The 71,572-nt window shown below is 45.2% G+C and overlaps 3 protein-coding genes and 1 long non-coding RNA gene across 6 annotated transcripts; 1 reads left to right on the top strand and 3 right to left on the bottom strand.

Moving 5' to 3' along the window:
• The first annotated feature begins 15,575 nt into the window (after window positions 1–15,575).
• Window positions 15,576–18,434, top strand: LOC100280442 (uncharacterized). Its single transcript, NM_001153363.1, is given in 6 exon segments — window positions 15,576–15,822; window positions 16,284–16,409; window positions 16,509–16,620; window positions 16,707–16,768; window positions 16,891–17,241; window positions 17,339–18,434. Coding segments are annotated over 6 exon segments (1,299 nt in total). The 5' UTR covers window positions 15,576–15,804; the 3' UTR covers window positions 17,969–18,434.
• A 722-nt stretch (window positions 18,435–19,156) lies between these two features.
• LOC100193029 (uncharacterized) lies at window positions 19,157–28,212 on the bottom strand. The gene is made up of 13 exons (NM_001347132.1): window positions 27,993–28,212; window positions 25,706–26,843; window positions 24,852–25,070; window positions 24,536–24,762; window positions 23,843–23,917; window positions 23,141–23,212; window positions 22,586–22,684; window positions 22,431–22,502; window positions 22,233–22,347; window positions 21,547–21,615; window positions 21,133–21,436; window positions 20,581–20,680; window positions 19,157–20,484 (listed from the first exon to the last, which is right to left on the bottom strand). Exons 1-13 carry the CDS (start codon window positions 28,113–28,115, stop codon window positions 19,480–19,482), a joined length of 3,618 nt encoding a protein of 1,205 aa, NP_001334061.1. The 5' UTR covers window positions 28,116–28,212; the 3' UTR covers window positions 19,157–19,479.
• Window positions 28,213–30,534: 2,322 nt separating this feature from the next.
• LOC103626480 (uncharacterized) lies at window positions 30,535–32,440 on the bottom strand. 2 transcript variants are annotated; one of them, XM_008646889.4, is made up of 2 exons: window positions 32,288–32,440; window positions 30,535–32,171 (listed from the first exon to the last, which is right to left on the bottom strand). In XM_008646889.4, the coding sequence occupies exon 2, from the start codon at window positions 32,032–32,034 to the stop codon at window positions 30,853–30,855; it is 1,182 nt and encodes a 393-aa protein (XP_008645111.1). In that variant the 5' UTR covers window positions 32,035–32,171; window positions 32,288–32,440; the 3' UTR covers window positions 30,535–30,852. The 2 variants fall into 2 exon arrangements, with proteins under 2 accessions (XP_008645111.1, XP_008645112.1); XM_008646890.4 differs by having other exon boundaries at window positions 30,535–32,142; window positions 32,288–32,434.
• Window positions 32,441–39,334: 6,894 nt separating this feature from the next.
• On the bottom strand, window positions 39,335–41,053 carry LOC103626479 (uncharacterized). Of its 2 annotated transcripts, XR_002261956.3 has the most exons (5): window positions 40,368–41,053; window positions 40,019–40,066; window positions 39,866–39,913; window positions 39,759–39,777; window positions 39,335–39,645 (listed from the first exon to the last, which is right to left on the bottom strand). It is a non-coding gene; the product is annotated as an uncharacterized lncRNA (long non-coding RNA). The 2 variants fall into 2 exon arrangements; XR_002261955.3 differs by having other exon boundaries at window positions 39,335–39,777.
• Between the last annotated feature and the right edge of the window lie 30,519 nt (window positions 41,054–71,572).

Genomic DNA, 71,572 nt, shown 5'->3' with positions numbered 1-71,572 from the left:
CATGTGAATAGTAACCTAAGGACTGATTCGCGAAGAGAACTTAGAAAATCGCCAGGGACCCCAGTGCAAAGTGGATTTCCATTTAATCAATTCTGTTATTCTTTTTAAAATGACTAGAGAACTTAGAAAATCCATAACTTGATGAAATATTAACCAAAAGTTGTCAAACCAATTTTGCTAGCTCTGGAATATTATGACCTATCATTTAAAAATAGTGAACCCCATGCTTTCTGTTCTAAATTTTAGAGTTTAAAATTAAAAACAGAAACCTACTAAACCTTGTTTAAATAAGAAAAATTAGTTTTTCTTTTGTGCTGAGCTTAAGAAAATTTGTAGATGTTTAAACCTTATTTAGACACTGTTTAAAAATAGTAGGAACCCCAGCATTGAAAAATATGATGTAGTTATCCATTTAAAGCTATTTTGTCCCAAACTTAGAAAAAAATCAGAAAGGCATTAGGAATTAATGAACAGTGATTAATAATATTTTTCCTAGTTTACTTATGCACCAAAGAACCTAGGAAAAATACAGAGACCATTAATTTGAACCAGTTTTAAATTAAGATGATTTATTTAGCCTTATATGGACTGAAAATCAATTATTAGAATTATAAAACTATAACCTAAATGATTAATAAAAATCCAGTAAACTTACAACCACCAGAGCCCCACTACAAAAATACAGAACACCCCAGCCCAACTTTTTAAGTAGGGAAAATAAATACAGAGTGATAATAAGGCATTTTTCCAATAAATCATAAACAACCCCTTTTAATGTGATAATGGGCAACCAAAAATTTGCTAAGTCCATGATGAGACAAACCACCAGAGAAAAATGCAAACCCATGAAAAAGAAGTAAACCCATACCTTTTGCTAGTAACTTATGAGAAAGGCCATTTAATTCAAATAATGTAAACCACCCCTTCCCTTAAGCAAAAAGAGGCCAAACTTCAGAATGATTGCTCTTGCACAAAATACTAACTATGAAAAATAAGAACTCTGTTGTTTGATATTTTTCAAATATAGTGGTAGTAGAAAGCACTCATTTGGTCAGAAACTTGAGAAAACCATAGAAAAATAATTAAAAGGTAGTAATGGTTAGAAATTTGTATCAAGTCATGTTGTAACACCTAAAAGCCAGCAAAAATAAGTTTTAGAGAATTACCTACTGTTAAATAATAGTTGTAGTTCAAAGCACCCCTTCTGCCCTAAAGTTTAATAATTTTGTCCAGAGAAAACTATTCACCTTCTGATCCCCAAATTTTAAGACAAAGCACCACCCACCAGTAACAAGCCACTGTAATTTTTTGAGGAATTTTTGGAATTTTATAAAAGCAACTTGTAGTTCAAACCCACTCCAAAACCCTTAAGAGAATAAAAGAAAAGGAAAGAAGGAATAAACCTCATCCCAGTAAACCTAACTTGAGAACTTATCAATTCTCCCTAAGACTTAAAAGGAATTCAGTGGAACCCCAAAAATAAACCTACCACTTACCTTAGCTAAGTCTAACCCAACTTACCAAGTATACCACTAAAAGGGTTTTACATAAGTGAAGTTAACTTGTTGGAACTCAAAAAGATCATACACCTTTAAAAGTTGTAATTTCTAAAAGCGCATATCATATCATGCATATATCTTACGCATTGCATTCATTAGATTGTAATCTTGCCGACGGAGAGTACGTGCTCATCCCCGAGCAAGGACCTATCCAAGAGGAGGACCAGGAGAAGGCTTCAGAGGCTGCTATTGAGGATCTCCCCGCAGCCCCAGCAATTGAAGGCAAGCCCCGGTTTTATGCATAACCATGTTATTTTATGCTACTTTACTACACTTAATGCTTGTAGGATTGCAATGTGCACTTAAGTGTAGGAGTTGCTTGAAACCTCTAGTTGCATGAACTTAGGATTCCTTTGAGATGGATACTAGTATGCTAGGTCGAGTAGCTGCTTGCTAATCAGGATCTCGGTAGAAGTCGAGTGTTTTTTCTAGCACTCGCGCGAGGTCAGGAATTGATTGTATTCATCTTGATAACGGGATATATGTTTGGTCTATGGACTTGGATCCAGGGAGGATGCCTTGTCCATGAGACGGGAAAAATGAATTAAGGATTAATGTGTGGATACCTGAGTCAAGCTTTTGAACGTACTAAGCACATGCCGGGAAAAATGGTAACCGGTAAACCTAGTACCTGAGTGAAGCCGGGCGCAGACTTTATCCCTCATGCGACCTGAGACTGGGTCTCCCATGCTAGCTATGGTGGGTACAAGTGCGGTCACTGCACGGCGGCAGCCGGGGTCAGTGGAGCATTGTATGCCAAGGCGGTGAGGCCTGGACGCGAACGGGGAATCGATGGGGACGGTTGTTGTAGGAAACGGGTGACGCCTAAGAGGGGGGGGGTGAATTAGGACTTCTAAAACTTTTACTAAACTAGGCCACAATTAAATTCCTAGAGCAAAACCTATGCAAATAATCAAAACTAGAATGTGCAAACTCGGTTTTGTCTAAGTGTTGCTATCTCTACCGCAAAGGCTAAGTTTCAATCTACACTAAATAAGTATGACAATAAGATTGAAACTTAAATGCTTAATATAAAAGCGGAATGTGAAGAGCTAAGTAGAGAAGCAAACTCTCGTGGATGACGCCGGTATTTTTACCGAGGTATCCGGAACTACGCAAGGTCCCGACTAATCCTCGTTGGTGCCCCTACGCAAAGGGAAGCCCACGCGAGGGCCAAGCACCACGGTCGAGTAACTCCGTAGAGAGCCGCGGGCCTTCTCCACGCGCAAGTGGTGCTCCGCTTCCGGCTCCTCTCGGACGCTCCCCGCCGTCTCCACTATCGAGCTTCCGGCCGAAAACGCCGCGGGCCTCGTTCCCTCCGGTACACGGTGGCGGCCGTGACACAAACGCGGTTGTCACGGTCTCGCAAGACTCTCGCCCCACTCGGTACAATTACAACGACTCACGCAAGAGCCGAGGGGTTGTGTGGTTTTACAAAACTCACTCAACTAACTAGGATTCACCTAGAGCAAGCGCTAAAGCGGTCTAACTAACCTAAGCACTTCGCAAAGCACCTACGCTAATCACCGAGTGATTCTATTAAGCACTTGGGTGTTTGAGCTCTTAGAAATGTGCACTATATGCCTTGGTATGTTGCTTGGGCTCCCACACTTGAGAATGGCCGGTTGGGGTGGTATTTATAGCCTCCACACCCCCAACTAGCCATTGGACAGAAAGCAGCAGCTTTCTGTCGTCGGGTGCACCGGACAGTCCGGTGCACCACCGGACACTGCACAGTAGATGTCCGGTGCACGCCACGTCAGCCGACCGTTGGCGCCTGTAGCAGTCGACCGTTGGATCCGACCGTTGTCGTCTGCCCGTTGGCACACCGGACAGTCCGGTGCACACCGGACAGTCCGGTGCTACAGCCAGAGAGCGCATGTCTGCGGCCTCTCTGCGCAGACTGTCCGGTGCCTCACCGGACAGTCCGGTGCACACCGGACACCGATGTCCGGTGCGCCACCAGGCGCTGGCTGACAGCCCTCGTCTTGGATTTCTTTGCTGATTTCTTCGGGCTTATTTGTTCTTGAGTATTGGACTCCTATGCATCTTTTTATGTCTTCTTTTGAGGTGTTGCATCCTCATTGCCTTGGTCCAATTCTCTTTGCATCCTGTGAACTACAAACACAAACACTAGAGAACTTATTAGTTCACGGATTGTGTTGTTCATCAAACACCAAAACTCAATTAGCCAAAAGGCCCGGGGTCCATTTTCCTTACAATCTCCCCCTTTTGGGTGATTGATGACAACACAACCAAAGCAAGCAAATAATACAAGTATTTGAGTGAAAAATATGCAATCTACTTGCTAAGATGCATGATTGTCCCCACAATGTGATATTATGGACTTAAGCCTCCCCCTAACTCCATAATTCACTTACTCCCTATTTTTGGACCAAGTAACCAAAACCACTTGAAAAGCCATTTGTAGATATAAAATTTTAAATGGGTGGTGTTTGGTGTTTGATATAGTTTGCATTGCTTTGGTCCCTAAACTTCTCCCCCTTTGGCAACAACCACCGAAAAGGAAGACATTAAAAGCAGGTAGGAAGTAAATAAAAGCTTGCCCTCAACAAGAATTGTATCAAATGATATCACTAGAAGGAAATTAAATTAAGCCATGAATGATACCACTTGAATGAGTCCTCAAAAGATTACTCCCCCTAAATGAGTTGTCTCCTTTAGAAAGAGTTTTTCTCCCCCTTTTAGAGATGAAGAAATACTCCCCCTGACAGAGATCCTCTACTTAGGAAAAAGCATGTGAAAATTAGAGGCGCAAGACATGATTTGAAAAGACTAACTTCCCTTATGCATAGATAACAGAATATGAGTTAACTACTTATGCATTTTTTAGCAACATGGAAGCATATGATATGAAATATAGTCTAATCAAATATTGGAGAAGACATGTAAATGATACTGAATGTAGTCTCAAAAGATACCAATTGAAGATCAATGGCGAGCTTGAGAGACATGAGAGTTCTTGGAGATTTTGCAGTGGAAGATTGTTGTCTTTCTCCGGGGACTTCATTTTCCTTACAATGAGACTATCACATGAAATAGACTTGAAAAGATGTTAGTCTCAAAGTGTTAGATTATAGAGTAACCTCCCCCTAAAGGTGTGCATACAAGTTTTGAATACTTGTAGGAGACATGCACTTTGATTTGATATCAAGAGGGGCAAATTATCCATAATCCAAACTTTGGCACATATAAGTTAAATGATACAACTTGTAGAAATCAAAATTTTCAATTTATGCATCATCTACTATGGAGTGATATAGAAGCTATGTGCCGTGCTTAAATAAACATTTTAGGCCATGTAGGTTTGCTTAAGTATATGAACCAAACAATCCTACCATATGATTTACCTAGTATGCATGATTTTAAACAAAGGTACATAACAAATGTAATACTAGGCAAGAAAGGTAAACTAGATAAAAGATAAATAGATACGCGTATCTAAAAACGAAGAATACAATAAAGCTAGTTACCTTAGTCATGGGTGGGAAATTTGGGTCCAAATTTTTTGCTAACCCACTTGGCAATAAACTTGATCCAATATGATGTATCCCATGATATACATCCCAAACTTGCCAAGTCTCCAAATTTCCCGGGGACCTTCGGTCCACTCACTTCCCTTTCGGGATCCAAACCTTCTTGGTGCTTTTCATGGTTGAAATTATCTCCTTTGGCACCCAGATGCGTTTGGCCCCCTTTCCTTTGTTGGCTTGCTTGTTGGCCTTGATTGCTATCACCTTTCCGTTCTTTTTCTTCTTGATCAAATATGGTGTAGCATCCTTTTTGTTCACCTTTTTGATGTAGGTGTTTGAGATTTTGCTTGATGGCTTTTGCTTGAGCTTTTGTCTTTGTTTATCCCCGGTCATCGCCTTGCATTGGAAAGACTTGTGGCCTTCCTTGTGGCATAGCCTACAAATCACAGTTTCTCCCTCCATAGGCTTGTTCACTCCCGCAGTGGTGTTATCCTGTGGAGGTTGGATTTGTTTGGCTTTGCCTTTCTTGTCATACAAAGCCTTGCCAAGGCGAGCCACTTCTTGCTTTAATTGTTCATTTTCCTTTGCAACCTCATCCGTACATGTCTCTACAACAATATTCTCAACAACGACTTGGTTGCAGGGGTTAGAATCATCAATTAAATCAAAGCAGGAAGTAGAAGCATCTTTCTTAATTATTTCAGGTATTTCAACTAAAGATGCTGCTGGGGTGCTACCAATGTTTTCTAGCTTAGTAGTTAGCTCATTGTTGTGTATGCTAAGAATTTCCATTTTCTCTAGCAAATTTTCAATAGCTTCTTGGGAGCTAGCTAACTTAGCCTTAAGTTTTTCATTCTTTTTAATAAGGCTATCATCGGTAGCAGTGGATGGAGCACTAGATTCTAATAACTCAATTTTAGTTGATAGCTCACTATTTAAGTTTGCAAAAGTTTCAAATTTTTCTAGCAAACCTTGGTAATCATTTTGAGAGCTAACCAACTTATTTTTCAAGGTTTTAAGTTGAGCTTTTTGCTTAGTGCAAACATCCTGGAAAAATTCTACGGCTTCCGCAAGCTCATCTAGAGAGGGCTTTCCCTCACCTTCATCATCACTACTACTTTCATCACTAGAGGATGGAATGCTTTTGTTACCTCTTGCCATAAGGCATTTGTGTGATGACCGTGATGATCGTGACGAGGACTGGTGGCTGCGCGTCCTTGGAGGTTCATCTTCACTTGAAGAATCATCCGAAGTTCTAACACTTGTTAGCGCCTTGCCTTTGCTCCTCTCCTTTTTGGGCTTGGCCATATTTGGACAGTTGTCCCTGAAGTGGCCCTTCTCCCCACATGCGAAGCATCCTCTCTTCCTTTGCTTTTTCCTGTCAATGTTAAAGAGAAGATCCTCGACCTGCAGGGGCACACCCATTAGATTAATCTTGCGGATCATCCTCATTACCTTTCCGACGCGTCGGATTGTTTCTTCGTCCTCGGAGGATGATGTGCATGGTTGATTATCTTCATCATCATCACTTTCTTCTTCTTCCTCTTCTTCACTTGAGGAACTTGGAGTGGGAGCCTTCTTTTTGCCCTTCCTTTCATCACATGCAAAAGCATATGGCCTTGAGGAAGTTGGCTCCTCTCCCTGACTCATTTTTCGCGACATCTCAAAGGCCGCGATTTTCCCAATCACAATGGTCGGGGTCATGTTGCTCAAATCCTCCATGTTGTGAAGGATGGTGATGATGCTCCCATATCTTTGTTGTGGTAGCAGGGAGATAATCTTCCTCACAATGTCCGCATCACCTAGCTTATTAATGCCAATAGAATTGAGCTCATTGATAATTAGATTCAAACGAGAATACATGTCTCTAACAAGCTCATCATCTTTCATAGCAAAAGAATTATACTCATTTAAGACTAGGCAATGTTTTTGCTCACGGACATTGGATGTGCCATCATGGAGCTCATGCAATTTTAGGCAAATCTCATTAGCAGTTCTCAAGGTAAATACTTGATTAAAAATATCCATGCTAAGAGATTCATACAAGCAATTTTTGGCTCTAGCATTTAAATGAATTTCTTTTTCCTCACTCGTGGTGGGTTTCTCGGGATTCTTGAGAGGTTTCATCCCGTCACAAGTGACTCTCCAAACACCTAGATCAACGGCCTCTAGGTAACAAGCCATTCTAGCACTATAATATGGGAAGTTAGTGCCGTCGAAGTGTGGTGGCCTATGGGTATCCATCCCTTCCTCTAAAAAGCGTCGGCTCTTTTTAGCGGTGAAGCTAAAGCGTTTCAAATGAGCCAAACTGCCTCTGATACCACTTGTAGGAAACGGGTGACGCCTAAGAGGGGGGGTGAATTAGGACTTCTAAAACTTTTACTAAACTAGGCCACAATTAAATTCCTAGAGCAAAACCTATGCAAATAATCAAAACTAGAATGTGCAAACTCGGTTTTGTCTAAGTGTTGCTATCTCTACCGCAAAGGCTAAGTTTCAATCTACACTAAATAAGTATGACAATAAGATTGAAACTTAAATGCTTAATATAAAAGCGGAATGTGAAGAGCTAAGTAGAGAAGCAAACTCTCGTGGATGACGCCGGTATTTTTACTGAGGTATCCGGAACCACGCAAGGTCCCGACTAATCCTCGTTGGTGCCCCTACGCAAAGGGAAGCCCACGCGAGGGCCAAGCACCACGGTCGAGTAACTCCGTAGAGAGCCGCGGGCCTTCTCCACGCGCAAGTGGTGCTCCGCTTCCGGCTCCTCTCGGACGCTCCCCGCCGTCTCCACTATCGAGCTTCCGGCCGAAAACGCCGCAGGACTCGTTCCCTCCGGTACACGGTGGCGGCCGTGACACAAACGCGGTTGTCACGGTCTCGCAAGACTCTCGCCCCACTCGGTACAATTACAACGACTCACGCAAGAGCCGAGGGGTTGTGTGGTTTTACAAAACTCACTCAACTAACTAGGATTCACCTAGAGCAAGCGCTAAAGCGGTCTAACTAACCTAAGCACTTCGCAAAGCACCTACGCTAATCACCGAGTGATTCTATTAAGTACTTGGGTGTTTGAGCTCTTAGAAATGTGCACTATATGCCTTGGTATGTTGCTTGGGCTCCCACACTTGAGAATGGCCGGTTGGGGTGGTATTTATAGCCTCCACACCCCCAACTAGCCGTTGGACAGAAAGCAGCAGCTTTCTATCGTCGGGTGCACCGGACAGTCCGGTGCACCACCGGACACTGCACAGTAGATGTCCGGTGCACGCCACGTCAGCCAACCGTTGGCGCCTGTAGCAGTCGACCGTTGGATCCGACCGTTGCCGTCTGCCCGTTGGCACACCGGACAGTCCGGTGCTACAGCCAGAGAGCGCCTGTCTGCGGCCTCTCTGCGCAGACTGTCCGGTGCCTCACCGGACAGTCCGGTGCACACCGGACACCGATGTCCGGTGCGCCACCAGGCGCTGGCTGACAGCCCTCGTCTTGGATTTCTTTGCTGATTTCTTCGGGCTTCTTTGTTCTTGAGTATTGGACTCCTATGCATCTTTTATGTCTTCTTTTGAGGTGTTGCATCCTCATTGCCTTGGTCCAATTCTCTTTGCATACTGTGAACTACAAACACAAACACTAGAGAACTTATTAGTTCACGGATTGTGTTGTTCATCAAACACCAAAACTCAATTAGCCAAAAGGCCCGGGGTCCATTTTCCTTACAGTTGTCATGTGTGGGGTCGGAGTACCCTGACATGCCGTGTGTTTAGGTTTACCTTGCAAGGTTAAAACTCGATTTGAATCGTCTGCTTCTCGCAGCTAATGAGACTGCTTGATTCCTTGTACTGCATCGAGTAAGAAGTGAAATGTGGACTATATGAGATAATTTGTTGATTGAACTAATTGATTGTTACCATGTATGCTTAGAAGGAGCAAACCTAGCTAAGTTAATGATGATAGAATTTGAAAAGCTAAAATTTGCTTTTAGAAACAGCTAGTGCTTTTGGCAAACCAAACCCCTCAGCCAAACAGCTGCATAGTCTAGAGGTAGAGGAGTAGACTCCTCACACCGGTTAAGTCTAGCTGAGTATTAGTATACTCAGCCTTGCTTGTGGCACAATTTTTGCAGGTACCATGCAGGAATTGGTTGATGGTGTGACTTGGCCTACCACCCTGCCACCGGGTTGGACGGTCGAGTGGGACGTGGCTCCGGCAGGAGAGGAGCATGAGGAGTAGTGGGCTAGGCCTTGCCCATTTCCTCATTACCGACGACATCGATTATCCGCTGCACTTTATTTTGTGAACTCTTATTCGCTACTCAAAAACTCTGATCTATGTAATAATTCAGTACTTAATTTGAGGTTTTCTGTTTTATTGTATTTCTTCTGTGACTCACCTTCGAGTGAGATTGTGGAATTTGATCATGGTTAAGTGGCTCTATCAGACTAGATCTGAGGGACTGACGGGTTATTCCGATTCAAGTGTGTTACGGCCCCTGAGGCGTGACTTAGGCACTTAAGCTGGAATAATTCGGGTGGTTCCGCCACAGTCCGGTGCGGCACCGGACTATCCGGTGCTACCAGAAGTCGGCGCTCCAACGGTCGACTGCGTCAGAACCCTAACGGTTGGGTGACGTGGCTGGCGCACCGGACTGTCCGGTGCGCCCATCGACAGCAGCCACCCCCAACCACCTCCACTCCAACCATCCAAGCATTCAACACTCTCCATTCAATACAAGAGTAAAGTGCAACACTCCAAGACACAAATCAAAGCCACCAATTCGATCAAAGTCCCCAATTCAATTCTAGTACATTAGGACTTGTGAGAGGATCACTTATGTTTCTTGTTTGCTTGGCTTGGCTTTCTTTTCTTTCTCACTTCTTATTCTCAAGTGCTTTGTAAGCGAAGCAAGAGACACCAATTGCGTGGTGATCCTTGCGGGGTCTAAGTGACCCGTGAGATTAAGGAAGAAGCCTCACTCAGTCTAGGTGACCGTTTGAGAGAGGGAAAGGGTTGAAAGAAACCCGGTCTTTGTGACCACCTCAACGGGGACTAGGTTCTTTAGAACCGAACCTCGGTAAAACAAATCACCGTGTCATCCACTTTATTTTCTTGGTTGATTTGTTTTCCCCTCTCTCCCGGACTCGTATTTTATTCTAACGCTAACCCCGGCTTGTAGTGTGTTTAAAGTTGTAAATTTCAGTTTCCGTCTATCCACCCCCCTCTAGGCGACTTTCACTCGTGCGCCCCCGCCCCCATCTCCTAAAGTTGTCCCCTCACCCGCCTTGCGTTGCCATTGCCCGGACCCGTCCACGACCGCCACCTCTGCTCCCTCGCCCCACGCCGCGTCCGATGTGACAGGGATCCGAGAACACCCCCATAGACGCGTCCGGGATTCGAGGCCTCACCCTCCCTTCCCCTTCCTTCCCCCTCCCTTCTCCCTTCCCCCTCCCTTCCCCAGCCCCACCCCCTCGATGATGCCTGGATCCACAACCACCATCGTTCCAGCCCCGTCCTCCGTCCGCGGTGGCGCAGGCGCTGGAGGCGTCCATAAGGGGGCGACATCGTGATCCCGCCCCCGTTCAACATTGAGGCCCCCTCCCCCCGACCACCGTCGATTTCCATCGTAGGAGCTCCTCACTCGTGCCCTCTTCTTCACCGATGACTCAGGGAGGCCACACCCCCTCGACTGCACCCCCTCTCTCCCCTCGCTGCGTCTCACCTCTGGGCCACCGTGCCGCCCCTCCCTTCCCCTTGCCGCCTCCCTAACCCGACCACGTCTTGCCTCAGCTGGTGGATGGTTTGGACAGCGAGGCCGTGGTATATGTGCACCGCACACGGGAGTTGGTGTGGTGATGAGCTCCCCGGCAGTTCCGCCTACACCTGCGCGTGCTCCTCCTTGACGCATCATGCCGCTCCACGCCAGCATCGACACCCACAAGGCGTGTGGCCTAGGCCACTGCGTCAGCAGTGCAAGACCGAGGCACATCTCGTTGGAAGGTTCCAACCATGGCGAGTGTCGCCCCCTTCCATCCTCGACTGGATAGTGGAATCAAGGTTGGTTGCGACGACAACCCATCAATGGAAACCAACCTCGTGCCCCGCGTCGGGATATACCTTCATTCCTCGCCACCACACCGGTCTCGCCTTCCACAGGAGCTGCCCCAGAATCCACGCCCCCAATCAGTGCTCTGCGTTCCCCTTCCATCCTCTCCCCCATGATGCGCTCCTTACATCTTCGCTAGCACACCGCGATTACTATTAAAGAGTGGGAAAGGGGCGCCAGATGCGATGTCGTCACCCACTGCGAGGACAACGGGAGGTGTGTATTCGGTTGTTCCTTTGTAGGCACCATCTTCATCTTTTCCTACTGAGAACATCGCCCAAGCATATGTGTGGATGTGTTGGTTCTGTTCCTAGGTCACGACATCGCCTAAGCATTCCAACTCTAAAATAAGTTCAGAAGTAAGCATTCCAACACTGAACTTGTTAGGTGTTGTCTAGTCAGTAGTATGCATACACTTGCTGCCGCCAAATTACATTTGTTGTTGTTTAGAAAACAAGTCTTTTATTTCTTTTTTGCAAGTCCATCCACTGAGAACATCTTTAGCTTTTTCATGTGCTCCAGATAGTTCAGAACACCTACTGAAATCCATGTGCTCTAGACAATCCTATTGAGACCATGTGCTCCTTCAATGTTGGTGTTAATCTTGACTGGTGGAGATACAATCCAATGTTTTAGAATAGTTTACTTGTTCTTTGCTTAGTTTTAGGCCATTTGTTGTCATATTCTCATACTATGTGCTCCTCCAATCATGACTGGTGTGTTGTGTTGTTTCCCATACTATGCCACTGGTGGTTTTGTTTAACAATGCAATTTATTTCTATTATATGTGTTGCTGCTGATTAGATGTGAGACATGTGATGCACATAAGATGCTTGAAAAACTAAAAATACAATACCTGAACTGTTTACCAACAAGGAGCCGAGTAACATGCTACTGCTAAACTAAAAACTGCTACTACTAAGCAACTTGCTAAACAACTATTCTTTGGGCGTGTGATTTTTTTTTGTTCAGAACATTATGAATAGTTTAGAGACAGACCAGCCCAGAGAATGTGTTCTTTACTTTTTCATCCACAACACACCACTAGCACTTTAGTCCTTACATACAAAATGTCTCAACAGTGTATGATACTACCTTGCTGCCTCAACATCTGTCACGACTCGTCCGATGCCAACCTCGTGCTGGAGACGTAGTCACGACTCACCCGAGGCCAACCTTAGGTGGGAGACGTATTCATGACTCGCCCGAGGCCAACCCCATGCAGGAGACGCAGTCACGACTCGCCTAAGACCATCCTCGGGCAGGAGATGCAGTCAAAACTCGCCCGAGGTCAACCTCGGGCGGGAGATGCAGTCACGACTCGCGCGAGACCAACCCCAGGTGGGAGACGCAGTCACGACTCGCCTGAGGCCAATCCCGGACAAACAGCTCATTGTATATTGACTATAGAAATAATTTGTGCGATATTGATAATATTTGCCACACGGATTTTACATATCATAGCGATGTATGTCTTTCCTTATCTATGTTTTATACAAATTTTTTACTCTCGTCGTAATGCACGTGCACATACCTAGTAGATGATTATGAACCTAGACATATATATAAAACATATACATTAATTATTGTATAAATCCGATAAAAAGTTAAAACAAATTTTAATTTGGGACCGAGGAAGTATATCATTTCCATCTCCATTCAAACTTAAGACATTTGACACTGCTAATAAAAAGCTTTGAACTGAACAACGCTTTATAAAGTCATCTATACGTTTGTCGATCTTAGGCCATATTTAGAACCCCTAAAGCTTATAGTTCTTAGTTAGCTAATAAAAGCCCGCTAATAAACTAACCGTTAGCTGTGAGGTAACTAACAATTAGTTGTTGTATTAGTTTGAGGTGTTTGAAACTTCTACGACTAATTTTAATAGTTAACTATTAGCTTTAAAGGTTTTGAATACGGTCTTATAAACTAATGCTCAGGTGTGGGGTTGGATATAATTTTTTTTATTATCCGCGGGATGAATGGACCACACTCTATGTACGCTCATTTTCAAGTTCGTTTTTTTGTTCCCCTCCACATTATATAGCTCCTATACTGTATGTGTGTTTTTTTATTCTTCTTCTTCCTCCTTTTCTGTGAACTGCGCTTCGCAACCTGTCGAGCTTGCGTCCACTAATTTATCAGCCGAGATATTAGCTGAAAGCGACGTGATGGAGGTTGCATGCATGTTTCAGATAAATCATCCGAGATATTCTACCACCGTACATTGGTCGTATCCTTAGAGAGTTAACTGCATAAAGCCCATGAACTTATTAAGAGATGCCATTAGAAGTTGTTAAACAGAGCTCCGCCTCTATCTCACTTTCCTCTAGCTCATCTTAGATCCTATTTGGAAGAGCTTCACTTTAAAATTTCGAGTTTATTTCAGTTTCTTCTATCCAAACAGATCTAACTCTATGACCTGTAACTTTAAAAAAACTGAAACTAGAGACTAGTTTCATGAAACTTTCGAAGCCCCTCAAAGGGTGCTTCAAAAATATTGTTTTTATACCTTCTTATGAAGCTATATCAAAATTACCTATCATACCATTGGTCACATGACCTACCAATTCATGTCTCTTTCTGCACCCTCCAATCATCAAGGTTAACTAAGAAAACTCACACAAATTAATGTATTACAGAAACTAGAGTCTACGTGTAAGCCAAACACTCTTTAAACCCGCTTTACCAATATATTGGAGTTGTTTAATGATAAAGGTGGAAAACCGAAGCTACAATTTCTGAAGTGAATCCTTCCAAACATGGCCTTAATTAAATTGTTTGGGAGTACGGTTTTTTTTACGATTTCTAGACAATGTCATGTTTTTTAGTAATATTATAGTATTTTATGTTATAAAAGGTTTCGTTGAATTCCTAAAAACTATGTTTTTAAAATCAAGATATTATAGATACCATGATATTTTTACAGTATTGAAAATTTTGCTCTACTCTAAAGTCTTCATGACATGACTAACCTTTGCCGAATACTATGGCCTACAATTTTACATATAAATAATTACAGAGAACAATATTGTAAAACCGTATTTTTGAGAAATATTGGTGCCAAACAGAGCCTTGAGTTGAGAAGCTGATACATTCGGTTCGGCCCTGCAATTCCAGACAGATGGTTCTGGTTGCAGCTCAAATTCTTTGGCTGGAAGAAGGGCGCACGTCGCTGTCTCTGATGAGCAGGCTTTAGTTGGATCAAGGTCGCTGTTGCTCGGTTTATATGGTCCAGTCTAAATCCGTCTACTGCTTCTATGCCCAAAAAAAGATCGATCCACTCTCTCGTAGGATTTGTTTTTGGGAAGGAAAAAAAAACAATTCATATGCCTTGAGTGGAAAAAAATCGAAATGGAAATGAAAGGCTTGCTAATTATCAAAGGACATTAGCTAAGCTCTGCACATCACTCTAAGTCTTTACCCCTACTAGTACTACCTAAGGTATTAAAAAAGGAGAATAAAAACCAAAAGGAAAAAAAGAAGAAGAAGAAAACTTGTGGCCAGGGATGCTTTGGCAGCGTAACGTTAACGACGGCCACAAGTTGGGGTGGGGTGGGTGGTGTGGGCCCCGCCGCAGGATCTTTCTGGGCCTCGAAGCTGGCCGCGTGACGTGGCGCCGAAAAAGCGCAGCGAGAAATACTTGTGGCCACGCTTTTTGCGGCCACGGATATTCTTCTTTTCTTTCCCTGCACAAGCACAGCACAGCACGGTGCACTTCCTATATTATTTTACTTTTCTGTTACAAAAAAAGAGAGGAAATGCTCTTGGAATTTCTTGTGGACACGACACAGCTAGGAATTTATCCTTCTTTCTTGTTCGTTTCCTTTTTCTTATCTAGTAACGAGAAAACGGTCCGGGTTTATCCGCGGAAAAAATATCTGCTATTTGAACGGCCGCAGATATTTGCGGTGTTTTCTCTTTTATTTTCTCTACGCTGCTTCGTGCCCTATTGTCAACACGTGGAAACCTTCCTATCCACTCCAATCACTTCACTCCACTTCTCAAATTTTCAGAACAAACTTCTAAATTTATAATGAGGCTCAATGAAATATTTAATTTCGATACAATGCTATAGATAAACAAAACCACCCTGAGAAAATGGGGAAAAAAAAGAGAAAGAGACCCTCTATCTCAAAAGGGAAAACAGAGGGGTCAGAACGTAAAATATCCGCAGAGGGCGGAGGTGGGCCCTCCCCTCCCGGGGCCTCCCCAGCCACTCGATCCCTGGCCCTTCTCGAAATTTCCAGCCCTGACAGGCGGGGCCCACGGCCGACGTGGCCCGCCTCCCCTCCCCTCCCTTCGCCCCCAGAAATCTCGCCGCTCCCACCCCTCTCCTTCCTCTCGCCATTTCCATTTCCTTGCCCTTGCCAGCCAGAGCGAGACTCCACCGCTTCCTCTCCGCCGCGTCCTCCTCCCCTCCCTCCGTTCCTCACGGCTCTCCGGACTCGCCCCGCGGCTGGCCGTGCTGAGTTTCGTTCTCTGGCCGGCAAAGAAGCGATTTTTTTGTGCTTTCTGGACGGATCCCGGCCGGAGAAGGGACCGAATTTCCACGACCTCGACCGCCGGCTGCTCCTCTGCTGGGCTCTCCGTGCGCAAGAAGAGCCTACCAAGGTGAATCCGGAGATTTGAGCTCCGGGCCCGCCTCATGGAGTCCATGGCGCAGGTATGCAATTGTCTCCTCCCTTTCCCTCCTCCACTTGATCCTTCCCTGCCGCCTGCCGGTGTTGAAAATAGTTTTTTAATGCCAATATCTCATCACCCTCTTAAAAAAATGTGCTGTTTCTAGACGCTTCTCCTTCCTGTCTGTTGCACGCCAATCATGGCACCCGTAGAGAGTTCTACTAGAACGAGATGACCAACACGTAACATGTGTTTAGCTAATTTGCTGTACTCGTTCCCCTTTTTTACAGCACTATCGCAACTTGTCTTCCAATCAATCCAACAGTTCCCACCCATCCTATTATTACCACCACCATTACATGTCTTAAGTTGATGTCGTTTGCGGGATCCGGAGCACTGGGAGCTCAAATCTGGACATTTATGCATGGTAGAAGTAGAATCTGGCATGGCTTTGACCTGTTGAGGGACGATCACTAAATACTTGTTTCCTGTTGTTCCTTACAGGAAAGGGACGCGTTGGATTCACCTGCCTTGTCGATTGACAAAAGGCTGCGGTCGGATGCTGTCGAATCACCCCTGGTGGATGATGCAACGCAACCCAAGGAGGGGGCGGACGGTTACCCTGTCAAGGTACCCATTTATTGTCCCACTTTTGAGATCAGTGTGAGCGTACAGCACTGTCACCAGCTCACCATGCCAACTAATGGGCACCTGCCTTGATTCAAGTAGGTTCGGAAGCCTTACACGATCACGAAGCAGCGAGAGAAGTGGACAGAGGAAGAGCATGGGAAGTTCCTGGAGGCACTGAAGCTCTATGGTCGGTCTTGGCGCCAGATACAAGGTGCGTGCAGGCTTTACATGTGACCCTACGTTAGAGCACGCTGATGATTAGTTCTCTGATTTGTCCTCCAAACTGCCGTTTATTAGAACACATTGGCACAAAGACTGCTGTCCAGATTCGGAGCCATGCTCAGAAGTTTTTCTCCAAGGTGCTTAACCCTCATGTGGCTGTGCTCAATTTAGCTGCTGTCACTGCATTCACAGTATTTTACCATCACATATGCTTGCACAGTGAGATTATCTAGAAGCTAACTCTGAGCTAACTACGCAGGTCGTGCGTGAACCTGGGGCCAGTAATTCAATTGAGATCCCACCCCCTAGGCCAAAGAGAAAACCACTGCACCCATACCCTCGCAAGTGTGCCGACTCCACCGTGACAAATGCTCCAATGGGCGAACCGAAGAATGCTCCTGTTTCATCACCATCTGGTTCTGACCAAGAGAATGGTTCGCCTGTCTCGGTGTTATCTGCAATGCAGTCGGATGCTTTTGGTTCATCAATATCAAACCCATCAACTGGGGGCACGTCTCCTGCGTCATCAGATGATGGGAATAATGTCCCTGAGATAGTGAATGGGGAGGAAAATTTGCTCACTCAGCAAATAGAAGACCGATCCCATCAGGTAAGGAAACATTCATCCTGTGGGTCGTCTTTCGAAATGGGTGTAACCTGAAACGTGAACATGTTTGCTTATGCGGCTTGGTATGTTTCAATTACAGGAATCAAAGCAGGACAACAGTGATGGTGAGCTGTCTGAAGAAGATTCATCACGAGTCCAAGAAACCAGTTTGAAGCTTTTTGGGAAGACAGTTATCATCCCAGACCCAAAGAAAGTCTGTTCCTCGGATGGGGGAGCTGGAGATGATACACAAGAAGTGATGCAAACATCCTGGGTTGGAGGAGGGGTGGCAGCATACCCTGCCCATAACGGATGGTTTCTTCCGTTCCATTCTTTCCCTGCTCATATGTATGAGTCAGGGGATGCTAGGATTTCCCCTCTTCATATGTGGTGGCCTTACTACGGTTTTCCGGCCGGCCATCCAAGAGGGTTTGGCACAGGGCTGCTTAACGAAGGCGCCATTGAGAGTGATGCCGACAATAGCCCATCGGTTGAAACTAATTCTGATCGCACGGGCAATGTTCATGTTCAGACGACGACCCCTACCATTCACAACAATGCTGTCAAGGAGTCAGTTGGGCCAGTTGAGATGCCAGAGTCGGGTCCGAGCATTGAGCTGAAACCCAGCGCGAACTCGGCCTTTGTAAGAGTGAAGCCGAGCAGCAGCGTCAGCGGAGACCAATCACTGGTAAGGGGGTTCGTGCCATACAAAAGATGTAAGGTCGAATAACCCAACCCAACGACATACCTGTCTGCTGCTAATCTTACTGGAGATTGATTGATCCTGAACAGTGTAGGGACTCGAGTGGCACACATCCCTTGTTCCAGTGTGCCTGCCATTTTTTGCCTGCAAAATTGGCTGCTGGTGTATGTGTAATATTGTCGTTTTACTGCCTGCAGCGGAATGTAAGATGCCGCAGGCTTGTTGCTGTCACCTAGGCGTAGACTGAACAGATGTTGTGCAGGGATCGCCGATCTCTGCACCCTTATGTTTGTTGTACGAGGAAAACCGGATTCTGTTGAACTCTCGTGTTCAAAAATTCATTGATTCCTGATGGAAACTGATTTGTAAATGAACATGGCAATGCCGCCGGACAGGTTACAGTGTATCCTGTAAGACCAATTCTTTTGGTCCTTGAACAATGGAATGCAGACTAGGTTTTGGTCATTCAAAGCAAGCTTTGGGTGTGATGTTATTGTGTTGGATGCAAAGCAAGCGATCTGCTGCTGGTGGTAACTTCGTGAGGGCTTGTGCTGCTGCCGATGATGCCGTGCTATCCCTACCTCCTCTTCCTGTTGGTGTTGCTGCCATCATGGGTTAGTTTGTAATGCCTGTTGAAGTATACAAGTGGATTGCTTATCTTTTTCTTATCTTTTTTCTAACGGCTTAAATTTTTAAACTTACGTGGAACTGGTTAGTGTGTCTACTCTAGCACTGGTTAGTGTACACTCTAATATGATCAAACCTCCATTTCTTTATTTACATGTTTGCACATTTCTCTCTCACTGCAATGTAGTGAGTGCGGGTGTTATAGTGTATAAACAGATTGTCTATCTTCTAACAATTATTTAACTTTTTTGTTAAACTAGTTAGTGCGTTCACCACTCTAACAATGCCCAGTCCTCACCATCTGCTAGAATAAAATGAAGACAGACTAGACCAAACATTTTGTGAACCTCTTAGTGATGTGCACGCGATGGTTGCTACATGCGATGCGACCAAACAACGACGTAGATGCACTACCGTACTCGAGATACAGTACTACATCGTGAGTGGATCCTTCAGACAACGAATGGAAGGGTCTCAGTATTGGACAACAGGTGTTTCACACAAAAGTTTGTCTGTCTGTACATTGCTCAGAAAATTCTGGAGAAACAGGAAAACGCTACACCATGGAAGAAAAAACACTCGAGAGTTACTCAACCCAAACGGGTCGACTCACATCTTGTACATGCACTTGTACAATACAAGGTATAAAGAATGTTGAGTTTATAAGCAGCAGCAGCAGCATCATCATCATCATCCCACCAAACACATGTTCCCAGCCTACGTACAAAATTAAACACAAAGCAAGCACACAAGCAAATCCCCGTCCCATCCCTTCCCCTTCCCCAGGTGTGTTGGAGCAGAGGCCCATGCACACAACAAAAAATTGTCTTGCCCCTGTACGTGTGTATATATCTGCAGTAAGGTGCACAAGCGCATGACCTCTATTGAATATATGATACAGCCCCTGCCTGTCAAAACGCGCTCCATGTGTCCGTCCCATGTTTTGTCGGGCTGTGGCTCGTGGTCTCTGTCGATTTAAACGGCCCTGTCCCAAAGGGGTCCTCGTCGTCGAACGAGTAGCCCCGGCTGTTGTAGTTACTGCTCTTCATCGAATCAAACCTCGCAAACGTGCCGATCCCGTCATGGTCGCTGCTGCTGTTCATGGAATCGTACCTCATGAAGCTGTTGCCCCCACCCTGATCTGAAGTGCTGCGGAAAGAATCAAACCTCGCAAAAGTGTCATTCCCACCGTTGTCAGCATTGCTGCTGAAAGAATCGAATCTCGATAAGCTGTCGCGCTGTCCAAAGGAATTGCTCTCGTGCATGCCAAATGAGCTGTATTGGGACATGGTGTCGAATGAATCGTCTCCTGCTTCGCTATACCTTGGCGTGAAGCTTGAGTTGTACATTGGAGTACTCGGGACTGAAGAATCGAAGAATCCCTTCTGCTCTTTGCCATACATGCTGCTGGCGGTAGGAGATTCTGCTCTGCTTGGCCCAGAATCGAACAGTGATCTCTGCATTGGTGTGCTTGGAAAGGAGTCGAAGAATGGTTTCTGCGTCGGCGTGCTCGGAACAGAGTCAAAAACTGATCTCTGCATTGGTGTGCTCGGAACAGAATCGAAAACTGATCTCTGCACCGGTGTACCAGGGACAGAATCAAAGAGTGACTTCTGCATCGGCGTGCTTGGGACAGAATAATCAAAGACTGAGTTCTGCATCGGTGTGCTAGGGACAGAGTAATCAAACACGGATTTCTGAACTGGCGTGCCTGGGATAGAATCAAAGACGGATTTCTGAAATGGCGTGCCTGGGATGGAATCAAAGACGGATTTCTCCACTGGGGTACCAGGAACAGAATCAAAGAACGGCTTCTGTTCCTTGACAACTGAATTACCAGATGAGGAACCTCCAGTTCTTATCGGGGGAAGGCCTTGTGGCCCAAAGAAGAGATCTGAATCACCATTCTCACCCTCCTGGGAAACAAGCCACAGAGGTAAGTGCCAGATAGTGCAGTATGAAAACAACATAACAGTATGACACAATGTCAGAAAGAGTAAACAGAGTCCAACCTTATGATCAAAGTTCCATAGGGAGTCATTATCCATGCCCCATGAGTGTCCATCATGGGTTTTATCTCCATGAGTAGGGGAATCCATTGCTCCACGGTTGCTATAAAATTCACAAGTGCAATAAGATCGCTTACATAAAAACACAACACTAAGAAATACTATAAAACTAAGAGGGGTCAATAGTTCGACACGATAGGTGCCCTTCAAACTTCCCTTCCAACAATGAAGTTAATATGAATTTCCAGCATGCAAGAAGCACGTTTCACATATAACGTTCAGGAACCAAATTTCCTATACCAGCTAGACTAACAAAATAATGCGCTGGCAGAAGCCTGGCTTATAGGAGAAGCCAATGGCCTATATAACTTCAGCTACACACGAGATCATGCCTCAACATGTAATATTTTTTCACCAAAAAGAATTGATAAAGAAGCTTTAGCTGCAAGAGCTTACGGTTCTATTGAGACTAAATGGTATTCACAAACAATGTTTCTTTTTCTCTAGCAAAACATGTGTATCTATCATATAAAAAAAGAAAAGTATAATCTATACCTGATACTCTCACGTGGTGAGACATCATTTGTTCCAGATTGCTTTTTATCATGTTCATCGGGACCATCCTCTTTGTTCTTGACAGGACTAACTGGAGGACTTTTTGCTGACTCTGGTTTGATATTCGAAGGTGCTGTTTCAGGTTTGACAACCTGCTCCACAGCAGCAGCAGATTTATCACCCTTGTTGTCTTCTTTTTCTGTTGATGCCCCATTTGAAGATGCTTTAACATCCTCAGTAGGCTGACTCTTTGCTACAACGGGAGGCTCCACTTCAACTGTTAGTTCCTTTATTATAGAGAATCCTGGATAAATGCAAGCGGAGCAGCATATATAGTTTAATATGTAAATTGTCAGCATAAACACGGATTGAATAATGGTCATGGTGGTAGAATCAAAATTGAAGCTAGCATACCTTCATCTCCAAAATTATCCCATTCTTCATCCCATGCATAAGCTGTCTCTTGAATTCCAGGTTGCCAACCTAAAAACGAAAAATAGAGGCAAAGAGCAGGATCTCATTAGCAACGGAGAATTGGGATAGATGAAGCCCTGAAACAAAATAGATCTTGCAATGAACAGTGCATGGATCTGATACAGAGAAAATTAGCAAGAGCAAATCAAGATTGTTTTAGTGAACATAGATATTATGATGCAAGTAAACATAATGTAAGACAGATTTTAGTATTTCATTAGCTCATAACTGTCAGGGCCCAAGAGGGCCCGCTAAGCTACAGTGTTTGGTTTTGGGTCAAGTAGAGTCGGTCTTTGGGCACCCGTTATGTTGCAGCTCGAGGACGAGCTGCTTGTCCAGGAGGGGTGTAGTGTCAAGACCTGTCAGGGCCCAAGGGGGCTGCAGCAAGGAGCGCAGGTCAAAGGATAAGATCAGTTGAGATTATCTAGGAGATTAGTTGACAGACAGGTATATGAATAGTTCCGCACCGCCTTGACCAGCAGCTCCAATCCCTCACCGATCTAGCAACCATAACAATAACTGACAGACAGGGAACCAGTGTACAGTACCCATTTGAACAAGAAACACAACCAAAACAAGCAAATATTGGATAAAAACCAAGAAACAAAGAGAATAGTAACAAGTACCAAAAGGAAGCTCCACTAAAGTAGTTGGCTTAGCTCTCAACCCATATCTCTTGCATTGCTCATTCAATGATTTCACAAGCTCCTCAAGATCTGACTGTATCTTATTAGCCCGCTCCTATAAACAGAGGTTAAAGGAGATCAGAAAACAGATGTAAAGCATGATGCAATGAAAGATATTGGATGAACAAAAAAACAGACCTGAAACTTCTCATCGCTATCATCCCCTTTTTGCAGCTTAACTATGGCGTTATAAATTTCCAACTTCTTCTCCTGCAAACATAATAATAATAATATGCTCACAGCCAGATCTCGAGGATGAAGTTGCCAGCTTTATAATAGAATCACAAATATACCTGGATCTCACGGAAAGTAGCCTCATCCATTGTTAGCTTTGATGCCACATCTCCAACCTTCTTGCATCTCTCATCATATTTTGCAGAAAGAGATTGGACCTGAATATATAATTGAAAGTTCATATAAAACAACATTAGAACAAAGAGTGGCCACTCTTACATGCCATCGTACAAGGAACTTCATAGGACATAATCAAATTGTAACACAAATTATAATGCCCAAAAGTCTTCTAGCTTCTACTAGAGTAATATATGATATGTTTCCACTAAAGATGACCTCATGAGATCTAAAGACGTGTGATTTTCCAGGAGCATGTAACAACAGGACGGGAAACTTGTACACACAATGTGCTTGACATATCACAAAACATAACAATATAAAAGCATAGTTCAATATGATGAGGCCTGAGATAAAGAGATTATTTTTATCGATCTTTTCTGCTTCTTCCAGCACTTCAGAAACCACCAGCATCTTCTACGAACCATAGTTACTCAAAAAGGGTAGGAAATGGAATCAGAGAGCTCAATTAATGAAGGTTACAGAAGGAAAATTACCTCACGTTTATCAGCAGACATACTTTCTGAGACTTCATTAAACCTATTGTCGCACCTACTTTTGTAAAGAATCTAGCACAATATAACAAAAATAAGTCAAACATAAATCCATTAAATTAGGACAGAAATATAGCTCATTAGATCAAGTTAAACTATGTGGTATAGCCCATCACTTTATATATAGAGTTAAATGCATCAGTGACATCTAAACTTGTCAAAGGGTGCCATTTAGGCCCATAAACTTTGTAAATGTGTTTTTGGGTCCTTAATTTGTTTTATGGTGCACCAGCGCCACACATCCTAAACTTGTAATTGTAAAATTGTGCATCTCAAGTACATTTTTGGACCATACCGACCATTGTGGTGCACCACTTAACATGTTTAGGGGCCTAGAAATGTGTTTTCAAAGTTCATGGACCAAAATGGCACCTCTTAACAACTTCAGGAGCTGCTCATGCATTTAACTTATTATATTTCTATATGCATCTCGTTGGGTTTCATCTCTAGACTTATATTGGCGCGATTTTTTTGTTCATATGTTAAGTTAGTACAAAATGGTTAGGCAGCTAGGGCTGGGTAACTAATGAAACATGGCAGCAAAGGTTGTTATAAAGGAAACTGAAACTAGCACAGTAAAGGCTGAATCAAATACATGTTTGCATTTATAGTAAGACATATTGGCACTTGGCAGAGAATACTTACAAGCTCCTGCATCTTCGTGCGATAAAACTCGGTCTTCTCTCTAGAATCAAGGATCTCCTTCTCCAACTCTTGGACCTTCATAGAAGATTCAGAATATCATGTTATAATAACATAGCCAAGATGAGTAAAATTGTATGAAGTCACTCACAACCTTGAGTTCTGTTCGTCAACACAATCTATAGAGATCAAACACTGCTACCAGCCTACCATTTCAATTTGACATTTAGAAAATGGATTCAAATATGTTAAACAATGTTCTGAACATTAGTTTGTGTACCGAATAATTCTATCTTGTTCTAGTTTCTACATTTTTAAACATTTTTGCAAATGAGAAATTCAAGAAATACAATCATGTCACAGGAGCATTTTGAAAGATTTGGTGCCATACTGGTACAACAGAAACGATAGTTTTTTTATGTATTAGTTTAGCCATATATTTTTGTCAACTACTAATAGACACAAAACTAGACCAGTTGCGCAAAATTGCTTCAAATATATTTGGACCATTTACAACTATGCCTGAACTTTGATCCCAAGCTGCATGTTTGGGGCAAAATGAAGTTAGGTCAAAGTGAGGAGTGAGGACAGTAATGAAATGTCCAATATATGTTCTATTTCCGTCTGCTTTACGAATCATAATTCATAAGACATGAAGGCCCTTGAAAGTTGAAACAATACAAGAGAGGGATATACTTTCTTATCAGCGACTGAAGCTTCATTAAACTTTGCATCCAGTGTATCTTGTTCCTCCTTGCTTAGTTGGCCAACTAGATGTTCCTCCAAGACAGGGACCTTTGGCTTTTGTTGCTCTGGCTTAATAGTATCGTCAGCATCTAAAGGAAGAGGCCTCCGAGATGGTGGCTTCATGGATGAGGGAAGCATCCCATGATGTGGTCCTTGCATTGTTCTACTTGTATATCCTTCAACAAGTGTTCGGTAAAACAACATCATTGAGAAGTTACTTCCTTAAAAGTCAGTAATAAAAAATAACAGAAATTTGGATGAATACCGGCACTTGCTTGAGGAGCGGGGGCACTAGGATTTTCTGCAAACTGTCCAGTAGAGGGTAGTGCGGTGCCCTCAGCCCAAATAGCATCTGTTACTGTGTCAGGAAGAGGACGGTGCTCTCGATGTCTCTCCATTAAGTACACAGCAATACAAAATTCCTTGAAAGATAGCATCCCATCCTTATCCTGGTCGGACAAATCCCACACCTTCCTTAAGACATCTGTAGGTGGAGAGGCAGATTCTTTTTAGGAACTTTTGAAGTAAGAGGAATTGAAACAGAAATCATTCACAGTAGAGGAACAAGATAGTAAATATGTAACACTCTAGGGCAACTTTGACATTGATAAGACAAGTTGTAAATTGAAATAAGGAATAACATAGTATTGCGGTAATGCTCCGAGACACTCGATTCCCACATATAATTCACAGCAAATAGAAAACATGGATCCAATGATATGCGAAACAATATGTCAAATAAATGTGATGCTAGTAAAGAGAAAAATAACTGAGCAACAATGTATACATGTATTGACACAAGTAGTAGCATGCAACCAGTTTGGAACGAATTTGGTATCCACAAAAACTAAGGATACATCTAATAAATCATCTAAAATACATGTTTCGCAGCAAAAAACAATGGTATGAGAAAAACTACAAAACAATAAATGGCCATCTAAAACTAGCAATTCTTATTTCACAAGTGTATTGATTTGTCTGCAGGTTAAACAATACTTTAATTACTGATACGTAATTTGTAGAATCAGCAGCAGGACAAAAAAAAATAGCGTGCAAGGGCTATGTTGTGGTATCTAGAGAAGGCAGAGTAAGTATAAACTATAAAGATATGTGATGTACCTCTTGGAAGCCTCCAACTTAAAAATAGATTCCTTGCCTCTTCACCAGTGATTTTCCCATCACGATCCCTGTCTACCTTGATAAATACAATCATGTATTTTCTGACATCTACTTGAGTGATTTTCGGCCATGGTGCCTGAGGCTGGCTTGGGCTTGAAGGAATTTGTCCAGTGGGAATATTTGAACTCACTGGTCCTGGAGCACTTGGTGTAGCATTAAATTGTTGTTGCCTCGGAGGTGGCTGATTGTGTGGCAACTGGCTAGTATGAGGAGAAAGCGAGGATATACTCTGCACAGGACCAGCCTGCATTGGCTTAGGAGGGTGATGATGTCCAGCAGCTGAGGCAGGAGGGGTAGAGCTGAGCAGATTGTTTGGAACGTTGGGGGGAAAAGGTGAACCCTGTTCTGGTCGTGGAGTTGCAGAGAAAGGGTCAGCACCAAAAGTTGAGTTTGACGACAATCCATTACCCAATGGCACCAACGCCTTGGAGTCATTGACTGATGGTTGGGAAGACATCACGTTCAAATTTGTTGAAATTGCATTGACACCTGGTGTATGAGAATTGTAGCCTGGTACAGGAGCTGAATTCTGCACTGAGATTCCCGCACTGCTAAGGTTGGCCTGTGGAGAAATACCTCTTGTTGGAGTTTGTGAAGTTGCACCCAACGGACTTGCACTTCTCTTACCACTGAACCAATCAGTTGCTAGACTTGGTGTGGTTGAGCTAGTATGGTTTATCCCAGTGGGACCACTTCCTACGGGTGGCCTTGAGGCAACTCCCTGACCATGAGCAGGGGGCGCAGTGTTTGCATTTGGAGGTTGTGGTGGCCTGACTTGTGGATTTGACGATATACCAGGAAGCCCTTGTGTCCCTCTTACGACAGGAGTCTGCTGAACAGGACCTGGTGCTTGAGTGGCATTCGGGAGGTTAGCTACGCTACTTGCCTGAGGAGCAGCTGTAGAAACATTTATCCGAGGAGCAGGGATTTTCGCAGCAGCTGGGCCGAATAATGCTGATCTAACAATATCAGGTGTCAATTCTCGGCCGCTCTGAGCTACTGTGACAAGTTTGAGTGCATTGAAGAAGTCTTCACGCCCAAGAAAACCAGACCGGTTTTTATCAGCATACGTCCAAATCTGAACCGGAGAAGAGAAAAATACAAAGCTATGAGTGGAAGTAAACAGAAATGAAGTGTGCGCAGTTCAATAGTGTTTGAGTTACTAATAATAATAACAGCATCCCAATAGATTGCATTTTGCAAATAAATAAATAAATAAATAAACCACGATTGATTGCAGAGTAGATTCGGATAGCAGAAGTGAAATGTGCAGGTCTGCTGGGGTCCAAATAGGGATGGATCCAGATACTTATTCAGATATTAATTTTTTGGTCTTCTTTCTTCGATTGCGAACGAATGTAAATTTATATTCTTGTTTTCAGCAATGAGCTAATTAAGATTCATAAAAAGTAAACCCCAAAATTGTTCTATATATTTTTAAATAATTGATATAAAATTTGGATACAGATATGAATTCGGATTCGAATGTTTTTTCACCTTTTACATCGTAGTGAGAAAATAATGCAAAAAAATATATACAAAATTTTATTCTTGTCTTCTATAATATTCTTAACAACATGACTAAAATTTAGCACTAAATTATATTTATATATATATATATATATATGTTAAGATATAAAAATTGTCATATAATTCGGATGTTTAGGATCCATCCCTGGGTCCAACGAACGGGCTAAACGTAATCTTGTACTCCGCTCAGATTGGATCCTAAATGCAAATTAGGCTCATGGCGCTCAAATGGAAAGCCCCAATCTGTGGCCTAAACCTTGGTTCCCGACACTTGGTACTAAGCAAGCAAGCACAACCGTTGAAACCCCACTCGGTGTTCCAAGCTTGGATGAGCGAACCTTGGTATTACAGAAACATGACAAGCAAAGTGCGAGCTAGAGTGCCTAATTACACAGCTGGATCAAGGCAGGAGTAGCAGGACACATTTAAGCATGAGCACTGAAAAGTAACTTAAGGTTGATTCCTTGGGAAGTAGTGGGATACAGCGACATCCATCCATAAACCAAAATGAGCAACGCGGGATCCAGAATCTCGGCTCCCGTAGCCCAAGGGAGCTCGAAATTCCGACCGAGCAACTAGGCCGCACCGACCAGGCACCCTGCGATTCGAACCGCACGGGGGGTGGCTGGACTGCACAGATCGCCGTGGTAGGAGCGGCGCGGCGCTGGGGAGGAGAGAGAGGAGATCTGAGGACCACCTGCGCGAGGACGGGCTGGGGCAGGCCGGAGCCCTTGAAGAAGGCGACGGCCTCCTGGCCGCTGATCCGGCCGTCGCGGTCCAGATCTGCGGCGCGGAAGTAGGCGTCGAAGGCCGCCTCCATCGCCCCCCGGGCGTGGGCGATTGGGCGGTGGGTGTCGCCGGCGGCGAGGGCCACCGGCCCGGCGAGATCGGGGGCGCGGCCGCGGGGGAGTGTGCGCGGGTCGGCGTGCGGTGCGGGTGCCTCCGACTCCGATGGTTGTCTTGTGCCCGTCCCGTCCGGAGATGTGTTGGCCTTGGTTTTCTACCTCAGGGACCTTTCTGTAAAACTGCCCGTACAAGTGCTTAGTGCTAACCATCTTCTACTCTCTTGACGGTGGCGAACTGACGACCAGCCTTCTTGAGGGAGTTAGTGATTTTAACAACCAAACTCAAGTGTAAAATGTTCATCTTGGAGGTGGTTGTGGGATAATGTATGTATGTACCATAGCTGACAGCTGTACAATGGACTGTGCTAGTACTAGTAGTGGGGATGAGAGAGCTTCACCTAATCTCTCACACACACAACACAAAGCTAGTGGGTGTTTATGATTGCTCTAAGTTCCAGCATGTTGTAGTTTATAATCTAAATTTAAATGTTTTTAAAAAATATGAAGGAATGACTTATTTAGATGTCTTTTAAGGGTTTGCAACTCCCAACTCCATGATTTTCTAGAACATCTAATAATTTGCTTCACTAACTCCACCAAAATTTCCGGAGCGGGGGACATCTCAAACAGTGCGTCGGTAACTAACAGTTAAAAGCTACTATATACTCCCTCTGTTTTCACATGATTTAGTCGTTTTAGATTGGTTCTAAGTCAAGCTATTTTAAATTTAACCAACAATATATAAGATTAAATTATTTTATGCTAGAAGAATAAGATATTATGGCAGTTCAAGTCATGATAAGTCTAACAACTTTACTTTTATGTTGTAAAAAATTTTTCGATATAACCGGTCGAAGTTAATAATGATTGACTTAAGATAAATTCAAAACAACTAAATTATACAGACGGATGGAGTAGTAGAGTTAACCTGAAATTCACAAAGATTATATAACGACGATGAGGTGATAGAACACCATCCATGTGGTTTTTGGGACCCACTGGCGTTGTCAATTTAACTCGCATGTGAGCAACCCGCGGACAGACTACCACAGTGTCTCTGCAAATCAAAAAGGGAAAAGGAAAAGAAGCACATGTCGCGGTGGGTGTACGTACGGTACTCGATCCGAGGCGTTTGTTTTTGTCCACATGAACACGTTTTTTTCTTTTCTTTTCTTTTGTCCTAGATTAATATGACGCTTCATACACCTCGCATTTCAACCTACATGAGGGCAGCTTCAGTTTCAGTTCATTAGTGGATTTTGTCAGCTTGGCTTAAACATATCGAGTAAGGTGTTTTATTTTGCTTATGCGGAAGCGATTCGTTTATTTGATGGCAATTCCAGATTATACGTACAAAAATTATTATCTTTTCGTTAACATATATATTATTGCGTGCAACACTGGTCGTTGGTCGTATATTATTGCGCCAGCATCCCACATCTTATCCATGCTCCACTTCAATTTAGCGTAATACTTGGTCAAACATAAGATAATTTGTCTTGTTTTTTTTGTCAAACATGAGATAATCTGTAATTTCCTGGAGAAAACTAGAACGTCATTTTGTTCAGACAGAGGGAGTAGCAATCATGTAGGAGTATGCATCATCTGTGCTAGATCCACCAGCAGCAGCAGCAGAAGAGAGAAAAAATCTAGGTGCACCTGTGGCCACCAGGTCCACCACCATCACTCATGCTTGCCATACCAGCAACAGTACCCATGCTGCTCCCAACTTTCCTATCACCACCAGGTTATCACAAGTCAACTGAATTCTGGTACTAGCTAAGCTAGGCATGGTGTCTTCTCCAGCCACACCATGGTGCTGGCATCAAACACAGACAAACACTCAACTGAATTCTGGTAATCTGGTTACACATGGTGCAGGTGCCACAACATGCAGGGCGCCCTCAAGACAGTAGTCATCACTCATCACCATCACAAAATATACTCACATGTGAAAACAAATAGGATCTAACATCTTGCAATTCCAATGGCCCTTCCATGTTCAGCCACCCATGAATATTGTGATCGGTATAAAAAACGATCTGGAAAAGTAACATCATCCAAAGAACCTGAATGCTAGTCCATCATATTTTGGGCATAAAATCTAGTGAACCAAATCAGAAGCATGCATGCTAACATCATATGCTGGAGTTGGGAATCTACTCAGAAGCAGCGAAAACAGAGGCTCACACATCAGTCATGTTCGGTCTTATTAATAACATTAATTATACAACAATTTCTTTCTAGCTCGTACATGAAAAGAGCAATTACCTCGACTAGTAGTTACAGGCAAATAGGACTTCTTACCTGTTGTCATAATCCCCTGATAATTTAACAGATATCTGCACTAACCATGATAGTGTAAAGGACACCAAGAAACACAGGCAAAAAAAATAGTATCTGAGAGCAATGGTGCCATTTATTAAAACGATGTATGCATAGCAGGTACATCTACATGATTATGCCACACTCCCTACCACTAGTGACATCAAATGGAAGCAGGGGCAGAAACAGTACAGTAGAAATACCCAATAATCTATATACCATAAAACAAGCACATTCGTATGAAAAATCAAAGCAAACGTGAGATCTACCAAGAGAGATTTACCTCCGCTTTCCCTCCTCGTCCGAGTAGCAACTTGAACATACAAAAACCTCACAACAAGCGTAGCTAAGACATGCATCCGCCGAACTATACGCTATGGTGCCTCGCTAATCAGCTTTCACCGAAGCAGAGGTCTCAGCCGCCGTAGGAGGCGGCACGCAGACCTTGTGCAGCACCTTGCTGTCGGAAGAGCAGTGAGATGTCTTCAGCTTCTTGATCTTCCATACGGAAGTTATCTTCGGTGGCGTCACGCCTTCGCCACGGCCCTTCGTATCTGCAGGGCCTGCAAGCCTTTCTGTTCCATTCCCATTTGGGTTTGACCTTCCTTTTCCTTTTGAGTTTGGTTTCGATTCATCGAGCGTGATAGAACGTACAAAGGGCTCTGTTTGTGTGGCCTCTTCTGGTTCTTCTCTTTCTTTACCGGTATTTTGATTCAGGAGCAGCTCCTTCCTCTTGACCTTCACTTTCTGACCAGCACTCGAGTTCCCAACCCCGACTCCGTTGTCAGCAATGCCGCCGCTACTCTTCGCGGCGTGCCTGGATGAGTCTTCACCAGAGACCTCGTGGTTGAGCAATGGAACGGTTCTCTCATGAGATTTCGCCTCAGAGCATCCATTACCCAACCAACCGCCAGCCTCCGTCGGCACCTGAACTGAAGAACCGTTACAAACACCAGCGCCGTTACCTCCACCGGGTGCTACAGCTCCATTTTTGGCATCCCCAGCAGCGGTCGTGCGAGGCCTCTTGGGCAGTCCAGCGTGAGAGATCCTCGGCGAGCTATTCATGAGGCGGTGCAAATTGTGCGGGACCTCTTCATCCGACTGCTTGCGTCTCCTAGGCTTGGGAGCCTCCGCTGGCCCTAGGGTTCCATTGGGCCTGTACAGCATCTTGACCTGGACATGCTTCTTCCTAGACCTGATCTTGAACTGGAGGCCGCTCCCGTTCCTGGACGCGCCGGCCCTGGTAGAGAAGGAGTCGATGAACTCCATGGCGGCGCGCGCGGCCGCCCTAGCCTTCGCGGCGACGGCGGCCTTCTCGGCGGCCACGGCGCGCGCAGCAACGGCGGCGTCCGCGGCGGCCTGCGCGGCCGCCCTCGCCGCCTCGATCGTCTCCTCGGGCGAGGACGCCGACGCGTTGGCGGCGAGCGCCATCTCGCGGAGGCGGGCGGCGAGGTCGGCGTGGGCGGGCGGCGGCGGTAGCGGCTCGGCGGCGGTGGCTGCCGTCCTGAGCCCGGCGAGCAGGCGCTTCCGCGGCGGCAGGTGGGTGTTCAGATCCGGCGGCGGCTCCATTTCTCCACCAGATCGCGGGGCTCAGATCATCTCGCGGAGCTGATGGGGCGGGGCGCCGCGAGATCGGGCGCGAGCAGCGACGGGATCAGCTAAATCCGTGCGCCCATCCTGGACCGGCGGGCGGGCGAGGCGAGGCCCTAGCACGGGCACGCGGATAAAAACGGGTCCTTTAGCATCCGGAACATGGAAACATGACTCTGAATTCCGCGCGGAGCCGGAGACGGAGCAGGAGTGAGGGGGAGAGAAACCCTACCTTGGAGGCGCGTGGTGAGCAGAGAAGATGGTGCGGAGTAGGCGCGGATTTATGTGGTGGTAGGGGGGAAGGCCGGCGTGGACAGCTCCCGTGTATGTGACTGAGAAAGGAGGAGGATGAAGAGGGACACAGCACATTTGCGACGGAAGGAACAGATCAGCATTCTGTCACAACACAGTTTTATAGGAGTAGTTAGTGCTGGACAAAATAATCGTGGTCCGTGAACTCGCTCGATTCATAATCAGTTTGGTTCGACAAAATAATTTCACCTTGTCTCGTTAGCTCGAATAAGCTAGCATTTATCACCAAAACAAAACATGTACTTATACTAAATGAACTAATATGTGATGAACTGTGTTAGTTTATGGCTTAATTGATGTGATATATGAACTTACGAGTATTATTACTCTTTTCCACTGTTAAATTAGTATAAAACTAACTAGCAATTGATTATATTGTTGTTTATATACATGTATATTTTTTGTGGCTCGTAAACTAAATGAGTCAGCTCAAGCTTACAAATAAGCCGAAATAATTATCTGGCTCGTTTCTTAACGAGCCGAGTTAGCCAACTCGTTACCTTAACAAGCCAGCGAGTTGGAGATCCATATCGAGGCCTAGGAATAGTTATCACTCCTACGTAATCGGGTAACCCTATTTGGCTGGCACGGTTTCAACACCAACTTCACGAGCCAAACAACCCTCTCCTTGCTTGGCGTAACCGCTTAGAAAGAGGAGAGGAGGGGGACAGAGGCAGAAAACAAGTTCGAGAAAAAGATAAACTGCACGTAGAAGGGGGAGGCTGGACCGCTGGAGGGAAGGACTGAAGGAGGACGGCCAGATTTGCCCCAAAGTTGAGCGATGGTTGAGGCGGGTCGGTAAATTAGACTTTTTTTTACTTCCAACGATCTTAATCTTATAGTCATTAAACAACATAATCTCTACTACTCTATTGAAAGCATCTAGACATCGATTGATTTTATTGATTAATGACAACATAAGATTATATGTGACTAACGGTGTTTTGCAGAGCAAATGATAAATTAGATCAAATTACAAGAGGTTGTGTTGCAACGCTGAAAACAATCACTCAGATGAGAACTTGAAGCAACGGTTGAAAAAGTCGAATCAAAAGATGAAGGTCTTTATATTCCGAGTGTTGAAGGAGTTGTGGACACTTGGTATAAAATTAGGTCTTCTATTTTTATTTTAACCGTACTATAAAGAGATGTTGTGGATGAGTAGTTTGACCAAGAGATTTCTAATGTAATGTTGGTGCATGTTCACATTCACAACTAGTGCTAGGTGTCACTCTATAACACACTCAAAACTTAGAACGAAATCGGGTTAGAAAAACCAAAAGAAAAGAATTTTGGTTTACTGTCCTAGGGGCACTAGACTGTCTGGTGCGCACCGGACTGTCCGGTGCGCCCCCTGACAGTGGGGCCAGCTTACCCCGGGGCAGCCCCTCTGCCCCCGAGAAACCCAAGAGTGACAAGTTCGCAGAGCCAATTTTTAGGTGCGCACCGGACAGTCACTGTTCACTATCCGGTACGCTGTCAGAGCAACGACTAGCTATCAGAACTAGCCGTTGCAGCACACCGTTGGCGCACTGGTGGGTCATCGGACTGTCCGGTGCGCCAATGCGCAGCAGACTGCAGCAACAGCTAGTTTGGGCTATTTATAACCCCTCCACCAGCCACATTAAGTGCTTGCTGCCCACATTCAAGTATATTAATTGCTAGTGCATTGCAAGTCCCACAAAGCCTAGTGAGATGATTAGAAAATCATAATCTCGTGTTAGGACCTCATTATTGCACATGAGATCCACCTAGAGCACACACCACATGCATTAGGCTTCTATTGGTCAAGTGAAAGTCTATAGCTTGTTACTCTTGGTGATCGGCATCACTTAGACGGTTTGGTGGCGATTGGAGTGCGGTGATCACCCCGAAGGACTTGTTGGTGACCCGGCTCAAGTTTGTACGCGGTCGTGAGGGATCCACCGCGCTGGAGTGGCAAAGGATCATCTCATAGATAGCACTTGGTTCTTGTGAGTACCATGGGAGAGTGATACCCTTGCGTGGGTGCTCCAACGAGAACTAGGGAAGAGTGTCAACTCTTCGATACCTCGGCAAAAAAATTAGAGGAGTCTTCTTACCCTTGCTTTACATTCCGCATTAACTTTGAGCATTTCACTTTGTGCAATTGCTGTAACATCCCAAAAATCCCAACCCAAGGTTTGAAACCCTAACCTCCTAACCCCCCCCCCCTTATTTTATTTTCTCCCTTAACTCTACCCTTAGAACACCTCATCATGTGCATACACTTGAAATAATAAGAGCACCTCACATAGACTATATTTATCACTCAAGATCATTTAGAGAATTTTTGATTCAAAGGAAAAAGAAACAAAAATAGAAAAAGGAAAAGAAAGGAATTAGAAATTAGAAAAAGAAAAGAAAAAGGAAAAACCTCCCCCCCTCCTCGGCTGGGTCGTATTTGGCCCAACCCGCGCCGCGCCCGCGCTTTCCCCTTCCCCTCTCCCCGGCCCAGGCGGCCCAGCTCCGCGCGTCGTGCGCCCCGCTGACAGCTTGGCCCCACCCGTCAGCAACTCACCTCCCTCCCTCTCGCGCCGCTCCCTCTCCCTAGCAGCTCGGGCCCACCTGTCAGCTTCGTCGTTCTCGCCCATGCCTCACCGGCGCGTCTACCGCCGAGCCCCTCTCGCCCCGTCGCCTCGCCATTAAGGCACGCCCGACCTCAGCGACCACCCCGCCACTGTACCCGACCCGTCCCCTCACCCCCCCCCCCCCCGCCTACCCGAGCTGTCTCAATCGACGTTAGCGCCATTCCCGCCATCATGGTGAGCTCGCCGTCCCCTCCATCCCTCTCCCTCTCCCGGGCGCCTATAAAAGGACCCGCCCGAGCCCCGTTCCCTCCACACCAGCTCCGACCATCTCCTCCGCTTTCCCCCGAGCCAATCGAGCTAGCGCCGCCGCACTCCCCCGTCGCTCCGGTGAGCCCCGCTCTTCCCTCCCAAGTGATTTTTGGTCAAATTAAACTAGTGCTTGAGCTCCGCCACACGATCACGGTCACGAGGCACACCTCCCCGCCCCCTATTGCACCCAACTGCGACACCGGCGACCTCGCCGCCGTGGACACCCGCCACCGTGCCGCGAACCGGCCGCCATAGGCCCCCGCCGGTCAAATTAACCCCACCCCCGTGATCCCCTGCACCCGCCCGTGCCTCGCCACCGCCTCCCCGCCGTAGAACCGGACCAATGGCGGAGAACCGCCGCGGGATTTCACCGTCGGTCGGACTCCGGTCGAACCCCCCCCCCTCTCCTTCTGTGGCCGTCCACGCCGTTAACCCCCCCCCCTCGCTGGCATGTGGGCCCCGTGCCACGGCGCCGTCCCCCGCCGTCTCCCCCTCGCTGCTGGGCCAGCCGGGCCGCAAGCGCGCCCGCGCGCGCACGCTCGCGCCCAAGTGGGCCGAAATCCCCCTCCAGCCCAGCAAGGCTGGAAATTCCTTTTCTTTTTATTTTTCTCTTTTATTTTCCCATTTTCTCATATAGAATTATATGCTAATATTTTATGTACCAAAAATAGTCCAAATAAATTATAGGGCACCAAAATAATGAGATATAAGAAATGGCACACCCCCACTAAAGTCACCATGATTGATGTATTGTTATTATCTGTGTTTGATTAGCGGAAGAGGGATTCGATCCTCCGAAATTTATAGCTCCGGAAGAAGGGCAAGAACTCGACCCCTCCGAGATAAACCTCTTGTGCCAGGAAAGCTTCGACAAAGGCAAGTCCATCCTTCCCTTGATGCATTATTTACCTATTTCTCTCTACCACTGCCTAAGCCTGGAATATGGGATGGGAATCGAATTGCATGGTGAGCATGAGAGAGCCCGCATTAACAATCACCTTTGATTACAAGATATGGGATAAGTAAAAGGGTGCAAGTAACATGTTTTCCAAAAAGTGTGCGATGAAGGGTATTCACCCTCATCACCTGGTGAGTAGGATGATCAGGGACTCCCTGGTTTAGGGGAGGGCCTAAGGTGATGGCTCAGCTGGTTTAGGCGTGAGCAGAAGGATTGTCCTCTCGTATAAGGACTGGTTTGTCATCTTTCATTACCTGTACTCATAAAAAGTACAACCACTCGAGGCTGTGTGGGCAGCCACTCGATCTGAACTCGTACGATCCAACCCCAGGGTTATGAAGGCTGGGGAGCACCGGGAGGATAAGGAGGGGGAATGATTTGTCCGGTTTGGACATGGCGGTGGCCTGACTCCTTCCGGTATAACCGTTAAGGTTAGGACATGCAAGGAAGGAAAGATTTTTGGATTGGGATCTCATTGGCCATGGGATCGCAGAGCCGGACTAGTGGGTAAAGTGTACCCCTCTACGCAGAGTCTAAACCTATTCAAATAGTCCGTGTCCACTGGTATGGACGAGTCTGGTATGGTATGACAATTAGTGTTTCTACTACAACCGGGAACAGGGAAATGGGTGTGTGTTTCTGGAAAGAAAGTAGTACCACGGGAGCGGGAAGCTCAGTGGTGGTCAAGCGAGTGTCATTTCTATTATCTTGGGAAAACCTTAAACAACGAGTACTGCCTTTCTCTGAAAAAGTATGAGTGACTTCAACTCCACCATATGAAGCATGTACAATATAGGTCACTTTCTCTTTACGGGAGCCGGGTGGGCTTGCGGAATACCTAGTGTATTCACCCAGATTTATTTATGTTTTTCAGCAGCTGAAGACTTATTTTCTGCTATGCTTGATTGAAGGGGCTGTGTCTTCACCCAGTTCTGCCTGTGGCCTGGGCTAATTTATTTTCCACTGCACTTTATGATTTTCGGCTCACTCTCGAGCTTGTATCCCCCGGTATTGTAATAACTTTACTCAGACTCTGTAACTATTTGAAGTAATGAATGTGGTTACTAGCCTCCTAGGACTAGTAATTGTATCACATTTGAGTCCCAAAGGATCGGGATGCTTCAGGTGGTATCGGAGTCTATAGGACTAGCCGTAGACCGCAGCCCTGACCTTAAAAAGTTGCCTTAACAAGAAAACACCTCTCACCCCTAAGAAACACTCTCTCTCCTTTCCCCGATATTAACAGACCCTTCTTTTCTTCTACCAGATGGAAGGCCCCTGGGTTATTAGGACATCCTACTGCTCAGAGGAGGAAGGCTTTCCTCACCTTCTACGAAGTTGCACGCTACGCATGGGGATCCGCAAGAAGCCCGAATATGTCTGGAAGGAATACCGCGAAAATGGAGTAGAAAAGTGCTCTATGGCAGTCTACCTGGGAGAAAGCCGAAACTACCCAAATCACCCTCCCTTCCAAGTCACCTTCATCGGGCACCGCTTCCCAGACACTTGCCAGAGTGTTGCCCGAAAAGCCCTTAAACAGCTGTGCCAAAACTACAGCCGAGAGATCTCTGAGACCCCCCTTCGATATTTTCCACCCAGCAACAAAAATACCCCCACCTGGAGGAAAAGACTCCAGGCTCTGTCAGGAGGAGACCCCACAGAAGATGACCCCACCATCGTCTACATGGCCGGATACCTCCACACCCTCGACAACCACTACGATGATCTCTCCTCCCACTGCACCCACCTAAACTCTCGGGTGGAAAGCCTAGAGCAGCAAGTCAAAGAGCTTAAGCAAGAGAAGGCATCTCTCCAAGAGTGTCTCGACATAGCAGAAGGCGAGGAGGCCAACACCCGTGAGGCCTATCGAACCTTAAAGATGGACTATGACAAGAAGCTAAAGAAGCTTGCTCCCAAGAAGAAAATCCAGAAGAAGACCACCAACCAAGGGTGCCAACGGAGAAGAAGAAGAAGACCCCTCCAGCCCCACCTCCCCCCAGGATAGATGATTGGTCTGACGCCGAGGATATATCCCTAGCAAGCCTTGATGATCTCCTAAAGGAATTTGGGGATACTTTAGAGAAAGAGTTCGGTAGTACCTCAGGGAACGCTCTCGTGTAGTACAGCCTGTAGTAGCCATATGCTTGTAATGTATTGGTGTAATGAATAAAATAACTTGGTTGAAAACAATTTGCATGTGCATAATAGTGACTCTCTTCCCTGGCAGATGGCTTCGGATAAAACCACGCCTACCGCCTTTGGGATTGGAGCAGGGTTTCCCCTGAGAGCTGAAGGGGAAGCCGATAGAGAGGAAAGTGAAACCCACCTCCCCGCACCTCCGCAACTACCCTTAGATCTAGCCCAAGTTCTAGCCAATCAAACCTGACTCATCGAGGTCCTCACTCGAAGTCTAGAAAATCAACGACCGAATGGTGGAAGACCGCAAGATAGAATGGGGGATTTCCTGAGACTCAAGCCTCCCACGTTTGCCGGGTCTAGCAACCCCCTCGATGCAGACGATTGGATGCACACGATTAAAAGAAAGCTGGAAGCCATCAGATGTCCAGAAAATCAGCGTGTTCAACTGGCTGCCCACCAACTTTCTGGGATGGCCTTAGCTTGGTGGGATACCTTCAACTACAAGAAACTGGTTAAAGAACGTGGGTGAAAAACCGTCGAACTTAATGTAATAGGCCGTCGAACTTACCATAAGAACGTGGGTTTACCCACGAATATAGCCGACGATGATTTTTGGACGAACTTAAAGAAGTAAGTTCGACGACCCCCACGTTCTTAAGGTTAAGAACGTGGGTACCGTCGAACTTAACATTAAGAACGTGGGTACCGTTGAACTTAAGGTTAAGAACGTGGGTTTTTAAGTTCGACGGGGGCCATCGAATTTTTTCCCATAAGTTCGACGGCACCCACGTTCTTACATTTAAGTTCGACGGGGCCACGTGGCCGTCGAACTTATGGGTCCTGCGTGGGTCGGCGAGGGCTGCCCATTAAGTTCGACGGTACCCACGTTCTTAAGGTTAAGAACGTGGGTACCCACGTTCTTAACCCTTTTCCAGAAAAAAATAAAAAATACAGAAATGAAAATTTAGACAAACATAATATCACATGCAACACAAAATATAACATACAATACAGATTTCAAACACATGGATATATGTTCATATCACAAATTCACACAAGTCCAAATACAAAAGTTCACAAGAATTGGAGATTGTACCAGTAGTAATACAACACACAGGAATTGAAGATGCATGCGTCCATCAATCCCTCAATACTCTGTTCCTAACTAGACAGTATCCACCTATCACTAAGAGAAACATGTCGAGAATGAACACCCTAGCTCTAGGTGATGTCTGACTTCCAAAGACGACGTCCTTCATTCACTCCAGAGCTCAGTGGTCTCATGTTCGCTCAAAGTCGCTGCTGTAGCATGAATAAAGTTACCTATTTTTCCATGAAAAGAGAGGTCATTCAATGGCCATGAGAGCTCCTTCAGTAGCGATCAGAGTTCCCTCAATATCTCTGAGAGGTCCTTCAATGAAAAGGATAAATTTTACCTTTTACTTTATAGTTCACCTAGGAAAACATGTCACATATGGCATTACAAGACATCAAACCATGCACATATGATGAATAAAAGAACAATACAACATAGTAATCTTACAATTTGAAGTTTTATGGTCTTCCCATCTTGCTCCACTGTGCGAATTTTCTGCAAAAAATGGTAAAAAAGAGTGGTTAATGCTGGGCCACAAGAAAAGTTGGAAGTATATTAATTCTTTTCAATAGTAAGTAAATGAATTTGCAATGCACTTACGAAATCAACCCCAATTGTGCTGATATAGCTGTCCAAATAAGAATCATCCTAATCACAGAAGGAAAGTTATCAGAAAATTGACATTAAGCTTTAAGGATGATGGTTTAATATAAGTCAAATATGGCCTTGTGAAACGATGAAATAGAAACATCAAGAGAAACTCTCCAGGATTTTTAAAAACTTATAGTAATCAATGTTTCTGGGCTGCAGTTGTAAGGTTAAGTCACATGGTGCACGTTTCTTCAAATGTACATTTATTTATATTACAACAGCTACACTAAAGAAATACACTGCTTCAGCGTAGAAGTATCAATGAATGATTATGAGAAGAAATAGGTGTACTACTTACTGCAAATCTGAGAAGTAAGCATGAGTTCCCAACACCAGAATCACCAATAAGCAGAAGTTTGGAAAGGTAGTCGCTAAAATTGAAAACGGAAAGTAGGTTAAGTAGTGCATTATATTGACAAAGTAGATAGTAATTTGCTGACAGATCATGTTGGGTTCCATCATTTCACCAAGATGCCAAGTTGCCAGCAACTTTGAGTTGTCATTATCACAAAGTAAATGTGATAAGGCAGTCCTGAGTCCTATTTAAAATTGTTTCTCCCTGAAGTTCCAAATTTTCTACTCTAGCCATCGAATTCGTAACGTGAATATTTGAACTAAACACATTGATTGTCAGAAGAACTTGAGAATGGAGACAAGAGGCGGTAGGTTGTTGAGCGTCGTCGTCACAGCACAACACATCATGCTCACACGCACGCAGCCGGACAACGAGTTGTTGGAGAGGTCGAGCGCGACGAGGCAGGTGAGGTTGGCGAGCGCGCCGGGGACGACACCGTTGAAGGCGTTGAAGGAGAGGTCGAGCACCTGGAGCGCGGTCAGCCCCACGAGGGCGGTGGGGAGCGCGCTAGAGAAGGCGTTGCGGTGGAGGTGGAGGCCCATGAGCGCGGGCAGGCGGTGGCGCCGCGGCCCACGCCGGAGAGGAACGCCAGCAGCGCTGCCTTGTCGATGTTGGGCTCGGAGGAGGCCAAGCGGCGTGGGGCTAGCGAGCAGGCGGCGCGGCACAGCGCGCGGGGTGGAGGCGTGGGGTGGCGCCGCGGGGCACGCGGTGGCGGCGTGGGGCGCGCGAGCTGGCGGCGGCGGTGGGCGTGAGCTGGTGGGAAGCGGGAAAGGAGAGGAAGAGAGACACGCGGGGTTAGGGATTTAGGTTTTTGGGTTAAGATCGACGGTGTCCACGTGGCCCACGTATTTAATTTAAGAACGTGAGTACCCACGTTTTTAATAGGTTAAGTTCGACGGTTTTGGCTAGGGCCCATGAATTTAATTTAAGAACGTGGGTACCCACGTTCTTAAAAAACCCATGAACTTAACTAATGTAAGAACGTCGGTACCCACGTTCTTAACAAAACCCACGAACATTTATCAGTTTCTTGTAGTGAACGTCACCATCAGAGATGCTGCCTGGGCGGAATTTGAAGCCGCTTTCCGGGAGCACCATGTGCCCCAAGGGCTCGTTCAACTTAAGGAGGACGAGTTCCGAGAACTGACTCAAGACGGAAGATCTGTCAGCGAATATGTGCACAAGTTCACAGAGTTAGCCCGCTACGCGCCAGATGACGTCAGTACCGAGGGCAAAAAGATGGCCCGTTTCCTGAAGGGACTCAGGCCAGAACTCAAAACAATTCTGGCTAGCCAAGACTTCCTCAGTTTCTCTCACCTTTCCAACAAGGCCATGCAAGTTGAAAGGGCAAAGGAGGAAGAAAAAGGGCATCTCAAAAGAAAGTTCCAAGTTCTTCGGGCTCAGCAGCAAGACCGGCACCAGAAGACTCGATCATTTGGATTTCCACCCAAGGGACCAAACTTCAGTAGACCAGCTGGACCCACCCCGTCATGGTTTAGCCAGCAGAGTCAGAGCTCCTTCCATGCCCCCTCAGTTGCAAGCAACCAACCCCCGGTGAATGCATGTTGGCACTGCGGTGATCCCAGTCACTTCAAAAATAACTGTTCGCAGCTGAAGCCACCAGGACCCGCCTACTCCAACTCGGTGAATGGCCCCAAGAATACCTCGGCATCCGCCCCCAAGGCACCCTCCTCCGTCAGCCAGCAGAACAAGACCCAGTATCAAGGAAGGGCACGAGTGAATCACGTCGATGCCTAGGAGGCTCAGCAAGCTCCGGGAGTAGTGCTCGGTGAGTTCCTTGTTGAATTTACTCCCGCTACCGCACTTTTCGATTCTGGAGCATCCCACTCCTTCATAGCCACTAGTTTTGTGGAAAAGCATGGCATTCCCTCTACTCCTCTAGGGATTCCCTTGGTCACCCGGACCCCAGGGTCAGACCTTCTATGCCAGCTCAAATGCTCCCAAGTCAGAATCCTTTTAAGTGGGGTAGTATTCTTGGCAGACTTAACCGTCTTGCCATCCAAAGGAATTGATGTGATCTTAGGGATGGATTGGTTAACTAAACACAAAGGCATCATTAATTGCGCAGACAAGACAGTCCTCCTCACAGACCACCAAGGAAAGTCAGTCTCTTGTCAGGCCCAGCCACCCGCCAATGATCCAATGATGTTCAGTCTAGCAACAGGAAGTGTATCAGTGGTAGAAGAATTCATGGATGTGTTTCCAGAAGAGTAACCAGGAATGCCACCAGAAAGAGAAGTGGAGTTCTACATAGATCTGATCCCTGGGACGGCACCCATCGCGAAGAGACCATACCGCATGGCTCCCACCGAGTTAGCAGAACTGAAGCTTCAAATCGCAGATCTTCAGCAAAAGGGATACATTCGTCCTAGCTCATCCCCTTGGGGAGCACCAGTCATGTTCGTCTCTAAGAAAGATGGAAGCATGAGAATGTCTATTGATCACCGATCGTTGAATGAAGTCACCATCAAGAACAAGTATCCACTTCCTCGGATCGACGACCTCTTCGATCAGCTTCAAGGGGACAAGTACTTCTCCAAGATAGACCTAAGGTCTGGTTATCACCAATTGAGGATCAAGGAAGCAGACATCCAGAAGACTGCATTTGTCACCCGGTACAGACAATATGAATTCACAGTGATGCCGTTCGGACTGACAAACGCACCCGCCTTTTTCATGAACCTCATGAACAAAGTGTTTATGGAAGAGCTGGATAAGTTTGTCGTAGTCTTCATTGACGACATCCTTATCTACTCCAAGAACCGCGAAGACCATAAGCGTCACCTTCGGATCGTCCTCGGAAAACTCAGGGCACACCAACTTTATGCCAAACTCAGTAAATGTGAATTCTGGTTGGAAAAGATAGCCTTCCTTGGGCATATCTTGACCACAGAAGGAATAGAAGTGGACCCTTCCAAGGTAGAAGCAGTATCCAAATGGAGGCAGCCCTCAAATGTCAGTGAAGTTCGAAGCTTCCTGGGAATGGCAGGATATTACCACCGCTTCATCAAAGGATTCTCCAGCATAGCAAGACCTATGACCGAGCTTCTCAAGAAAGACCATAAATTTGTGTGGACCCCAAAATGTGAAGGAAGTTTCCAGATCATAAAGTAGAAACTCACAACCGCACCCGTTTTGACACTACCAGATATCCATCAGGATTTTGTCGTCTTCTGTGATGCCTCGAGGCAAGGCTTAGGGTGTGTGCTGATGCAAAACGAGAAAGTCATTGCTTATGCATCGCGCCTACTTAAGCCGCATGAACAGAATTACCCCACCCATGATTTGGAATTGGCAGCCATAGTGCATGCTTTGAAGATATGGAGGCATTACCTAATCGAGAACAAATGTCACATTTTCACCGATCACAAGAGTCTGAGGTATATATTCACTCAACCAGATCTCAACCTCCGTTAGCGAAGATGGCTGGAGCTGATCAAGGATTATGACCTGGAAATTCATTATCACCCCGGGAAGGCCAACGTGGTAGCAGACACCCTCAGTTGAAAACCATTCGGAATAAAGGGGACCAACTTTTTAGAAGATTGGAAGAAAGAATCAGCTCAACTAAATACATGTCTGGGAAACAGCGACAGTCTCGAAGTCAGACCAATGATGGAAGACCTCATATGCAAAACTCAACGCCTAGACCCAGAGACAGCAAAACTTGTGGAAAGGGTCCGCAAGGAACAACTCCCGGACCTCAGGACAGATGAACAAGGAGCCCTTTGGTTCAAAAATCGTCTGTGTGTACCAAAAGGGGAAGCACGAGAGGTCCTGCTCGAAGAAGCTCACAACTCAGCCTACTCCATCCACCCAGGGACTACCAAGATGTACCTAGACCTCAAAACCAGATACTGGTGGAGAGGGATGAAGAAAGAAATAGCTCAGTATGTGGCCCGGTGTGACATCTGCCAATGAACGAAGGTCGAGCACCAAAAACCTGCAGGCCTATTGCAACCCCTCCCGATACCTGAATGGAAGTGGGAAGAAATAGGCATGGACTTCGTAACCGGACTACCCCGGACGCAAAAAGGGAATGATTCCATCTAGGTAATAATAGATCGCCTCACCAAGATAGCCCATTTCATCCCAATGAAAACTACCTTTGGAGGAGCCACCCTTGCCCGGATTTATCTCAAGGAGATAGTCAGACTCCATGGCATCCCAAGGAAGATAGTGTCAGATAGGGGAACCCAGTTCACATCCAAATTCTGGACAAGCCTTCAGAAAGCTATGGGCACCAAGCTAGATTTCAGTACCGCTTATCACCCTCAGACAGATGGGTAGACATAAAGAGTCAACAAAGTCCTCGAGGATCTATTAAGAGCATGTGTGCTACCATTTGATAGAAGTTGGGAATCCAGTCTACCCTACGCAGAATTCTCATACAATAACAACTATCAGGCCAGCATCAAGATGTCACCGTTCGAAGCATTGTATGGACGGACATGCCAGACCCCTCTCATGTGGTCCAACGTAGGGGAAAAAGCACTAGAAGGACCTGCCTTTGTTAAGGAGGCGGAAGAGAATGTTGCTCTGATCCGCAGAAGGTTACTTGAAGCTCAGAGTCGGCAGAAGAGTTATGCGGACAACAGGCGGAGGGAACTCAGATTTGAGGAAGGAGACTTCGTCTACCTCAAGGTTTCTCCAATGCGTGGTGTCAGGAGGTTCCAAGTAAAAGGGAAGCTAGCACCGCGATTCTGAAAGGGAATTAGGCTTACACCTATATTCCTAATTGATTTTGGTGGTTGAATTGCCCAACACAAATAATTGGACTAACTAGTTTGCTCTAGTCTGTAAGTTCTATAGGTGCCAAAGGTTCACAATAAGTCAATAAAAAGACCAAGAATGCGTTCAAACAAAGAGAGCAAGGGATAACCGAAGGCTGCCCTGGTCTGGCGCACCGGACTGTCCGGTGTGCCACCGGACAGTGTTCGGTGCACCACCGGACAGTGTTCTGTGCACCAGGGGACTCCAAGCTGAACTCTTCACCTTCGGGAAATCTCAGAGACGCTTCGCTATAATTCACCGGACTGTCCGGTGCACCACCGGACAGTGTCCGGTGCCCCAAGGAAGAGCAACTCTGAACTCGCCAGCTTCGGGAATCCGCTCCGCTATAATTCACCGGACTGTCCGGTGTGACAGCGGAGCAACGACTACTTCACGCACAACGGTCGACTGCAACACATTAAATGCGCGCCTGCGCGCGCAGAGGAGCAGAGCACGCGCGGGTGGCACACCGGACAGCCTACAGGGCCTGTCCGGTGCACCACCGGACAGCCAGGCGGGCCCACAAGATAGAGCTTCAACGGTCGAACCCCAACGGTCTGCTGATGTGGCTGGTGCACCGGACAGTGTCCGGTGGCGCACCGGACTGTCCGGTGCGCCATGCGACTGCAGCCCTCCAACGGCCACTTTGTGGTGGTTGGGGCTATAAATACCCCAACCACCCCACATTCATTGGCATCCATGTTTTCCACCTTCCAACTACATTACAAGAGCTAGCATTCAATACAAGACACACCAAAGAGATCAAATCCTCTCCCAACTCCACACAAAGCTTTAGTGATTAGTGAGAGAGATTTGTTGTGTTCATTTGAGCTCTTGCGCTTGGATTGCTTCTTTTTCTCATTCTTTCTTGTGATCATCTCAATTGTAATCAAGGCAAGAGACACCAATTGTGTGGTGGTCCTTGCGGGAAGTTTGGTTCCCAATTGATTGAGAAGAGAAGCTCACTCGGTTGGAGAGACCGTTTGAGAGAGGGAAAGGGTTGAAAGATACCCGGTCTTAGTGACCACCTCAACGGGGAGTAGGTTTGTGAAAACCGAACCTCGGTAAAACAAATCCTTGTGTCTCACTCTCTATTCGCTTGCGATTTGTTTTCACGCCCTCTCTCGGACTCGTTTATATTTCTAACGCTAACCCGGCTTGTAGTTGTGATTAAGTTTGTAAATTTTAGATTCGCCCTATTCACCCCCCCTCTAGGCGACTTTCAATTGGTATCGGAGCCCGGTGCTTCATTAGAGCCTAACCGCTCAAAGTGATGTCGGGAGATCACGCCAAGAGGGAGATGGAGACCGGCGACAAGCCCGCTACAAGCCACGGGAAGGCTTCATCGGAAGAGTCCCGCAACAAAGGGAAAAGGAAGGAAAAGAAATCCTCTTCCCACAAGTCGCATCGGAGTGGCGACAAGAAAAAGAAGATGAGGAAGGTGGTCTACTACGAGACCGACACTTCATCGCCTTCAACCTCCGGCTCCGATGCGTCGTCCATTACTTCTAAGCGCCATGAGCGCAAGAAGTTTAGTAAGACCCCCCTACGCTATCCTCGCATTCCTAAACATACGCCTTTACTTTCCGTCCCATTAGGCAAACCACCAACATTTGATGGTGAAGATTATGCTAGGTGGAGTGATATGATGCGATATCACCTAACCTCACTCCACAAAAGTATATGGGATGTTGTTGAGTTTGGTTTACAGGTACCATCCGTAGGGGATGAAGATTATGATGAGGACGAAGTAGCCCAAATCCAACACTTGAACTCCCAAGCCACAACTATACTCCTCTCCTCTCTAAGTCGAGAGGAGTATAATAAGGTACAAGGGTTGAAGAGTGCTAAAGAGATTTGGGACGTGCTAAAGACCGCGCACGAAGGAGACGAGGTGACCAAGATCACCAAGCGGGAAACGATTGAGGGGGATCTCGGTCGCTTCCGTCTTCGCCAAGGGGAGGAGCCACAAGACATGTACAACCGGCTCAAAACTTTGGTGAACCAAGTGCGCAACCTCGGGAGCAAAAAATGGGATGACCACGAAGTGGTTAAGGTTATTTTTAGATCACTTGTTTTCCTTAACCCTACTCAAGTTCAATTAATTCGTGGCAATCCTAGATATACACTAATGACTCCCGAGGAAGTAATCGGGAATTTTGTGAGCTTTGAATTAATGATCAAAGGCTCAAAGAAGATCAACGAGCTTGATGGCCCTTCCACGTCCGAAGCACAACCGATCGCATTCAAAGCAACGAAAGAGAAGAAGGAGGAGTCTACATCAAGTAGACAACCAATCGACGCCTCAAAGCTCGACAATGAGGAAATGGCGCTCATCATCAAGAGCTTTCGCCAAATCCTCAAGCAAAGGAGGGGGAAGGATTACAAGCCCCGCTCCAAGAAAGTGTGCTACAAATATGGTAAGCCCGGTCATTTCATTGCTAAATGTCCATTATCTAGTGATAGTGACAGGGGCGACGACAAGAAGGGGAGAAGAAAAGAGAAGAAGAGATACTACAAGAAGAAGGGCGGCGATGCCCATGTTTGCCGGGAGTGGGACTCCGACGAGAGCTCCACCGACTCCTCCTCCGACGAGGACGCCGCAAACATCGCCGTCACCAAGGGTCTTCTCTTCCCCAACGTCGGCCACAAGTGCCTCATGGCAAAGGACGACAAAAGGAAGAAGGTAAAATCAAGATCCTCCACTAAATATGAAACCTCTAGTGATGAGGATAATGCTAGTGATGAGGAGGATAATTTGCGTACCCTTTTTGCCAACCTAAACATGCAACAAAAGGAAAAACTAAATGAATTAATTAGTGCTATTCATGAGAAGGACGATCTCTTGGACTCTCAAGAGGACTTCCTAATTAAAGAAAATAAGAAGCATGTTAAGGTTAAAAATGCTTATGCTCTAGAAGTAGAAAAATGTGAAAAACTATCTAGTGAGCTAAGCACTTGCCATGACACCATTACCAACCTTAGAGATGAAAATGCTAAATTAATTGCTAAGGTTGATTCTAATGTTTGTGATGCTTCAATTCCCAATCTTACAATGATAATGTTGATTTGCTTGCTAAGATTGAAGAATTGAATGTCTCTCTTGCTAGCCTTAGGATTGAGAATGAAAAATTGCTTGCTAAGGCTAAAGAATTAGATGTTTGCAATGCTTCCATTTCTAACCTTAGAAGTGAAAATGATATATTACATGCTAAGGTTGTAGAATTAAAATCTTGCAAACCCTCTACATCTACCGTTGAGCATACTTCTATTTGTACTAGATGTAGAGATATTAACATTGATGCTATTCATGATCATATGGCTTTAATTAAACAACAAAATGATCATATAGCCAAATTAGATGCAAAAATTGCCGAGCATGACTTAGAAAATGAAAAATTTAAATTTGCTCGTAGTATGCTTTATAGTGGGAGACGCCCTGGCATAAAGGATGGCATTGGCTTCCAAAAGGGGGACAATGTCAAACTTAGTGTCCCTCCTAAAAGATTGTCTAACTTTGTTAAGGGCAAGGCTCCCATGCCTCAGGATAACGAGGGTTACATTTTATACCCTGCCGGTTATCCTGAGAGCAAGATTAGGAGAATTCACTCTAGGAAGTCTCACTCTGGCCCTAATCATGCTTTTATGTATAAGGGTGAGACATCTAGCTCTAGGCAACCAACCCGTGCTAAGTTGCCTAAGAAGAAAACTCCTAATGCATCAAATGACCATAACATTTCATTCAAAACTTTTGATGCATCTTATGTTTTGACTAACAAATCCGGCAAGGTAGTTGTCAAGTATGTTGGGGGCAAACACAAGGGATCAAAGACTTGTGTTTGGGTACCCAAAGTTCTTGTGCCTAATGCCAAAGGACCCAAAACCATTTGGGTACCTAAAGTCAAGAACTAAATTTGTTTTGTAGGTTTATGCATCCGGGGGCTCAAGTTGGATCATCGATAGCGGGTGCACAAACCATATGACAGGGGAGAAGAAGATGTTCTCCTCCTACGAGAAAAACCAAGATCCCCAACGAGCTATCACATTCGGGGATGGAAACCAAGGTTTGGTCAAAGGTTTGGGTAAAATTGCTATTTCACCTGACCATTCCATTTGTAATGTTTTTCTTGTAGATTCTTTAGACTACAATTTGCTTTCCGTATCTCAATTATGTCAAATGGGCTACAACTGTCTTTTTACTGATGTAGGTGTCACTGTCTTTAGAAGAAGTGATGATTCAATAGCATTTAAGGGAGTATTAGAGGGTCAGCTATATTTGGTAGATTTTGATAGAGCTGAACTCGACACTTGCTTAATTGCTAAGACTAACATGGGTTGGCTCTGGCACCGCCGACTAGCCCATGTTGGAATGAAGAATCTTCATAAGCTTCTAAAGGGAGAGCACATTTTAGGATTAACAAATGTTCATTTTGAGAAAGATAGGGTTTGTAGCGCATGCCAAGCCGGGAAGCAAGTTGGCGCTCATCATCCACACAAGAACATCATGACGACTGACAGGCCACTAGAGCTCCTACACATGGATTTATTCGGCCCGATAGCTTACATAAGCATCGGCGGAAGTAAGTATTGTCTAGTTATTGTGGATGATTACTCTCGCTTCACTTGGGTGTTCTTTTTGCAGGAAAAATCTCATACCCAAGAAACCTTAAAGGGATTCTTGAGACGGGCTCAAAATGAGTTCAGCTTAAGGATCAAGAAAATTAGAAGCGACAACGGGACGGAGTTCAAGAACTCACAAATCAAAGGCTTCCTTGAGGAAGAGGGCATCAAGCATGAGTTCTCTTCTCCCTACACCCCACAACAAAATGGTGTAGTGGAGAGGAAGAATAGAACTCTATTGGACATGGCAAGAACCATGCTTGATGAGTACAAAACTTCGGATCGGTTTTGGGCGGAAGCGGTCAACACCGCTTGCTACGCCATCAACCGGTTGTATCTACGCCGAATCCTCAAGAAGACATCCTACGAACTCCTAACCGGTAAAAAGCCCAATATTTCATATTTTAGAGTCTTTGGTAGCAAATGCTTTATTCTTGTTAAAAGAGGTAGAAAATCTAAATTTGCTCCTAAGACTGTAGAAGGCTTTTTACTAGGATATGATTCAAACACAAGGGCATATAGAGTATTTAACAAGTCCTCTGGACAAGTTGAAGTTTCTTGTGACGTTGTGTTTGATGAGACTAACGGCTCTCAAGTAGAGCAAGTTGATCTTGATGAGATAGGTGATGAAGAGGCTCCGTGCATCGCGCTAAGGAACATGTCCATTGGGGATGTGTGTCCTAAGGAATCCGAAGAGCCACCACGTGCACAAGATCAACCATCCTCCTCAACGCAAGCATCTCCACCAACTCAAAATGAGGATGAGGCTCAAGTTGATGAAGGAGAAAATCAAAGTGATGAGCCACCTAAAGATGACGACAATGATCAAGGGGGAGATGCAAATGATCAAGACAAGGAGGATGAAGAACCAAGACCGCCACACCCAAGAGTCCACCAAGCAATCCAACGAGATCACCCCGTCGACACCATCCTCGGCGACATTCATAAGGGGGTAACCACTAGATCTCGTGTTGCACATTTTTGTGAACATTACTCTTTTGTTTCCTCTATTGAGCCACACAGGGTAGAGGAAGCACTTCAAGATTCGGATTGGGTGATGGCGATGCAAGAGGAGCTTAACAACTTCACTAGGAACGAGGTATGACATTTAGTTCCACGTCCTAATCAAAATGTTGTAGAAACCAAGTGGGTCTTCCGCAACAAGCAAGACGAGCATGGTGTGGTGACAAGGAACAAAGCTCGACTTGTGGCCAAGGGATACTCCCAAGTCGAAGGTTTGGATTTTGGTGAAACCTATCCACCCTTAGCTAGGCTTGAGTCAATTCGTATATTATTAGCCTATGCTACTTACCATGGCTTCAAGCTTTACCAAATGGACGTGAAGAGTGCCTTCCTCAATGGACCGATCAAGGAAGAGGTCTATGTTGAGCAACCTCCCAGCTTTGAAGACAGTGAGTATCCTAACCATGTCTATAGGCTCTCTAAGGCGCTTTATGGGCTCAAGCAAGCCCCAAGAGCATGGTATGAATGCCTGAGAGATTTCCTTATTGCTAATGGCTTCAAAGTCGGAAAGGCCGATCCTACTCTATTCACTAAAACTCTTGACAATGATTTGTTCGTATGCCAAATTTATGTTGATGATATTATATTTGGGTCTACTAACGAATCTACTTGTGAGGAATTTAGTAGGATCATGACACAAAAATTCGAGATGTCTATGATGGGGGAGTTGAAGTACTTCTTAGGATTTCAAGTGAAGCAACTCCAAGAGGGCACCTTCATTAGCCAAACGAAGTATATTCAAGATATTCTAAACAAGTTTGGGATGAAGGATGCCAAGCCCATCAAGACACCCATGGGAACCAATGGGCATCTCGACCTCGACACGGAAGGTAAATCCGTCGATCAAAAGGTATACCGGTCGATGATAGGTTCATTACTCTATTTATGTGCATCTCGACCGGACATTATGCTTTCCGTATGCATGTGTGCAAGATTCCAAGCCGACCCTAAGGAAGCTCACCTTACGGTCGTAAAACGAATCTTGAGATATTTGGCTTATACTCCTAAGTTTGGGCTTTGGTATCCCAGGGGATCCACATTTGATTTAATTGGTTATTCGGATGCCGATTGGGTAGGGTGTAAAATTAATAGAAAGAGCACATCGGGGACTTGCCAGTTCTTGGGAAGATCCTTGGTGTCTTGGGCTTCAAAGAAGCAAAATTCCGTCGCTCTTTCTACCGCCAAAGCCGAGTATATTGCCGCAGGTCATTGTTGCGCGCAACTACTTTGGATGAGGCAAACCCTTAGGGACTATGGTTACAAATTAACCAAAGTTCCTCTTCTATGTGATAATGAGAGTGCCATCCGCATGGCGGATAATCCCGTTGAGCATAGCCGCACTAAACACATAGCCATTCGGTATCATTTTCTAAGGGATCACCAACAAAAGGGAGATATCGAGATTGCATATATTAACACTAAAGATCAGTTAGCCGATATCTTTACCAAGCCACTAGATGAACAAACCTTTAACAAACTTAGGCATGAGCTAAATATTCTTGATTCTAGGAATTTCTTTTGATGTTTTGCACTCATAGCTCATAAATATACCTTTGATCATGTCTCTTTTATATATGCTATGACTAATGTGCTTTCAAGTGATTTCAAACCAAGTCATAGGTGTATTGAAAGGGAATTGGAGTCTTCGGCGAAGACAAAGGCTTCCACTCCACTCAATAACTCATCCTTCGCCGTCGCTCCGAGCCATTCTCCAACGTTGGTATAATCTTCACTCATATGTTATTTACCAAAGGGGAGAACGTAGTTTGAAGGGCTTATATTTCACTCAAGCATCCGTTTTTGGCGATTCATGCCAAAGGGGGAGAGAGTGTTAGCCCAAAGCAAAAGGACCGCACCATCACCAAATTTTAAAAACTTATGATTTTCAAATTGGTATCTCTTTGTGTTCAAAAGGGGGAGAAAGTAGTATTTTCAAAATTGATATCTTAAAACCCTCTTGAACACTAAGAGGAGGATTTCATTGAGGGGGAGTTTTGTTTAAGTCAAAGGAAAAGCATTTGATACCGGATTTTTTTTTCAAATCTTGAAAATGCTTCGCAAAATCTTACTCATTTACCTTTGACTATTTGCAAAAGGACTTTGAAAAGAATTTACAAAAGAATTTGCAAAAAACAAAACATGTGGTGCAAGCTGGTCCAAAATGTTAAAAATAAAGAAACAATCCATGCATATCTTATGAGTATTTATATTGACTCAATTATAAGTAACCTTTGCACTTACAATTATGCAAACTAGTTCAATTATGCATTTCTATATTTGCTTTGGTTTTTGTTGTCATCAATCACCAAAAAGGGGGAGATTGAAAGGGAATTAGGCTTACACCTATATTCCTAATTGATTTTGGTGTTTAGAATTGCCCAACACAAATAATTGGACTAACTAGTTTGCTCTAGTCTGTAAGTTCTACAGGTGCCAAAGGTTCACAATAAGTCAATAAAAAGACCAAGAATGGGTTCAAACAAAGAGAGCAAGGGATAACCGAAGGCTGCCCTGGTCTGGCGCACCGGACTGTCCGGTGTGCCACCGAACAGTGTCCGGTGCACCACGGACAGTGTCCGGTGCACCACGGACAGTGTCCGGTGCACCAGGGGACTCCAAGCTGAACTCTTCACCTTCGGGAAATCTCAGAGACGCTTTGCTATAATTCACTGGACTGTCCGGTGCACCACCGGACAATGTCCGGTGCCCCAAGGAAGAGCAACTCTGAACTCGCCAGCTTCGGGAATCCGCTCCGCTATAATTCACCGGACTGTCCGGTGTGACAGCGGAGCAACGGCTACTTCGCGCGCAACGGTCGACTGCAACGCATTAAATGCGCGCCTGCGCGCGCAGAGGAGCAGAGCACGCGCGGGTGGCACACCGGACAGCCTACAGGGCCTGTCCGGTGCACCACCGGACAGCCAGGCGGGCCCACAAGACAGAGCTTCAACGGTCGAACCCCAACGGTCTGCTGAGGCGGCTGGTGCACCGGACAGTGTCCGGTGGCGCACCGGACTGTCCGGTGCGCCATGCGACTGCAGCCCTCCAACGGCCACTTTGTGGTGGTTGGGGCTATAAATACCCCAACCACCCCACATTCATTGGCATCCAAGTTTTCCACCTTCCAACTACATTACAAGAGCTAGCATTCAATACAAGACACACCAAAGAGATCAAATCCTCTCCCAACTCCACACAAAGCTTTAGTGATTAGTGAGAGAGATTTGTTGTGTTCATTTGAGCTCTTGCGCTTGGATTGCTTCTTTTTCTCATTCTTTCTTGCGATCATCTCAATTGTAATCAAGGCAAGAGACACCAATTGTGTGGTGGTCCTTGCGGGAAGTTTGGTTCCCAATTGATTGAGAAGAGAAGCTCACTCGGTCAGAGGGACCGTTTGAGAGAGGGAAAGGGTTGAAAGAGACCCGGTCTTAGTGACCACCTCAACGGGGAGTAGGTTTGCGAAAACCGAACCTCGGTAAAACAAATCCTTGTGTCTCACTCTCTATTCGCTTGTGATTTGTTTTCACGCCCTCTCTCGGACTCGTTTATATTTCTAACGCTAACCCGGCTTGTAGTTGTGATTAAGTTTGTAAATTTTAGATTCGCCCTATTCACCCCCCCTCTAGGCGACTTTCAGATTCGTCAGTCCCTATCCCATCATTGGCAGGGTAGGACCCGCAGCATACCGTCTTGAATTACCGGAATCCATGTCCGACATCCACAATGTGTTTCACGTATCCCAGCTCCGCAAATGCCTGCAAGCACCAGAAATTCACATCGAAGAAGAGGCAGTGCAGATTCAGAAAGACCTTCAGTATCGTGAGAAGCCGGTGAAGATTCTTGATTCAGCAGTCAGAAAGTCCCGCACCTCAGAGGTGAAGCTCTGTAAAGTTCAGTGGAGCAGAGAAGGAGAAGAGGAAGCTACCTGGGAGAGTGAGGACTCCTTGAGGTGGGAATACCCTTATCTTTTCTCAAATCCAGTCTAAATCTCGAGGGCGAGATTCCTTTAAGTGGGGTAGGTTTTTAACATCCCAAAAATCCCAACCCAAGGTTTGAAACCCTAACCTCCTAACCCCCCCTTATTTTATTTTCTCCCTTAACTCTACCCTTAGAACACCTCATCATGTGCATACACTTGAAATAATAAGAGCACCTCACATAGACTATATTTATCACTCAAGATCATTTAGAGAATTTTTGATTCAAAGGAAAAAGAAACAAAAATAGAAAAAAGAAAAGAAAGGAATTAGAAATCAGAAAAAGAAAAGAAAAAGGAACAACCTCCCCCCTCCTCGGCTGGGCCGTATTTGGCCCAGCCCGCGCCGCGCCCGCGCTTTCCCCTTCCCCTCTCCCCGGCCCAGGCGGCCCAGCTCCGTGCGCCGCGCGCCCCGCTGACAGCTTGGCCCCACCCATCAGTAACTCGCCTCCCTCCCTCTCGCGCCGCTCCCTCTCCCTCGCAGCTCGGGCCCACCTGTCAGCTTCGTCGTTCTCGCCCATGCCTCACCGGCGCGTCCGCCACTGAGCCCCTCTCGCCCCGTCGCCTCGCCATTAAGGCACGCTCGACCTCAGCGACCACCCCGCCATTGTACCCGACCCGTCCCCTCACCCCCCCGCCTACCCGAGCCGTCTCAATCGACGTTAGCGCCATTCCCGCCATCATGGCGAGCTCGTCGGTGCTCGCCGTCCCCTCCATCCCTCTCCCTCTCCCGGGCGCCTATAAAAGGACCCCGCCCGAGCCCCGTTCCCTCCACACCAGCTCCGGCCATCTCCTCCGCTTTCCCCCGAGCCAATTGAGCTAGCGCCACCGCACTCCCCCGTCGCTCCGGTGAGCCCCGCTCTTCCCTCCCAAGTGAGTTTTGGTCAAATTAAACTAGTGCTTGAGCTCCGCCACACGATCACAGTCACGAGGCAAACCTCCCTGCCCCCTATTGCACCCAAATGTGGCACCAGCGACCTCGCCGCCGTGGACACCCGCCACCGTGCCGCGGACCGGCCGCCATAGGACCCCGCCGGTCAAATTAACCCCACCCCCATGATCCCCTGCACCCGCCCGTGCCTCGCCACCGCCTCCCCGCCGTAGAACCGGACCAACGGCGGAGAACCGCCGTGGGATTTCGCCGTCGGCCGGACTCCGGTCGAACCCCCCTCTCCTTCCATGGCCGTCCACGCCGTTAACCCCCCCCTCGCTGGCTTGTGGGCCCCATGCCACGGTGCCGTCCCCCGCCGTCTCCCCCTTGCTGCTGGGCCAGCCGGGCCGCAAGCGCGCCCGCGCGCGCGCGCTCGCGCCCAAGTGGGCCGAAATCCCCCCGGCCCAGCAAGGCAGGAAATTCCTTTTATTTTGATTTTTCTCTTTTCTTTTCCCATTTTCTCATATAGAATTATATGCTAATATTTTATGTACCAAAAATAGTCCAAATAAATTATAGGGCACCAAAATAATGAGATATAAGAAATGACACACCCCCACTAAAGTCACCATGATTGATGTATTGTTATTATCTGTGTTTGATTAGCGGAAGAGGGATCCGATCCTCCGAAATTTATAGCTCCGGAAGAAGGGCAAGAACCCAACCCCTCCGAGATAAACCTCTTGTGCCAGGAAAGCTTCGACGAAGGCAAGTCCATCCTTCCCTTGATGCATTATTTACCTATTTCTCTCTACCACTGCCTAAGCCTGGAATATGGGATGGGAATCGAATTGCATGGTGAGCATGAGAGAGCCCGCATTAACAATCACCTTTGATTACAAGATATGGGATAAGTAAAAGGGTGCAAGTAACATGTTTTCCAAAAAGTGTGCGATGAAGGGTATTCACCCTCATCACCTTGTGAGTAGGATGATCAGGGACTCCCTGGTTTAGGGGAGGGCCTAAGGTGATGGCTCAGCTGGTTTAGGCGTGAGCAGAAGGATTGTCCTCTCGTATAAGGACCAGTTTGTCAACTTTCATTACCTGTACTCATAAAAAGTACAACCACTCGAGGCTGTGTGGGCAGCCACTCGATCTGAACTCGTACGATCCAACCCCAGGGTTATGAAGGCTGGGGAGCACCGGGAGGATAAGGAGGGGGAATGATTTGTCCGGTTTGGACATGGCGGTGGCCTGACTGCTTCCGGTATAACTGTTAAGGTTAGGACGTGCAAGGAAGGAAAGAGTTTCAGATTCGGATCTCATTGGCCATGAGATCGCAGAGCCGGACTAGTGGGTAAAGTGTACCCCTCTGCGCAGAGTCTAAACCTATTCGAATAGTCCGTGTCCACTGGTATGGACGAGTCTGGTATGGTATGACAATTAGTGTTTCTACTACAACCAGGAACAAGGAAATGGGTGTGTGTTTCTGGAAAGAAAGTAGTACCACGGGAGCGGGAAGCTCAGTGGTGGTCAAGCGAGTGTCATTTCTATTGTCTTGGGAAAACCTTAAACAACGAGTACTGCCTTTCTCTAAAAAAGTATGAGTGACTTCAACTCCACCATATGAAGCATGTACAATATAGGTCACTTTCTCTTTACGGGAGCCGGGTGGGCTTGCAGAATACCTAGTGTATTCACCCAGATTTATTTATGTTTTTCAGCAGCTGAAGACTTATTTTCTGCTATGCTTGATTGAAGGGGCTGTGTCTTCACCCAGTTCTGCCCGTGGCCTGGGCTAATTTATTTTCCACTGCGCTTTATGATTTTCGGCTCACTCTCGAGCTTGTATCCCCCGGTATTGTAATAACTTTACTCAGACTCTGTAACTATTTGAAGTAATGAATGTGGTTACTAGCCTCCTGGGACTAGTAATTGTATCACATTTGAGTCCCAAAGGATCGGGACGCTTCAATTGCTTAGCTAGTATTTGTAGTAATGACTTAGGGTTGTTGTTCATCTAGTTGTATTTACTTATTGCTAGTAGTTGGGTGAAGTTGGGCTCATGCTTAGGGTTTAACTTTTGTTGGAATTTTAGAAAAGCCCAATTCACCCCCCTCTCTTGGGCATCATGATCCTTTCAATTGGTATCAGAGCCTAATTGCTCCTAGCTTAGCTTAACCGCTAAAGTAGCGATGTATGACGAGGATGGACCTCCTCCCGTTTTTTATGGTGACGATTTTCCTTATTGGAAAATTTGTATGGAAGCTAATCTAGAGGCTATAGACATTGATGTCTATAAACTTGCCACCCAAGGTTTACCCGAACCTAGAGGTCCCACAAACTTTATAGGAGATGAGTATAATTATAAAAAATAGAATGCTAAGGCCAAAAACACTCTTTTTAGGGGCCTTTGCAAGGATGTATTCAATAGAGTAAGAACTCACAAAAATGCTCATGATTTGTGGTTAGGTATTTGTGCTCTACATGAAGAACAAAAAGTGAGTGTGAGGAAAGATATCATATTGCAATGAAAAAATTAAATTCTTTTGAAATGCTTGCAAATGAGAATGCTAATGATATGTACTCATGACTTAATATTCTTGTAGAGGAAGTCAATGGTTTGGGACTCACTCAAATTTCACAATCGGATGTTGTGAGAGAAATCATCAGTGTCTTGCTAATTGAGAAGTATGGACACATTGTCACTGTGCTACACCAAATTAAATGCATCTTTCCATCACTACACCAACTCAAATGTTGGGAAAGATCAATGCTCATGAAATGTATATGCACATCAATGACAAGGATGGGTCTTCCTCCAAGAGGAAAGATTTGGCTCTCAAGGATAGTCAAGAAAAGAAAGGCAAGACCAAAATGTAAGTTGAGGAAGAATCCTCAAGTGATGATGATCTTGATACAATTATTGCCTTGATGGTGAGGAAGACCACAAATATATTGAAAAAACTCAATCGAGAAGGTATCAAGTTTGATTAAAGAAATAAGAAGTTTTTCTCTAGCAAGAGAAAGCCCATCTCCGAGATGGATTGCTACAATTGTGGAAAACTTGGTCATCTTGCTCATCAATGCAACAAGCCCAAGAAAAACAAGTTCACGGGCAAGAAAGATGATGAAAGTGATGATGAGAAGAAGGAAAAGAAATTCTTCAAGAGGAAAGAAGGCAAGCACAAGAGATTTCACAAAAAAGAAGAATGGAAAAACATATATTGTTGGTGAAAGGGAAATAGGGTTTAAACCTTTTCCTATATAATTTTGGTGGTTAAATGCCCAACACAAATAATTGGACTAACTAGTTTGCTCTAGATTATATTCCACAGGTGCATAAAGGTTCAACACAAACCAATAAAAAGATCAAAGTTAGGGTTCAAAAAGAAAGGAGCAAAATAAACCAAAGAGAAACCTGGTCTGGCGCACCGGACTGTCCGGTGTGCCACCAGATAGTGTCCGGTGCACCAGGGCCGTACAAGCCTGAACTTGCCACCTTCGGGTTTCAGAAAAGCCGATCTGCTATAATTCACTGGACTGTCCGGTGCGCCAAGCGGAGCAACGGCTACCAGCGCAATGGTCGACTGCAACGGCTCACTGCCAACTCTATAGTGCATGGTAGAGTCAGAGCGCACCGAACAATGAACAGTAGCTATCCGGTGCGGCACCGGACTGTCCGGTGCCACAAGAAGACAAAGCTCCAACGGTCGAAACCGCCAGAACCCTAACAGTTGGGTGACGTGGCTGGCGCAGCGAACACTGTCCGGTGGCGTACCGGACTGTCCGGTGCGCCCATCGACAGCAGCCTGCCCCAACGGTTGAATTGGTGGTTGGGGGCTATAAATACCCCACAACCACCTCCACTCTAACCATCAAAGCATTCACTACTCCTCATTCAATACAAGAGAAATACACAACACTCCAAGACACAAATCAAAACCTCTGATCCAATCAAAATCCACAATTCAACTCTAGTATTTTAGGACTTGTGAGAAGATCGTCTTGTGTTTCTTTGTTGCTTGGTTGGCTTTCTTCTTTATCTCATTATTACTCTCAAAGCCTTGTAAGCGAAGCAAGAGACACCAATTGTGTGGTGGTCCTTGCGGGGTCTAAGTGACCCAGGAAATCAAGGAAGAAAGCTCACTCGGTCTAGGTGACCGTTTGAGAGAGGGAAAGGGTTGAAAGAGACCCGGTCTTTGTGACCACCTCAACGGGGACTAGGTTCTTTAGAACCAAACCTCGGTAAAACAAATCACTGTGTCATCCTCTTTACTTTCTTGGTTGATTTGTTTTCCCCTCTCTCCCGAACTCGGATTTTATTCTAACGTTAACTCTGGCTTGAAGTGTGCTTAAAGTTTGTAAATGTCAGTTTCCGCCTATCCACCCCCCTCTAGGTGACTTTCAATTGGTATCGGAGCCCGGTACTTCATTTAGAGTTTAACCACTCGAAGTGATGTCGGGAGGATCCGCCAAGAGGGAGATGGAAACGGGCACAAGCCACGGGAAGGCTCCATCAAGGGAGTCCGGCGCCAAAGGAAGGGAGGAATCACCTCCCCGCATCAAGTCGCATCGGAGTGACGACAAGAAGAAGAAGATGAAGAAAGTGGTCTACTATGAGACCGATTCTTCGTCGCCCTCCACCTCCGGCTCCGACGCGTCGTCCGTCACTTCTAAGCGCCATGAGCGCAAGAAGTTTAGTAAGACCCCCTACGCTATCCTCGCATTTCTAAACGCACTCCTTTACTTTCTGTGCCATTAGGCAAACCACTGGTTTTTTATGGTGAAGATTATTGTATGTGGTGTGATAAAATGAGGCATCACCTAACCTCACTCCACGCAAGTATATGGGACATTGTTGAATTTGGAGTGCAGGTACCATCCATAGGGGATGAAGGCTATGACTCGGACGAGGTCGCCCAAATCTGGCACTTCAACTCCCAAGCCACTACTATACTCCTCGCCTCTCTATGTCGAGAGGAGTATAATAAGGTGCAAGGGTTGAAGTGCGCCAAGGAGATTTGGGACGTGCTCAAGACCGTGTACGAGGGAGACGAGGTGACCAAGATCACCAAACAGGAGACGATCAAGGGGGAGCTCGGTCAATTCATCCTCAACCAAGGAGAGGAGCCACAAGCCATGTACAACCAGCTCAAGACCTTGGTGAATCAAGTGCGCAACCTCGGGAGCACAAAATGGGATGACCATGAAATGGTCAAGGTTATTCTTAGATCACTCGTATTTCGTAATCCTACTCAAGTTCAATTAATACGTGGTGATCCTAGATATAAACTAATGTCTCCCGAGGAAGTAATAGGAAAGTTTGTGAGCTTTGAATTGATGATCAAAGGCTCCAAACAAATCGTCAACTTGGAGCAAGGCGGCACCTCCACACCTGAGGTGCAACCCATCGCATTCAAGGCGACGGAGGAAGAAAAGAAGGAATCTACACCAAGTAGAATTCCCATTGACGCCTCCAAGCTCGACAACGAGGAGATGACGCTCATCATCAAGAGCTTCTGTCAAATCCTCAAGCAAAGGAGGGGGAAGGACTACAAACCCCGCTCCAAAAGGGTGTGCTACAAATGTGGTAAGCCCGGTCATTTTATCGCTAAATGTCCTATGTCTAGTGATAGTGACAGGAGCGACGACAAGAAGGGAAAAAGAAAGGAAAAAAAGAAGTACTACAAGAAGAAGGGCGGCGATGCCCATGTGTGTCAGGAATGAGATTCCGACATGAGCTCCACCGACTCCTCCTTCGACGAGGACGCCACCAACATCGCCCTCAACAAGGGACTTCTCTTCCCCAACATCGGCCACAAATGCTTCATGGCAAAGGACGACAAGAAAAAGAAGGTACAAGCTAGAGCCACCCCCAAGTATACTACATCTAGTGATGAGGGTAGTTCTAGTGATGATGAAGATAACTTGCTTAGTCTTTTTGCCAACCTTAACATGCAACAAAAATAAAAAATAAATGAATTAATAGGTGCTATTCATGAGAAGGATGAACTCTTGGATAGCCAAGAGGAATTCCTTATTAAGGAAAATAAAAAGCATGTTAAGGTAAAGAATGCTTATGCTGAGGAGATAGAAAAATGTGAAAACTTGACTAAAGAGCTTAGCATTTGCCATGACACTATATCCAACCTTAGAACTGAGAATGTTAGTTTAACTGCTAAGGTTGAAAAATCAAATGTTTGTCATGATTCAATTGTCAATCTTAAAAATGAAAATGCTAGTTTGATTGCTAAGATTGATAAATTGAATGAATCAATTTCTAGCCTTAGGGATGAAAATGCTAGATTAATTTCTAAGGCAAAAGATTTAAATGTTTGCAATGATGCTGTTTCCAATCTTAGAATTGAGAATGCTATTTTACATGTTAAGATTGAAGAATTAAATGCTTGCAAACCATCTACATCTACTGTCGATCATGTCTCTATTTGAACTAGATGTAGAGATGTAAATGTTGATGCTATCCATGATCACCTTGCTTTAATTAAACAACAAAATGATCATATAGATCAATTAACTAGTAAAATCAATGAGCATGAAAAATTTAAATTTGCAAGAAACATGCTCTATAATGGGAGACGCCCTGACATCAAGGATGGCATTGGTTTCCAACAGGGAAGCAATGTCAAACTTAATGCCCCCAAAAGATTGTCTAACTTTGTTAAGGGCAAGGCTCACATGGCTCAGGATAACGAGGGTTACATTTTATATCCTGCTAGTTATCCTGAGCACAAGATTAGGAGAATTCATGCTAGGAAGTCTCATTCTGTTTCCCATCATGCTTTTATGTACAAGAATGAGGCATCTAGCTCTAGGCATTCTAACCATGTTAAAATGCCTAAAAAGAAAACTCCTACTGCATCAAATGAGCCTAATGTTTCATTTAAGACTTTTGATGCATCATATGTTTTAACTAACAAATCAGGCAAAGTAGTTGCCAAATATGTTGGGGGCAAACACAAGGGATCCAAGACTTGTGTTTGGGTACCCAAGGTGCTTGTTTCTAATGTGAAAGGACCCAAGACCGTTTGGGTACCTAAGAACAAGGCCTAAATTGTTTTGTAGGTTTATGCATCCACGGGCTCAAGTTGGATAATTGATAGCGGATGCACAAACCATATGACAGGGGAAAAAGGATGTTCTCCTACGAGAAAAACGAAGATCCCCAAAGAGCTATCACATTCGGGGATGGAAATCAAGGTTTGGTCAAAGGACTTGGTAAAATTGCTATATCACCTGACCATTCCATTTCAAATGTTTTTCTTGTAGATTCTTTAGATTATAACTTGCTTTCAGTTTCTCAATTATGCAAAATGGGTTACAACTGTCCTTTTACGGATACATGTGTTACTGTCTTTAGAAGAAGTGATGATTCAGTAGCATTTAAGGGAGTATTAGAGGGTCTGTTATACTTAGTTGATTTTAATAGATCTGAACTCGATACTTGCTTAATTGCTAAGACTAATATGGGTTGGCTCTGGCATCGCTGGCTAGCCCATGTTGGAATGAAGAATCTTCACAAACTTCTAAAGGGAGAACACATTTTGGGACTAATAAATATTCATTTTGAGAAAGACAGGGTTTGTAGCGCATGTCAAGCAGAAAAGCAAGTTGGTATTCACCATCCACACAAGAACATCATGACGACCGACAGGCCGCTTGAGCTACTGCACATGTATTTATTCTACCCGATCGCTTACATAAGCATCGACAGGAGTAAGTATTGTCTTGTAATTGTGGATGATTATTCTCGCTTCACTTGGGTATTCTTTTTGCAGGAAAAATCACAAACCCAAGAGACTTTAAAGGGATTCTTGAGATGGGCTCAAAATGAGTTCGGATTGAGAATCAAAAAGATAAGAAGCGACAACAGGACAGAGTTCAAGAACTCTCAAATTGAAGGCTTTCTTGAGGAAGAGGGAATCAAGCATGAGTTCTCTTCTCCCTACACACCTCAACAAAATGGTGTAGTGGAGAGGAAAAATAGAACTCTATTGGACATGGCTAGGACCATGCTTGATGAATACAAGACTCCGGACCAGTTTTGGGCGGAAGCAATCAACACTGCTTGCTACTCCATCAACCGGCTCTACCTTCACCGAATCCTCAAGAAGACATCTTACGAACTCCTCACCGGTAAAAATCCCAATGTTTCATATTTTAGAGTCTTTGGTAGCAAATGTTTTATTCTTGTTAAAAGAGGTAGAAAATCTAAATTTGCTCCTAAGGCTGCAGAAGGTTTTTTACTTGGTTATGACTCAAACACAAGGGCATATAGAGTCTTCAACAAATCCACTAGATTAGTTGAGATTTCTTGTGACATTGTGTTTGATGAGACTAATGGCTCCCAAGTGGAGCAAGTTGATCTTGATGAGCTAGATGATGAAGAGGCTCTATGCGTCGCGTTAAGGAACATGTCCATTGGGAATGTGTGTCCTAAGGAATCCAAAGAGCCTTCACAAGCACAAGATCAACCGTCATCTTCCAATCAAGCATCTCCACCAACTCAAGATAAGGATCAAGCTCAAGATGATGAAAATGAAGATCAAGAAGATGAGCCACCTCAAGAGGAGGACAATGATCAAGGGGGAGATGAAGTTGATCAAGACAAGGAAGATGATCAAGAAATTCAGGGTCAAAGACCGCCACACCCAAGAGTCCACCAAGCAATTCAAAGAGATCACCCCGTGAACTCAATTCTCTGTGACATTCATAAGGGGGTAACAACTCGATCTCGATTCGCTCATTTTTCTGAACATTACTCTTTTGTGTCCTCTATTGAGCCATACAGAGTGGAGGATGCACTTAGAGATTCGGATTGGGTGTTGGCAATGCAAGAGGAGCTCAATAACTTCACGAGGAATGAGGTATGGCATTTAGTTCCACGTCCTAACCAAAATGTTGTAGGAACCAAATGGGTATTCCGCAACAAGCAAGATGAGCATGGTGTGGTGACAAGGAACAAAGCTCGACTTGTGGCCAAGGGATATTCACAAGTCGAAGGTTTGGATTTCGGTGAAACCTATGCACCCGTAGCTATGCTTGAGTCAATTCGCATATTACTTGCCTATGCTACTTACCATGGCTTTAAGCTTTACCAAATGGACGTAAAAAGTGCCTTCCTCAATGGACCAATCAAGGAAGAGGTCTATGTTGAGCAACCTCCCGGCTTTGAAGATAGTGAGTATCCTAATCATGTGTATAAACTCTCAAAGGCACTTTATGGGCTCAAGCAAGCCCCAAGAGCATGGTATGTATGCCTGCGAGATTTTCTTATCACTAATGGTTTCAAAGTCGGAAAAGTCGATCCTACTCTCTTTACTAAAACTATTGCAAAGGATTTGTTTGTATGCCAAATTTATGTTGATGATATCATATTTGGGTCTACTAACAAATCTACTTGTGAAGAGTTTAGTAGGATCATGATTCAAAAATTCGAGATGTCTATGATGTGGGAGTTGAAGTATTTTCTAGGATTTCAAGTCAAGCAACTCCAAGAGGGCACCTTCATCAGCCAAACGAAGTACATTCAAGACATACTCAACAAGTTTGGAATGAAGGATGCCAAACCCATCAAGACACCCATGGGAACTAATGGGCATCTCGACCTCGACACGGGAGGTAAATCCATAGATCAAAAGGTATACCAGTCGATGATAGAATCTTTACTCTATTTATGTGCATCTCGACCGGATATTATGCTTTATGTATGCATGTGTGCAAGGTTCCAAGCCGATCCTAAGGAAGTTCACCTTAGGGCCGTGAAAAGAATCATGAGATATTTAGTTTATACACCTAAGTTTGGACTTTGGTACCCCAAGGGATCCACCTTTGATTTAATAGGATATTCAGATGCCGATTGGGCAGGGTGTAAAATAGATAGGAAGAGCACATCAGGGACTTGTCAGTTTTCGGGAAGATCCTTGGTGTCTTGGGCTTCAAAGAAACAAAACTCAATAGCTCTTTCTACCGCCGAATCCGAGTATATTGCCGCAGGTCATTGTTGTGCGCAATTACTTTGGATGAGGCAAACCCTCAGGGACTATGGCTACAAGTTGAGCAAAGTCCCTCTCCTATGTGATAATGAGAGTGCAATCCGCATGGCGGATAATCCCGTTGAACACACCCGCACTAAGCACATAGACATTCGGTATCACTTTTTTGAGGGATCACCAACAAAGGGGGACATCGAGATTACTTATGTTAGCACCAAAGAACAATTAGCCGATATCTTTACCAAACCATTAGATGAGAAAACCTTTAGCAAACTTAGGAATGAGCTAAATATACTTGATTCTCGGAATTTTGATTGAAACATTGCACACATAGCTCATTTATATACCTTTGATCATATCTCTTTCATGACTACGACTAATGTGCTTTCAAGTATATTTCTATGCTAAGTCGTAGATTGAAAGGGAAATGGAGTCTTCGGCGAAGATAAGGCTTCCACTCCACTCTATCGGTATCATTTACCCTTCGCCATCACTCCACATCACTCTTCAATTGGTATAATCTTCACTCATATTTTATTTACCAATAGAGGAGAAAGTTTAAAAGGGCTCTCAAAAGTCTCCGTTTTTGGCGATCAATGCCAAAGGGGGAGAAATATTAAGCCCAAAGCAAAAGGACCACACCACCACAAATTTAAAACTTTTCAAATATTTTGGGTATGTTTATTTTTCAAGAATTATTTCAAAATTGGTATCTAAATGTATTTGATCTAATTCGGTATTTACAAAAATTGGTAAAACCCTCTTGAAAGCTAAGAGGAGAATTTCATCTAGGGGGAGTTTTGTTTAAGTCAAAGGAAAAGCATTTGAAACAAGGGGAGAAAATTTCAAATCCTGAAAATGCTTCTCGAAATCCTATTCATATATCCTTGACTATTTGCAAAAAGACTTTGAAAAGATTTTCCAAAAGAATTTGCAAAAACAAAACAAGTGGTGCAAGCGTGGTCCAAAATGTTAATAAAAAAGCAACCATGCATATCTAGTAAAAGTCAATATTGGTTTAATTCCAAGCAACCTTTGCACTCACCTTATGCAAACTAGCTCAATTCTGCACTTATATATTTGCTTTGGTTTGTGTTGGCATCAATCACCAAAAAGGGGGAGAGTGAAAGGGAAATGAGGTTTAAACCTTTTCCTATATAATTTTGGTGGTTGAATGCCCAACACAAATAATTGGACTAACTAGTTTGCTCTAGATTATATTCCACAGGTGCATAAAGGTTCAACAGAAACCAATAAAAAGATCAAAGTTAGGGTTCAAAAAAAAGGAGCAAAAGAAACCGAAGAGAACCCTGGTCTGGCGCACCGGACTGTCCGGTGTGCCACCGAACAGTGTCCGGTGCACCAGGGCCGTACAAGCCTGAACTTGCCACCTTCAGGTTTCAGAAAAGCCGCTCTGCTATAATTCAACGGACTGTTCGGTGTGCCACCGGACTGTCCGGTGCGCCAAGCGGAGCAACGGCTACCAGCGCAACGGTCGACTGCAATGGCTCACTACCAACGCTACAGTGTGCAACAGTGCGCGGCAGAGCCAGAGAGCAGAGTCAGAGCGCACCGGACAATGAACAGTAGTTGTCCGGTGCGGCACCAGACTGTCCGGTGCCACAAGAAGACAAAGCTCCAACGGTCGAAACCACTAGAACCCTAACGGTTGGGTGACGTGGCTGGTGCACCAGACACTGTCCGATGGCGCACCGGACTGTCTGGTGCGACCATCGACAGCAGCTTGCCCCAATGGTTGAATTGGTGGTTGGGGGCTATAAATACCCCACAACCACCTCCACTTTAACCATCCTAGCATTCACTACTCCTCATTCAATACAAGAGCAATACACAACACTCCAAGACACAAATCAAAGCCTCTGATCCAATCAAAGTCCACAATTCAACTCTAGTATTTTAGGACTTATGAGAAGATCGTCTTGTGTTTCTTTGTTGCTCCTGTTTCTTGGTTGGCTTTCTTCTTTCTCTCGTTCTTACTCTCAAAGCCTAGTAAGCGAAGCAAGAGACACCAATTGTGTGGTGGTCCTTGCGGGGTCTAAGTGACCTGGGAAATCAAGGAAGAAAGCTCACTCGGTCTAGGTGACCGTTTGAGAGAGGGAAAGGGTTGAAAGAGACCCGGTCTTTGTGACCACCTCAACGGGGACTAGGTTTTTTAGAACCGAACCTCGGTAAAACAAATCACCGTGTCGTCCGCTTTACTTTCTTGGTTGATTTGTTTTCCCCTCTCTCCCGAACTCGGATTTTATTCTAACGCTAACCCCGGCTTGAAGTGTGCTTAAAGTTTGTAAATTTTAGTTTCCGCCTATCCACCCCCCTTTAGGCGACTTTCAATTGGTGATTGGCTCACTGACGTTGAATCCTCAAGCGGGTTTTCTTCAAATGAAGAAGAAAATGATGAAAAGGTTGTGGCCATCGCTGGGGATTTCTCTTCACCACCACCATCACCTTCATCTGCTTCACACCTATGCCTCATGGCTAAAGGTGAACGGAAGGTACAACTTGAAAATTACATTGTTGATGATTGTGGTAGTGATAATGATAGTGATGATGGACATGCTTCTCCTACCTATGATGAATTGGCTGACTTGCTTAAACAATATACTCAAATCATTAGAAAGTCAAAAGCTAAATGCAACAAGCTAAATGATGAAAATGAGTTCTTAACTGCTAAGTATGACAAAGCTGTTAAAGCTAGTGAAGAAATGAAGGAAGAAAATAAAACTATGTCATCCATAAAAAATGAGCTCAAGACCTCCCTTAAAGATGCTAAAGAAAAACGTGAAAATTAAGTGAAGCAAATAGGGAGCTAAAAGATAGGCTTGTCAAAATAAAGGAAGCTTATACAAAGATTAAAATTGATTATGATAATCTTCTTATTGCAAATGAGTTTTTATCCTGTGACACACATGAGGCTATTAACCCTGTTGTTAAGATTGATGTAGCAACCTCATGTGATGATCTGAGCAAAGTTGATCAGACTAGTCTCCATGATGAATTGATTGAAAAAGTTGAAGTCTTGACATTAGAGAACCAGAAATTGAAGAAGTACTTGACAGATGTAACCACTAAAGGAAAAATTGCCATAGAAAGCAATGATGTTAATAATGGTTTGGCAGTGGACAATGAAAGGCTCAGTGTCACACCCAGTTTTAGAAGGTAAACCGAATGCGAACCATGTATGTGCCCAGATCAGAAATTCACGTACACAGCGATTACATAAATGACTCATCATAGCACAATGCTTCAAACAACAATAAAGAGCAAGTAATAATACTACAGACTAGAGTCATTTACATAATATAAATCAAAGTGCACATAATAGAAACGTAGCCAACGTAAACAAACCCACCACATGCAGCTAACTGGGAGAGGTTGATAGCCTAATCCTCGAACTCGTCGAAGTCCTGGAGCTCCTAGAGATCCGCCTCAACACCTTCTTCTTTACCCATTGTGGTATCCTGGCCCCTGAGATGGTGATATCCTGGCCAAGGCTTAATAGAATTAATAGAGTATCCATATCAACAAGGTGCATCTTCTTTTTTGGAAGCCTATCTCAAAAGAACCTCCAAGTTAAGCGTGCTTGGCTTGGAGCAATTTGGGATGGGTGACCAACCGGGAAGTTTTCTCGGGTGTGCATGAGTGAGAACAAAGTGCGCACAAAAGACCCGAGTTGGTCTGTGAGGACAATATATGATCCTATAGAGCTGCCAGAAGTAAGTACCGTCGATCCAGGAATTGGACGGGATGTTGCAAGTGGTATCAGAGCTGACCCTCGAGGTTTCACGGACGTGTGTGGGCTAGGGGGTTCAGGTATATGGCGCATGGTGCCTGTGGGCCTGGAGTGGTCACATGGCATTGGCATATGACGACACTAGACACACAGACATGGCTAAGAGGGGAGGTTCCTGGATTGGGGTTGACCGACGAGGACGTCGGTCTTCTAAGGGGGTGGATTGTGATATCTTGGCCCCTAAGATGGTGATATCCTAGCCCAAGGCTTAATAGAATTAATAGAGTATCCATATCAACAAGGTGCATCTTCTTTTTCAGAAGCCTATCTCGAAAGAACCTCAAAGTTAAGTGTGCTTGGCTTGGAGCAATTTGGGATGGGTGACCAACCGGGAAGTTTTCTCGGGTGTGCATGAGTGAGGACAAAGTGCGCACAAAAGACTCGTGTTGGTCTTTGGGGACAATATATGGTCCTAGAGAGCTGCCAGAAGTAAGTACCGTCGGTCCAGGGATTGTATGAAGTGTTACAAGTGGTATCAGAGCCGACCCTCGAGGTTTCATGGACGTGTGTGGGCTAGGGGGTCAGGTATATGGCGCATGGTACATGTGGGCCCGGAGTGGTCACATGGCATGGCATATGACGACACTATACACACAGACATGGCTAAGAGGGGAGGTTACTGGATTGGGGTTGACCGACAAGAATGTCGGTCTTTCTAAGGGGGTGGATGTGATATCCTGACCCCTGGGATGGTGATATCTTGACCCAAGGCTTAATATAATTAATAGAGTATCCATATCAACAAGGTGCATCTTCTTTTTCGAAAGTCTATCTCGAAAGAACCTCCAAGTTAAGCGTGCTTGGCTTGGAGCAATTTGGGATGGGTGACCAACCAGGAAGTTTTCTCGGGTGTGCATGAGTGACGACAAAGTGCGCACAAAAGACCTGTGTTGGTCTACAAGGACAATATATGATCCTAGAGAGCTTCCAAGAGTAAGTACCACCGGTTCAGAGATTGGACGGGGTGTTACACCCGAGCATAGATTGCACCAAAAGCAACCTGGTGTTTTGTAAAAGCAAGGGTGAGTACACATCAACGTACTCAGCAAATGTCCCGTTTGGCTAAGGTGGACTAGCTTTATGTGGAGTTAAGCTCAAAGATGTTGCTTTTAGTTGGTTAGATATTTATTATTAGTGGAAGCCAAGTTTTAGCAATACCAACCCGTAAATCATTTCCTCATCGAGGAACATCATTATCATCATCGTAACCAAAACCATAAATAGAACCATAGCATCTTGAACCATCTGTATCTCTAATAAAAAAGGATCCCAAGGCCGCTCTTAACCGTGAGCGCGGCTGATATATCAGTTTCATTTCTCTGCAGAGGTCGCACACTTTACCCATGTACTGTGACCCTTTCTAGCCTGGGTTTTGCAAGACCCGATGTTCACTACTAAGATGAATGGTCAGGGATACACTACGTTGCCTTTACAAAGACTCCCCCGGTGCATAGTTGCTCGTTAGGTTTCGCCAGTCGTACAAACACAATACTCCTCCCTAAGTTGGGTCACTAACAAAACCAAATCGAATGAACCTTGGCACCCACCCTTAGCAGAGCGATCACTATGCCCCCCATTGATGGTCCTCCAGCAAAGCCAACTACACCTCAGGTTCATCTATTTATTCAGCTAAGGGCGTCCCATTCCACCCTCATGGTTGCACTGTTATCCTGTGTGGTCACTCAACAAACAGGTCCTTACAGAGAGGTTCTCAGGAAAACAACCTGAGTCCCCTAAAGTGCCACAAGGACATCATCATAATCATAATAACAATGTCGTATCATAAATGTTCTCATCATGTTCGTTGATTAAAGTAGAGCAATAGCGTGATCTAATCCTAATAACCCAAAAGAAAATTAAGGACATGATAAATAGAAAGATAGTCAATCCTTAGGTTTCAATTAAGTAATGCGGGACAATGAATTATACGTAAGTAGGATATAATAGGTCATATGACACTTGCCTTCATCAAACAGATGCTCAGAGTCTCCAATCCCGTAGAACTCGAAGAACTTGATCTTGGGACCAACGGTTCAC

The sequence above is a fragment of the Zea mays genome, chromosome 5 (genome assembly GCF_902167145.1).
Source record: "Zea mays cultivar B73 chromosome 5, Zm-B73-REFERENCE-NAM-5.0, whole genome shotgun sequence".
Lineage (NCBI taxonomy): Eukaryota > Viridiplantae > Streptophyta > Magnoliopsida > Poales > Poaceae > Zea > Zea mays.
The sequence above is the reverse complement of the archived record's forward strand: the minus strand, read 5'-3'. Positions and strand labels throughout refer to the sequence as shown.

Coding starts and splice junctions, on each gene's coding strand:
- LOC100193029 (NM_001347132.1), bottom strand. CDS start 28,115: ATGGAGGCGGCCTTCGACGCCTACTTCCGCGCCGCAGATCTGGACCGC. Junction 23,213..23,842: donor GCACGAAGATGCAGGAGCTT/GTAAGTATTCTC, acceptor ATATTGTGCTAG/ATTCTTTACAAAAGTAGGTG. Junction 22,685..23,140: donor TGTCTGCTGATAAACGTGAG/GTAATTTTCCTT, acceptor TTATATATTCAG/GTCCAATCTCTTTCTGCAAA.
- LOC103626480 (XM_008646889.4), bottom strand. CDS start 32,034: ATGGAGCCGCCGCCGGATCTGAACACCCACCTGCCGCCGCGGAAGCGC.